Source organism: Cajanus cajan, chromosome 5 (assembly GCF_000230855.2).
Source record: "Cajanus cajan strain Asha chromosome 5, NIPB_CcT2T_4, whole genome shotgun sequence".
In the NCBI taxonomy this organism is placed as follows: Eukaryota; Viridiplantae; Streptophyta; class Magnoliopsida; order Fabales; family Fabaceae; genus Cajanus; species Cajanus cajan.
Window position 1 is genome coordinate 59,303,696 of NC_138521.1, and position 72,089 is coordinate 59,375,784.

General features: G+C 30.8%; 6 protein-coding genes across 6 annotated transcripts; 3 read left to right on the forward strand and 3 right to left on the reverse strand.

Moving 5' to 3' along the window:
- Positions 1 to 798: 798 nt before the first annotated feature.
- Positions 799 to 4,573, reverse strand: LOC109809920 (protein NRT1/ PTR FAMILY 2.9). Its single transcript, XM_083075491.1, has 4 exons — positions 4,249 to 4,573; positions 3,948 to 4,165; positions 2,514 to 3,073; positions 799 to 1,906 (listed from the first exon to the last, which is right to left on the reverse strand). The coding sequence occupies exons 1-4, from the start codon at positions 4,370 to 4,372 to the stop codon at positions 991 to 993; spliced, it is 1,818 nt and encodes a 605-aa protein (XP_082931617.1). The 5' UTR covers positions 4,373 to 4,573; the 3' UTR covers positions 799 to 990.
- Positions 4,574 to 8,506: 3,933 nt separating this feature from the next.
- LOC109807114 (protein NRT1/ PTR FAMILY 2.8-like) lies at positions 8,507 to 11,167 on the reverse strand. The gene is made up of 3 exons (XM_020369639.3): positions 10,864 to 11,167; positions 10,571 to 10,788; positions 8,507 to 10,121 (listed from the first exon to the last, which is right to left on the reverse strand). The coding sequence occupies exons 1-3, from the start codon at positions 11,033 to 11,035 to the stop codon at positions 8,613 to 8,615; spliced, it is 1,899 nt and encodes a 632-aa protein (XP_020225228.3). The 5' UTR covers positions 11,036 to 11,167; the 3' UTR covers positions 8,507 to 8,612.
- A 3,498-nt stretch (positions 11,168 to 14,665) lies between these two features.
- Positions 14,666 to 17,514, forward strand: LOC109807113 (uncharacterized). The gene is made up of 3 exons (XM_083074601.1): positions 14,666 to 15,942; positions 16,002 to 16,982; positions 17,067 to 17,514. Exons 1-3 carry the CDS (start codon positions 14,666 to 14,668, stop codon positions 17,512 to 17,514), a joined length of 2,706 nt encoding a protein of 901 aa, XP_082930727.1.
- Positions 17,515 to 36,196: 18,682 nt separating this feature from the next.
- Positions 36,197 to 40,794, forward strand: LOC109807523 (Leucine-rich repeat protein kinase family protein). Its single transcript, XM_020370064.3, has 13 exons — positions 36,197 to 36,422; positions 36,563 to 36,698; positions 36,794 to 36,865; positions 36,960 to 37,031; positions 37,142 to 37,213; positions 37,331 to 37,402; positions 37,484 to 37,555; positions 38,160 to 38,266; positions 38,385 to 38,561; positions 38,670 to 39,002; positions 39,595 to 39,849; positions 40,094 to 40,227; positions 40,309 to 40,794. Exons 1-13 carry the CDS (start codon positions 36,338 to 36,340, stop codon positions 40,528 to 40,530), a joined length of 1,809 nt encoding a protein of 602 aa, XP_020225653.1. The 5' UTR covers positions 36,197 to 36,337; the 3' UTR covers positions 40,531 to 40,794.
- Positions 40,795 to 42,043: 1,249 nt separating this feature from the next.
- On the forward strand, positions 42,044 to 44,209 carry LOC109807525 (Integral membrane HPP family protein). The gene is made up of 5 exons (XM_020370065.3): positions 42,044 to 42,500; positions 42,671 to 42,804; positions 43,315 to 43,462; positions 43,554 to 43,660; positions 43,763 to 44,209. The coding sequence occupies exons 1-5, from the start codon at positions 42,200 to 42,202 to the stop codon at positions 43,802 to 43,804; spliced, it is 732 nt and encodes a 243-aa protein (XP_020225654.1). The 5' UTR covers positions 42,044 to 42,199; the 3' UTR covers positions 43,805 to 44,209.
- A 10,041-nt stretch (positions 44,210 to 54,250) lies between these two features.
- LOC109807526 (homeobox-leucine zipper protein HAT5) lies at positions 54,251 to 55,710 on the reverse strand. The gene is made up of 2 exons (XM_020370066.3): positions 54,934 to 55,710; positions 54,251 to 54,854 (listed from the first exon to the last, which is right to left on the reverse strand). The coding sequence occupies exons 1-2, from the start codon at positions 55,432 to 55,434 to the stop codon at positions 54,462 to 54,464; spliced, it is 894 nt and encodes a 297-aa protein (XP_020225655.1). The 5' UTR covers positions 55,435 to 55,710; the 3' UTR covers positions 54,251 to 54,461.
- Positions 55,711 to 72,089: the final 16,379 nt, after the last annotated feature.

A 72,089-nucleotide genomic window follows, 5' to 3' on the forward strand; every position in this document is an offset into this window, starting at 1 on the left:
TTTGCACAATCAAGTTCATGCCTTTTGCATTCAAACCTAAACCTCAACTTCAACATGCAACAAATTCAAAACTAATCACTATAATAAAAATCATCCTCTCATCTTCCTCAACAACAACAAGATGAACATACAGGACAATTTACTTAAGATTCACAGAAAACATAAGTTTCCCTTACCTCTTCGGAGAACCAAAATCTACCAAGAGGGGAAGAGGAGAAGAAGCTCAACATGCTCCATACGGTCTCAAAGTCAAGCCGCAACAAACAACTCAAACTTCTCCACTACTCTGGCTAACTAAAGAAAGGAAGAAGAAAATAACGGGGAAGAAGATTTTCGATCAAAGAACAAAAGAGAAAAGAATGAAACTGGCTCTCACTCTCAAAAAGCTTTTTATGAGCCCCTACTGAATTTAAGTGTTGTAAAATAAGTCAAAGGAATGAGACCAAATCTAGTTTTAGTGACTTAGTGTGTGTTTATTTTGTTGTTAAAAATTTGTAAACCTACATTGAATGGAAAAGATAGAAAAACTTATTTTGTATTTTGGTACTTTAAAAATAGTGATTTTATGTTTTCATTATAAAAAAATAGATTTTCAAACATACTGTTAGTTTATGTTTAGGAATATGTTTGAGACAATACAAACAACAATTTTCACTTTCCAAAACAAAAAACATAAAAGCAAGGAAAAAGTTGCTTTAGATTGAACGTGTATTTACTGGAGTTGAACTCCAATCCAAATACACCGTTAATTGATGACTCACATAATTCTTCTAACATAAGTATTTTGAATGCATCTCATTGGCAGAACATTTGTTTCCTTTCAATATTGCTACAAAGTCTAAATTAAAGTACATTTCACTGAATTCACGTGTTTCTGTTTTTATTAATTAAAGGTAACCTATCAAATCCAATCCTTAAAATAGCAAAAGAAAAAAATAACCCACCTTATTTTTCTTGCTAAACAAACATTAGGAACAATGAGCCAATCCACTAGACACCATTAACAGTTTTTTCAGACTGTTTGGAAACTTGATCTAGTTCAATACTATTGCTACTGCTGCTAGTGCCATCCCCTTTGTATTTATACCACTTGGCACACAATATAAAGTAACCCAAGTTAACAACTTCTATAACAGTTATGACATAGTAAAAATAATCCAATCTCCCCTTGTTGAGATCCTGAGGTAACCAATTCCCAGTTGAAGACTTAGCTGTGAGCTTATGTATAATAGAAATGAGCAAACTACTCAAATAGCTTGATCCTGCTAAGCCACAGAAGAAAAGAGACCCTGCAAGGCTTTTCATGTTCTCAGGAAACTGTTTATAGAAAAACTCAACTTGTCCAACAACAGTGAATGCATCAGCTAGTCCCGCCAGTGTTAGCTGAGGAATCAACCACAGACCCGACATTGGAGAAATGGCACCTTTTCTTGGTTCCACTCCTATAGGGTTGTTCAAAGCCAAAGTCCTTCTACGCTCTTCCACCACACCAGACAACATCATGCAGAGTATAGAGAGGAACATGCCAATGCCCATTCTTTGAAGAACCGTGATGCCACCCTCTTTCTTTGTGACCCTTTGGAGTGAAGGCACGATTATTCGGTCGTAGATGGGAAGCCATATGGTGAGGCTCATCATCTGGAAGATGGTGTAGGATGCTGCTGGGATCTTGAAGCTTGTATTGAGGACGCTTCTGTCGGATTGAAGGGCTTGGAAGATCAGCATTGTGCTCTGTTGGACGAGGGCAACGTAGAAGAAAATGCCTGAAAACCAAATGGGAATCAGTCTCAGCAAGCATTTCATCTCTTCCACTTGTTGCATGCTGCACAGCCTCCAAGGATCGGATGCTGACCCGTCAGGGTTTATACCATCTTCTGGAGTTATGATAGCAGCTTTGTCAAGGAACCTGTGAACATCAATTATCAAGTTATGAACATTAAACGTTTTTATGTAACCAATCACTTTTATTATGGCCTATCATAGGTTGAATTGTGAAGTTTACTAGGAAGTTAAGAAGAGCTTGTTTTGATAATTCGAGGATTATAGTCTTTTAGTAACCTATTTTAAAGAATAAAGTAGTTTTAGTGGTTATTACGTGCATGTGTACACGCATAACAAATATATGATATATCAACTGTTCATTTTTTATTACTTAATGAATTATGACTCAGATTATTTTCTTGATACGCATATTATCAATTATATCAATCGCATGTATTAATTTCTAGTCCTCTTCTCGAGTATCCAAAAGTCTTTGTCCCTCTTTAAATCTCGTTGAAAGTGTGTAAGAAAGTCATATGCTACTTTCACAAGCATAAATAGGTTTTGAGCATGGTTTTAAAAACCGGTTTGCAGTGCATGATTTTGACTATCACATCAAAGTTTTTCAAATGGAGTATTGCTACCGAAAAACGCTTCGAATATTAAAAAATAATAATTTTTTAATTATTCGACTGTGATTGATATTTAGTAAGTTACTCCAAATAGCCTCCTAAATACATGATGATGGTTACCTGAACTGAGACGTGTGAGGAAGCTTGGAGTTAATAGACTGGGGAGAAATATAGGTAAAGAGAGAATCCCATGTAAATTGTTGTAGATTCAGACTTCTTTTCTTTATAGCCACAACTATAACTTGAACTATACTTGTGACTGGAGCTGGACCTGTTGCTTTAACTTTGACGTAATATTTGGTTCCAGAGTAAAAGAGTGCGCAAGAGATTAGCATCAAAGCAGCAGGAATTCCCAAACCCACAGCCCAACTCACGTTTGACTGTATGTAGACAATGAGTGACGAAGACACCATGACAGCAAATGTGTAGGTAAAGAAGTACCAATTGAAGAAGCTATTGATTCCCTTCTTTCCAGACTCAGTGTTGGGGTTGAACTGATCAACTCCAAATGCTAAGTTACAAGGTCTGATCCCTGCAGCTCCCACTATTAGAAGTCCAAATCCAGCTAGTAGAAAGGCCATTTGCCCTGCAGTTGGGCCTGTGCATGTCATCTTCTCTCTTCCACACTCAGGTGGATGCATTTTCTTAATCCATGCTGTTAGTTGTATAACAAGCAACCCCTGTTCAATAACCAAGAGATGCAACATTTAAATCACAGCTCTCATACTCATTGGATAAAGATAGAGATGTACATATTGACCGATCAAAATATAAATATGCTAGTCACACTCTTATTACTCTTACTAACAAATTTTGGTGGATTCAACTATAAGAGAAACTCATTAAACAAAATGTTAAAATTGTAAAATTTGTGATTTTTAATAAATTTAAACCAATAATAAGTAGGGTGTTATAGAAAATATTGTTAAAATTTCTTTTAAATAATATATAAATAAGAAAATTTCATAAACATAATGTCTAATATCACGTTTACTTGTGTGTTGCTTATGTCTCAATATGGGAAAGATATAAGAACACCCACCAATAAAAGAACACCCTTTTAACACTCATTTTTTATTTTTTCTTTCCTAATTGCAAACTAAAATTAATATTTTAACATTGAGTCAACTTTATTTTATTGTCTTATGGGTGTTATTGGGGTGTCTGACAATTAAAGGGTCCAAATTTTAGGACTTGGCTTAATAATGTAGTTCTCTCCTATTTTTTTCATTTTCTCATTTCTAACAGTTTCGACAAGAACTTTTAGTAAATTAAAATTTATTTTTGATAAAGAAAAGTTTACATTAGGAAAAGGCGTGAAATTTAAAGTACATGAAAGTTAAATATTTTTTTGTGCACCATAAATTTAAGACCTCAAACCCTCTAGCACCAGGCTGATACTTAAATATGGAAAAGTACTTTTCTTAAAGCCCTCTTAGAAGTTGGTGATAAAAGTAATTGCTAATTCTCTAAAGTAAGTTGACCTATAATTAATATATATTCACGCCATTAATGCTTAGAGGGAATATATAGTTTGGAGAGAGAGATTGAGACCAGAAAGGAAGCAATTGTGGAGAATCCAAGTGTCTTGTAGCGTCCAAAATATGTGTCACAAAGAAATGCCCCAAGCAAGGTAGATAGACTGGCACTGCCATTGAAGATGTTGATAATATTTGTAGCTGTAATACTGCTCAAGTTGAACACAGTTGTAAGATACACCAAGAGGTTGGCCAAGGTACCAATGGTTCCTAGCTTCTCAAAAGTTTCATTCCCTGCATGTATGTCATCATGTAAGATGTATGAGTCAAGTGAGTGTGAGAAGAACAAGATGGAATTATTTATGTATGTTGCTTACCAATGATAAAGGGCATGACTTTCCAGCCTCTGTATTTAACCTTTGGTTCCTCATCTGTCACACTTTCCTTCTCATTTTTCTCCATAGTCTCTACCCCGCTCTCTCTTTTCTCAATATGGTTCATGAATATTCGACTTGCAACTTTAGGTAGGAAAGAACTCAATAAGCTAGAGAGAGGGGACAAATAATTGTTAAGGTTTTCTAAACTTTTCCAACCTACTTGCTATATATCAAACAATTCTTTCTTTAAGAGTAGAGACTCCATCCCTGGGATACTTATAGTGGGAACCTGAGTAGTATTTTCTAGTTCCTGTTCCTTGCAGAACATTAGAGTCAAATAAAATATGTGGTTGAAACGTTCCATATATTTTTGGGATAGATAATTCACACGCTTCATATGGCCATTTTTTGGTGTTATATTTCTCGTGGATAATGATTGTTTCCAGTGTTATATTATATATTGCTTACTGGATAATGATTGAATCTCAATTTGTTTCCATGACATAAAATTCTATACATGACTCACTTTACTGCACGACGATAATTTAATTTCGCATAGTAATATATATACAATTCCATATACGGATAAAAAATATGTAGTCCCATTTCACCTTATATGTCTCTTCAGAATTTAGTCAAAATCACGTGTTCCCATTTTCTCTATAGCTGTCTCCATATATTTTAGTCAAAAAAAAAAAAGCCATATCAAATGTCATAATCTAAGAATGACAATACGTTATTTTACCCCTTTTTTTGTCTCCTTCCGTCTTAGATTAATTACAATTTTAACAGAAATGTTCCAAAATAACTTATCACTCTTTAAAATAATATATTTTTTTTAATTTATCTCTTCCCAAATCATTTTCCATCACCACAATTAAAAATGTATTTATTGAAAGAATAAAATTATTTTAGTAAAAGTATATTATAAAGTGATTAATTTATTGTTATTCTTGCTTAATTTGTGAATGAAATCTTAGATAGCAGTGGAACGGAGAGAATATACTTTTTAAATTATTAAGTGAAATTTTATTTAAATCAAGTTAAATAATTTGGATCTACCCACACTCACTCTCTCTTCATTTTGGCTAGTTAATTTGATATACAGTCTCTTTGTGACATTAGCATGAAATTTTGCGTGACAATAAAGAGTATTAAAGACATGTTAAAAAAAATGTGGTGTGTTTGCATTTTCCTCAAGGGTGGTCCTACGATATGTTGGATTGAAGAAATTTCAAAATAAGATTTTTGTGAGTGAATCTGTTAATGCATACAGCATGGCATGGCGTCAACGTCAGTTTTAATTGTGATGTGTTTGAGTTGCATGTGTAACTAAGAAACAAAAAAGTGGAGTCCTACTCATTGCCATAGTCTTAATTCTCACACATGTGCTTAGCTTATGGGCCAATTGTAACAATTTTCTATTATGTCTACTTTTTCATTATATATATATATTTGTATCAAGACTCAATAATATTGCGTGATTTTGAGCACTCTCTTACAGTGTTTCCTTTTTTGTACGTCTTTTTTACATGAATGGTGTTACATATAGCTTGTCTTTTGAATAGAGAATTTACGAGTCACATTGGAAGCACTTAGGCATCAAACTTTGGGTTAATTTAATTTCCCATCAAATCAGGTTTCAATTTTCTCTGATGCCGTTGACTCATAGCATGGGTCCCTATTCCACGTGAAAGATAATGGAAGATACGATAGGATACAAGCTTTCCCAACAATGCAATTTCGATTTATGGATTTGTTGGATTCGTTTACTTTGACAAAATATTTTCGATTTTTATTTATTAGTCTTACTTTTAATTATAAAACTAGTCACTTGTTTATGTATTGCACCAGTTATGCATGTTTTTAAACGATTTATGCATATGATGATTTAATTAAAAATTAATGTTAGTTATACATATATTTGTTAGTCGAAATTAGTCAATGTAATAACAACTCCATGTAACAAATGAAGAAATTAATATCGTAGATTGAGATTACCAAATATAATGTTATTACACTTTTTTCAATAAAATATAGTTCAACTAAAGTGAAAACAATATCTGTTTATATTTTTTTTCTATTTTCAAGATTTATACAGGAAATATGAGAAAAACTACGGTTTTCTGTACAAATATTTTAAAAATATATATATATATATATTGAAAATAACGTAGTAAATGAGCTCTTGCATATTGAATTATTCAAAATGACGTGATGAATGAGCAAATGGAGGATTGAGACGAAAAGCAAAATAAGTTGTGTTAAATACTCTAAAAACTCAAAGTCACAAATGTTGAGGTTTGTTTGGATGTATTTAAAGCTTTCACTTTCAATGTTAGTAGAAAAGAGCAAGTCGAATAAGGAAGTTCAAGAAAATATCATAATCATGTACATTGTGCAGTGTGAAGCAATTCCCTTTCAAATCCACCACACACTATACTACAATATTCAATCATTTTCAAGTTTAATTTCTAAAACTACCCTTAATTTTATAGTTTGCCCAACTTCATTTATTTATTTAAGTCTTGAACTTTATTGAATAGATAAAATTATTCTATAGCAGATGGAATTAGCCAATTATACAAGTTTGTTTTGTTGGAAAAACATAGAAATCCATTAAACTAAATTACATGTTGATATTTTTTTATGGTACACAATATTTAAAAATATATTCAAAAATTGAAAATGAAAGCAGTTTTATATAAGGCGTTCTTGAGTTGATGTGGTTCTATTTAAAAAAAAAACAAAAAAAACAAAAAAAAAAACCAATCCAATTAAAAATTGAATTGCCTTGTTAGGTTAAGCTAAAAGATAAATTATTATATTTTTATTTTTTATTTTACATGTGTTATTCATTACATGAAAATTTCAATTTAATATTACTTTATATTAAATGGGTCTTTATGTATCTCATTAATCCTTTTACGTAATTAAATAAATAATATATTTAATATTATAATTAATATATTATAAAAAAATATAGATAAAAAACATATATAACCAAAATCATTTTAAAATATAAAATATATATGACATTCAAAATAAATTGAAAATGAAAAAAATAGAAGAAAGGAATAACATATTAAAGTCTAAAGTACATAAATTTAAAATTTTATGAAGAAAAAAAAAAGTTGATCCAGTATTATCATGAATGAAATAATATGAGCTTGTTTCAGCATTAAAAAAAAGTTGATCAGCTTGTGATGAGATTGGTTCAGTTAAGAGATAAATTTGAAAAGCAAACTAATTATAATTAGTTTAATTTATATTTGAAGTAAAATGAATTAATTAACCAAAATAATAAAGATTTTAATTAGCTTGATTTGGATTAACAAGTTTATCAAATTAACTTAATCTAATGAATACTCCAAATAATAGTGCATGATTCAACTCTTCAATCAATTCAATTAATTTTTGTTTATATTACATGTATTTTTTTTATAGGAAGCAATCATTTTCGAGTCAAATAAGAATTATATTTTGAAAAATTATAACAAAAATAATATATAAAAAAAAAACCTTCACATATTACATATTTTAAACCAAATTGAATAACCAATAAGATTAGTTTAATTAGTGGTTGAAGTAGTATATAAAGAATAAGATGTTATACATTAATTAGATTTGAATCTTAGTATTAATTATACTAAAAAAATTTCCTTTAAAATTCTTTTACCTCGAAAACTTATTAGCTAATCCTTGAATTTTCTCAAATAATGTTTTCTCTTTCTCGTTATAACATCATCGATATTAAGATATGAACTAAGAAAAAAACTCTTTTTTTTTTTTTTTTTTTACGAAACTGTGTGTTTGTTTATATGATTGAATTTCTTTCTACTTACACTTAAAACTGCATCAATGAAGAAGTTATGTTAATAATAATCTATTTTTTTTCCCATATGACGCAATTTTATAGATTTATGCACATCTTTAACATGTCACCAAATATGCTAAGTAATGAAAAACAAACAAAATAGAGAACAGCAAAACAAGGAAAATGAAAGCCAAACATAAAATTTGGCGTCATGTTTTGTCCATTACTCTAGTGTTTTCAATTGAAAATGAAAAGACTTGTTTATAAGCTTCATGATAAATAAATATACTTTATATAAATCAAAAGTAAACTAAAATTGAAAAAAAGAAAGTGTATTTATAGATATGACTAAAGTATGATAATTAAGGGATGCAAAATTTAATCTCTATAGTATGTATTTACTATCTAGTGAGCACATAAAGAGTTGGAGACAAAAGGATCTAAAGTAAAAGACACAAGACCATATCAAAATTGAATTGCATAAAGTTTTTTTAAGAAGAAAAAAACCTAACAACAAATATATTCATGGCACTTAAGAATTGAATTTTCAAATTTGAACTCCAACAAGAGGAGAGAAGGTTGCCCTTTGTCTTGTTCTAATTGTATCCAAGACATTCTCCTCGTCATTTGGTTCAGATGATTCTCCCACAACAATTGAATGTCCTGGTTGCACCTCTGTTGTTTCATTGTCTTTGTCACTAACTAAATATCGGCTAGCAAAGAAATTGAAGTAGACGAAATTCAAAGCTCCTAATGCAGCAATGACATAATAGTAATAATCAAGCCTACCCTCATTCAAATCATGACCACCTATCCATGAAGTTTTTCCTCTATGTGATGTTGCTTTGTGGACAATATTGACAATTAAGGATCCTAAGTAGTTTGCAACGGAGAGGCTCAAAAAGAAGATTGCCCCAGCAACAGTTCTCATGCTCTCTGGCATTTGCAAGGTAAAGAATTCCATTACAGCAACAGCAGAAAATGCCTCGGTAAGGCCTGCTATAGCAAACTGAGGCAACAAGAAGGCAAAACTTAATGGTGAAATGAACAGGCCATGTTTCAAAGCCGATTCACGACGTTTCATTTCAACAATTGCTGCTACCAACATGCATAAGATGGACAACAAAATCCCAATTCTAATTCTTTGCTCCATGCTCAATCTTGGAGGCTTTTTAGTGATCTTCCTCACTAAGGGAATGTAGACACACTCATAAATATATATCCAAAATGAGAGTGCTAGCATTGATGTAAGGTTCATCCAACCTGGTGGAACATTAAAGTGTGGCCCAATAGACCTTTTGGTTTGAACAACTTGAAGCACCCCAAAAGTGTTTTGCTGGTCCATCACAATGAAGCAACAAATTCCTGCCACCCACACTGGTAGAATTCCCAATAAACATTTAAAGTGTTCCACTTGTTGCAAACTACAAAGTCTCCAAACATCCCTAGCCATGCCTTGGTCATTCAACTCATTAGGATCAACTATTATAGCAGCATGATCAAGGAACTTGAACCTATCTGTTTGAACAAGCCTACTATTCTCCAATTCTAAAGTGGAAGTAGGATTGTAAAGGTTTCTCAGAGAAGCTTGTATTTTACGTTTCCTATAGGCTGCTGCAATGACCTTGGCCATGTCTGAAAAGATGCTCCCTTGAGGCTTCTTGTAAATGTAAGTGTGGCGACCAAGAAGGAAAATGGTTATTGAGAAAGCAAGGCAAGCAGTTGGAATGGCAAAGCCTAAAGTCCAGCTTATATTGGTTTGAATGTAAACAACACCAATGAGTGCTATAACAAGTGCAATGGTGAAAGTGAAGTACCACCAATTGAAGAAGCTCTGAAGTTGTCCCTTTCCCTTATCTGTGTTGGTGTCAAATTGATCAGCACCAAAAGCAATGTTGCATGGCCTGATTCCCCCAGCTCCTATGGTTAATAGTCCAAGACCTAAAAACAGGACTGCTAGCTGCCAAGCTTGTGGCAATTGACAATGAGATCTTTCCTTGCAGGTTTCGGGTCTTAGTTGATGTATACCTGCTGTTAGTGTTATGGTTAAAATGCCCTGTCAAATACAATCCAAATTTGTGATGTAGACACGATCTCCCCCAGTTTAAAAAGAAAGTTATTGAATCAATAAGTGACTTAAAAGTTTGCAGCAATGCAATGCTCTATCATGTGTAATCATGCATGATCTTTCATTATACTAACGGACATTGGGCAGGATTGGTTACAACTTCCAAATTTTACTGAATCCAATAAGCACTAGAAGTTAACATTATGTTAATTTGTGAATTGATGAATAAATGCCTCAACATTTTTCTCAATTTTTGTTTCAATTTCAATGCCTATTGAAGAGTACATTTAGGCATTACAAGGTTATGTTGCAGAAAGGTGTAAATAAATATAGGAAGAGAAAAATAAAATTAATTTGACAATTAAAAACATGACTCAATGAAAATAATTTGCACGTGAATGGAAAGGAAGACAGAACATGCATGTTAATTTCCTTACCAGAAGTGATGCGATACAACCATAGAGAAGGGTCCGAAACCTGCCTAAATAAGTATCAGAAATGAAAGCACCGATTATTGAGAAGATGTTGGAGGATCCACTCCAAATTTGCACCACATTAACCACATATATGCCACTCAGGTTGTAATTTGTGAGCAAATACAGTGTCAGATTTGATATCAAACTCATGGATGCCAATTTCTCGAACGACTCGTTACCTTTGCAAATGAATGACATTCATCAGAACAATGAATGTTAATGTTACATAAATTGTAAGATGCGGAAGAAATTACCAATGATATATTTGATGGATCTCCATCCTCCTGCTCCTCTTGACGAAGGAGAAGAAGAAGAGGGTGGTGTGGGTGTTCGCTCATGTTCTAACTCTAGTGCACGAGGAGAATTAGTGTTCTCATTCTCCATTTTTTTAAGTTTAGGGTTTATAACTCTCTTCAATTCTTTCATATATGTTGTCTAACATATAAATTGAATATATAGTTTTATGCATTCCGATCCGTTTTGATAAGACCACGCAAGCAAAAAAATATCTTATTTTATAATGTTTGTTGGTTGATTCTTTCAAAGTGACTTGAAACAACCTGAGATTAATGTACGTGTAATTTGTTATTTAGTTTGCATCAAATGGAGGTGTGATTCTACGTGTTTGCATGCAAAGAGATAATAGCTAGATTTTTGGAGATGGATTCACGTGTCTCTCATATCTTTTAGTGTTTTATTTACTTATTTTTGGCACGTAATTCAGTGAGTGATATTTATTACTCCTTCCGTTTTTTTTTCATAGTCGTTTTGTCAGAGTTTGTTGTTTTTTTTTCATTGTCATATTACTAAAATCAATGAATTATTAATTTTTTTCTTCCATTTTTACCTTTAATAATTAATACATGTTTCCTGAACAATGTGTATATTTATTTTTAATGTCTACCTAATTTTTTTCTAACTACTCATATAAAGTTAATGTGCATTTATAAGAGTAATATGTTCCCAACAAAATATTATAAAAAAACAAAAAAAGGGACAACTATTTAATGAAGTAGTTCAACAGTTTAAAAAATGAAAAAAAAAAGGTAAAATAGGAAAGTAAGTAATAAATATTTTTAAAAACTAAAATATCAATGATTTCCTTAATTTCCGTGCAAAACCTTAAACGACTATGAAAAAAAACGGAATGAGTATTTACTTAGTCGCTAAACCCCGTAGTTTCAGTAATTCGGTTAGATTTTTAATAATCGGTTTCCTATTTTTTTGTGAAATATCTTCTTGGTCTTGTTCTCATTTTGCATAAGCCAGCCCAATAGTCAGACTCAGAAGCATGATATACATATACGACGGATGCATACTTACGAGTTACGAGAGCGGGGGCAACTTTTACTTTTATTTATTTATTTATATATATATATTATTTATTTTTAAAATTATATATATATATTTTATTTTTTTTTAATTTATTATAAAAAATTTATTAAGTAATATATTTTATAGAAACATGATACTTCTCATTAAAAATTATTTTTATATATATTATAAATACAATATATATTGATATATTGTTAAAAGGTGTAAATATAAATTATAATAACACTTTTTATATGTGACTATATATAATATTTTTTGTAACAATTATTATTTTATATCTAATGTTAAAATATATTAATATTTCATTTATATTTTATTTTATTGTGTAATTTCTTTCACTTTATGATAAAATTGTCTTAAATTTTTTTTTTATTATAATATATTTTATTTTTTTACTAAAAGATTTATTACTTTTTTATTTATTAAAGATGTCATAATTTAGTTTACAAATATTTTTTTTTAAATTTTTATTTTAGTTTTTAACCCTTTTGATAGTAATTAGAGGAATGATAGTAATTGTCACACAAAGTTTTTATTTATTTTTACTTAAACATATTTAATAAAAAAAAAATTACTCTGGTAAAAAAATAGACATTATTTTCATAAAATATTATTTTTTGATTGAATATAGAAATTTAGAAGAGATACAAGAGAAACAAATGGTAACTATATTATATTTACCTTAATAACTTATGCTATTTTGTTTCTCTAAAATTAAATAAGTCACTAAAAGTTACAACATTACACTTAAATATAATATCATACAGTAAAGAAAAAGAAAAATTTGTCACTTTATTTATGAGAATATTTAAATTTTAAAAAAATAAATATATTAAATTTTTTTCACAAAAATATATTTTTTTAAAAAATTATTATATTTTTAACAATAAAATATTTTATTATTCTTACTTAACAAATTTTCTGGATCCATCATATACTTAAGTAATATATTATTAATCATTATAGCATCACACGTATTATTATTCATTACTATATTTGCAAGGCCAATTAGACGTACAACAGTCTTAGACCCCTTTTAAATTTTTAACTTCCATATAATTTTAAAAAAATTAATGCGTTGATACATTTTATTGTATTATTTATTTTTAATTTATTAATAAGTATGTATAGTTTAAAAATACGATACATATAAACAAATATGGTATGGATCATATGAGAAGTTTTATTACTCATTTGAAATAATATAAGCAAAATTATTTTACATTTGCTTTAAATTAAAAAAAAAAGTACATAAATTGGATATTGACATTAATTTTTATAAATAGAGTATGATTCTTTAAAAAATAGTAAAAAGATCACACGTTCAATTAAAAATTAATTCTTTTAGTTTCAATCATTTCCTACACATATCAGAGGAAATTTTTTTGAATAAATCTTTTAGTTTCAATTATTTTCTTTACATATCAAAGGAAATTATTTTCCTTTATTCAAATCTTATTTGAATATATATATATATATATATATATATATATATATATATATATATATATATATATATATATCACTTTAAAATTTTCTTTATCAGAATCTCGATATTTGTGGATTTTAAAGGTAGAAGAATTATAAATAAAAAAATATTTTATCAGGCTTAAAAATTACTGAGCATTAATTTGATATTAGTGATTTCCCTCCCTAAATTCTAGGTACTAGAAAAATATTAAAAAAAATAATATTTATATTTGTTATTCTCAATTTTTCTTTCAAAATTAAAATTTTTAGATTCAAATTGACATAAACTATATTGCAAGTAGTGTTTAAATAAATGATGATTGAGATGTTAAGAAAACTTGATTATTAAAGTTCAATTAACAATGTTCGTGTTTAAAATTATATATATATATATATATATATATATATATATATATATATATATATATATATATATATATATATAAAATGAGCATATCAAGTGAGAGGGAATTTATTATGAGAGATGAGAAGGTTAAAATATAACCTTAGATTAATTTCCTCTCACTTGATTAAACCTCAAATTTTCTCTCACTTGATTAATCTAAGGGTTGTATTTTAACCCTCTCATCTCTCATAATAAATTTTCTCTCACTTGATATGCTCTCTATATATATATATATAACGTAAGATAAAAGGTATGTCTAAGGCCTTAGAATTTCTAAACATGGCCCTTATGTATTATTCATGAGATGTAATACTATTCAAACTACTTAATAGTGTGTTTGGATGAGTAAACTAGTGATTGGAAAAGGCATGGAGAGCTCTGCTAGGGTTTCTGAAGGAGAGAAGGATAATATGGAGCGTAGATGCACTAAGAAGGTCAAAACGAAGGAGGCTGCTGATGATCTAATCGTGGACGAACAACTGGATGACACCATGGAAGACCATGACGCTGAGAGTCATGGAAACAGTGACCATAAGAAATCTTATGCTGAGAGCGTCTTGTCCACTGGAGGAGGGAAAATTTTTTCCGACTACCATAGCTTACTGAAGGAGATGGAGGAGTTTGATGACAGATTCTCTGCTAACACAGACTCGCAGGACATCAACGAATAAGACCTTGACCCGTGCCCAACTATTAATGTCTCACAAGATGAATTTGAGGAATGGTGCTCAGTCTGGAAGAATGCTTTAGTAATCAATGTTCTGGGGAAGCGAATCTCGTTCAAAGCTATCGAGCATAAAATCAATCGTGATTGGGTCAGATCTGGATCAGCTAGGATTATTGACATGCCCAATGATTACTACCTGGTGCAATTCTCAGCAGAAGAAGATTATCGTCATGCTCTTTATGAGGGCCCTTGGATGATTGCGGATCACTACATACTAGTTCAACGTTGGAGACCTTTTTTCACAATAACGACTTCCCAAACAAGGAATGTTGTTGCATGGATCAGGATTCCAGGCCTACCTATCGAACTCTACAACGATCGTTTCTTATGGCGTGTGGGTAGCAAACTTGGCACTATGCTTAAGATTGATAAATTGACATCTATACACTCGAGGGGAAAATTCGCCAGAATATGCGTAGAAGTTAACCTGAGAAAGAAACTAGTGTCTAAGATAAATGTGATGGGACACATAATCAAACTAGAATATGAAGGACTACATTCGATTTGTTTTAGATGTGGAAAATATGGCCACAGACAAGACATTTGCGGAGAAGGTATGGATCACCATCCTGTTAATGGTGAGGAAGGCGCAAAGGTAGGTGAAAATGTGATGGAGGATGATGCAAGGAACCAAGACGTAACTATGGGTACTGCTACCCGTACAGGCTCTATGAATCAAAGTGCAACTCCACCTTCAGAGGTTGATCAGTCCAAAGCTTCGAATGATTCAGAGGATATGTATGGGCCATGGATGTTGGTCAAAAAAGGCAAGAAAACGAATCGTAACAATTATGTCCAGAAGACCAAACAAGGCAATCACACAGCTTCAAAAGTGACAACAGGGAAGGAAACTATAATTTCTGGAAAAAATACGCAAGAGGATATGCCAAGTCAAAACGGGCTTATTCCTAATACTGGAGGAAGTATTGTGGTTCTTGAGGGGCCCACCCCCATGCAACCCGTGCATGCAAATCACTCCGCGAACCAATCCCCACATCAGGTGCAACATCAAGTAAGAATTAGAAACCCTTTGGCAGGGAAAAATACTCAAACAACACGTGGAAAATCCACTACAAGTGGTCCTGAATTGCCAAAAAAGAAGGGTATTCTTAGGAATACGCCAACTAAGATGACAAGCTCCATATATGATACAACAAGACCTGCAGTGCTAGCCACGTCGATCATGGATCAGCAGAATAACTCGAAATTGGTGCTTGGGAATATTCACTCTATGAACAATAGGAGAGATTCCAATTGGCTTCTGGACGCTGCAATGACCAAAGTCGTGCAACCAGATGAAGAAACGCAGGCAATGGCAGCAGCCTTACGAAGGCACTTTAATACCATTGATCATCAGTCCTCTGATGTGCCTGCAGAACACGTTGCAAAACCAGGGTCTTCAGAGGCCACCCTACATTAATGTTTCCAATGAATGTATTATCTTGGAATTGTAGGGGTGCTGGAAGCGGAGGATTTTCAGCCTTAATAAATGATATGATTAAAGAACATGATATTGGAGTTCTATGTCTCTTGGAAACTCATATTAGCGGTAACCGAGCTCTTCACGTGACACATAAGGTCTCTTTAGACAAATCCTTTTTGGTGCATGCAAATGGTCATGCTGGTGGAATATGGTGCATGTGGAATTCCCAGGTATGGCAAATTGAAGTCCTGGAACATAACTTTCAATATATTCATCTCAAGATTCTTAATGGGTCTCCACCCTGGTTTTGTACGTTTGTGTATGCCAGTCCCCATCCCCAAGGTCGTATGGCTCTCTGGGGTGATCTCTGTCGCTTGGCTATTTCTATTGACGGTCCTTGGCATCTAATGGGAGACTTTAACGCGGTTTTGAGACAGCACGAGAGATCTGGAGGATCTAGTAATGCTTGTATCAGAGGAGATAATGCTTTTAAAGATTTCGTCAACCGATGCCAATTGATGGATATAGGGTACAATGGATCTCCATTCACATGGCGCAGGGGTTCTGTTTTTGAACGATTAGACAAATCACTTGCCTCTTATGAATGGCGCATCATGTTCCCAGATGCGTTCCTTACCCATCTAAACCCTCTGAAGTCTGATCATGCACCTATTCTGCTCAAACTCTTGGCTACAGGGCACACAAGAAGGGGTAGCAAACCATTTCGTTTTAAAGCTGCTTGGCTGACTCATGAATCATTCCCAGCATTTCTTCAACAAGAATGGAACACTCATCAAGACTGGAACAATAGAATAGACCACACTGTAAAGTCATTGCTGGAATGGAATAGAAATACATTTGGCAACATGTTTTTTAATAAAAGGCGCTTGCTTCGACGGCTTAATGGAATTGCACGTGATCTGCTACAAGGACCTAACACCTTTCTGGAGCGACTACAAGTGAAGCTATGGTCTGAACTAGACCAAATCCTAAGACAAGAAGAGATACTCTGGTATCAAAAATCTCGTTGCAAATGGTTAAAATTTGGAGATAGAAACACGAGTTACTTCCATGGAACAACGATTGTATGTTGAAGGAAAAGCAAGATAAATAAGCTGATGGACGATAATAATAACTGGATTACGCAAGCGGAAGATCTAGAAAATATGGTTACTGGCTTCTTTAAAGCCTTATTTTCTAAAGCTCGAGATTCAGCTGCCTTCATTCTCTCAAAGGCTTTTCCTCAACTTGAAACTGAGGAATTGTTAGAGATCGGAAGACCAATATGTGATACAGAAATTCTACAGGCAGTTAAACAGATGAGAGGTTTTAAAGCCCCTGGGCCTGACGGCCTTCAAGCGATCTTTTTTCAATCTCAATGGGATACGGTTGGCCCTGCTGTTTGCAAACTTATTCACGACATTGAAGACAATCCTTCTTTAGTTGTTGAAGTCAATTCAACGCTAATTGCGCTAATTCCAAAAACCGAGAATGTCACACACCTGAAGCATATGAGACCTATAGGATTATGCAACGTATCCTAAAATTCTATCTCATCGTCTTAAATCGGTCATGGAGAAGCTGGTACAGCCAAACCAGTGCAGCTTCATCCCACACAGAAATAGCAAGGACAACATCATTATCTTTCAAGAAGTCATTCATTTTATGCGCCTCAAATCAGGGAGAAAAGGATGGATGGCTATAAAAATTGATCTTGAAAAAGCATATGACAGATTGGAGTGGAATTTTGTGAGAGATACCCTCAATGATATTGAGTTGCCACAAAAATTTATTGATTTGGTATGGGCCTGCATTTCCACATCCAAACTTCGTTTGCTATGGAATGGAGAAACTCTAGAGGAGTTTAAACCCTCTCGTGGGCTCCGACAGGGGGACCCGCTATCTCCTTATCTCTTTGTTCTGTGTATGGAGCGCCTGTTTCAACTTATCAATGCCAAAGTGAGCAACAACTTATGGAAGCCAATTCAACTATCTAAGGATGGGCCTGCTCTCTCACACCTAGCCTTTGCTGATGACTTAATACTCTTTGTCGAAGCTTCATTGGAACAGGTAGAGGTAATACATGATTGTTTAACATCCTTTTGTGCTAGCTCAGGTCAAAAAGTTAGCTTAGACAAGACTAGAGTTTTCTTTTCAAAGAATGTGAGTTTCTCTGCTAGGGAAAGTATTAGTGCAGCATTGGGATTTCAACAAACGGGGAACTTGGGGAAGTATTTAGGAATTCCGGCTCATCACTCACGAGTTAATAGGTCCTCCTACCAGGACATTATAGAAAAATTGAACCAGAGACTAAGTGGCTGGAAGGCAAGAAATCTCTCATTCGCGGGAAGACTTACGCTCACCAAGTCTGTCCTTGAAGCACTTCCTTCCTACACAATGCAAACAGTCCAGCTTCCCAATCTTTTATGTGATGAGATTGATCGAATTTGTCGCAACTTTCTTTGGGGAGATAATCAGATTCAAAAGAAATGCCATGCTGTTGGCTGGGGGACCCTGTGCTATCCAAAAGAATATGGTGGGCTTGGCTTAAGACGCATGCGTGATGTCAACACTTCATTTATGATGAAGAACTGCTGGAGTTTGATTACAGAACCTCAAAAACTATGGGTAAGGGTTGTAAAAGCTAAATACAAGTGTTCTAATGAAATAATTCCAAAAGTTGTGAAGAAATCAAACATGTCAAATCTTTGGCATGGCATAAACGGTGATTGGAATTTGGCTGTTTCTAATATCGGCTGGCAACTGGGAAATGGACGCATGATTAAATTCTGGTATGATAAATGGATTCCGAATTCTCCTCCTCTAATCCAATGTGCGTTAACATTTATACCTCCTGTTGAGCTCTTTAAATCTGTAAGTGACTATACCAATATGCTTGGAATATGGGACCTATCACATATTCAAGATTGGATACCAGCTGAATTATTAGCAACAATCCTATGTAGTCCCCCTCCCTCCGAGGATGCTGGCATTGATAAGATTATTTGGAATCCAACAACGGACGGCTTGTTCACAATTAAATCAGCACATGAAATTGCTGCTCAACAAATGTTACCAGCTAAATCTCCTCTCTTCAAGCAAATATGGAAATGGCATGGGCCGGAGAGAGTAGCTCATGAGAGCCTACTCACAAACTCCTGTAGGGTCAAGCGTGGAATGACTTCTGATTCCACATGTGGTGAGTGCAGGCAAGCCATGGAAACTACCTTACATGTGCTAAGAGATTGTCCGTATGCCCAGGAGGTGTGGAATAAAACCTATAGAGGGACAACCTTGATGCAAGCGTCTAAAGGAAATTTGGAGACTTGGCTTTTGAAAAATCTTGTCAGAAGCCAACACTTGAGACCAGACTGGAGCTTAAGATTCGGATTAACTCTAGACTCGCTATGGCATCGTCGCAACAGAGCAGTTTTTCAAAATTTGAGCATCTCCTCCGATCAGTTGGTAGCAGAGATACAAGCTCGCATAGCCCCTTCATTCTCGAGGGACTTCAACCAAAATCTAGGCTCAGGACTCTTGGACCGGAACACTCAATGGACCTATCCCCCGACTGGAGCTCTGAAGCTGAATTGTGATGGAGCGGTGGCACGAAATGGAGAGGCCTCGTGTGGTGGAGTTGTGAGAAACTCTAATGGTAAATTCGTTGTTGCGTTCTCTGGACGCCTTGGACGCTGCTCTATTCTTGAAGCTGAATTAAGAGCTATATTGCAAGGAACCCGTATAATATTAGAAAGAAATGTGGGCCAAGTTATCTTGGTTGAATCTGATTCATCAGAAGCAATAAGGATAATCAATGAAGGATGTTCAAGGGTCCACCCTTGTTGTCATCTTGTTCGGGAGATAAAAGATTTGTCAACTCAACTATCCAGAGTTTCTTGGTCTTACATCAATAGAGAAGCTAACCTAGTTGCTGATACACTTTCTAGAAGTAGAGAGACTACATTGGAGGATGTTTTCATTTATGAATCCCCTCCATCTTGTATTTTTCGCTTGTTACTTGCAGATTCTTCTGCTACTCTCCAAGTTAATGCTTAGTGTTCTGGGGTCTTAACCCCCCTTGTTGACCAAAAAAAAATAAAAAATAAAAGTGTGTTTAGATGAGAAATTTTACAAATTCAAGGAATTTTAAATTTTTTGTATTTGAATTACTTTGACTTCAATTTCTATCATTCTTAAAATATTTTGTTTGGATAAGTCAATTCAAATTTCTTAAAATTTAAATTGTTAAGTTGGATATAATAATTTGATTCTATCATGGTAAAATTGATTTTAAAAATATATTTATATGTTGAGATTTTTGAATTAAATTTTATAAAAATAAATATTAGCTAATTTTTAAATATTTAATAAATTTAAATTTTAATATTAGATAATATTTAATAATTTTAAAAATATTGTTGAATATTTAATAATTAAAAACATGAAGAGGTAAGAGATAAGATAAAATATATAAATGAAATAAGAAGAATAAAATATGAGGAATTTCAAATTCTTACTTTTTTTGGAGAATTTCAAATTCTACTATTTCAAGGAATTTCACAAATATTTGAATTTCAAATTATTTATAAATTCTTCATTCAAACAAGGTATTTGACCTCAAAGAATTTGAAATTCTTCAAATAAATGAATTACTCCATTTAAATTCTTCATCCAAACACACTATAAGATTATTATGAATGTCAAAATTCTCCTTCAAAATATTTAGGCTAAAACCCTAATTTGGTCTCTTATAATATTAAAAAGTTTTAATTTGGTTCCATTTTAATTTTTGGTTTCAATTTAGTCCCAATTTTAAAAAAGTGTTGCAATGTTAGCCTTTCGTCTAAATTTTTTAAACAGCGTTTAAGAGTGTCCACGTGAAAAATAAATAAATTTGTAATAATCCAATTATTTTCGAACGTGGATTTCCAATGTGGAGAAAAGCATTCCTTTCCAAATTCGCGAGAAAGGGCATTCACGAGTGCTTGAGGGTTAATTGATTGAAGAAGAAGGCGCGCCATTTACTTGAGTCCTGGGAAGAAGAAAACACGCTTTTAGACAAATATTTAATATGATATATATAACTTGAGATGGATAATTAATAATTTTTACTAAAATTAAAAAAACATCAATCATTTATTTATTTTAAATCACACTTATTTATTATTTTTTTATACATATATATTAGTTTTATTTTCATATATATTAAAATACCATATAATTTAGAAGAAGAAGAAATCAAATAAAGACTTCTTTTTCTTATTTTTATCATTGCTTTTTTTAACTTGTATTTTTATTATATTTTGAAGAAAAAAAACATTGTAACATAAAAAGAAAAAGATTAGTGAATAATTGATATTTAAGATAAATAATTTAACTCTAAATTGATAATATAAAAACTTTGTAAAAATGAGTGTATTGGATTAGGATTTTAAAAGATTTTTTTTAATTGAAAAAAAGTCTTATGGATTTTAAAAGACTTTGTAGGATTCTACAAGACTTTAAATCATAATTTTAATGGATTCTGCAAGAATTTTAAGTCAGGATTTTGCAGGACTTTGTAGATTTTGCAGAATTTCGTGAATTTTTGACATACGATAAAAGTTCAATTTTTTTTTCATACATTCAAATTTTAAAAAAAGTCAAAGAAATTTCTTTTAAAATTTTTAATCACTTTCAATTATTCACTCACGAAAAAATATTTTTAGTATTAAATTCTATGAAACCACAATGTGTCTTATGTTAATTTTCTTTTAAAAATATAAAAAATCCTAATTTAACAATATAAAAATTAAAAAAATAAAACTCATAGTAAAAAATGAAATAAAATAATGATTGAGTCATAAAAGGGGGAAGGATAACAGTAACAAACTCAAAGGAGGAAGAGAGATCGTTATTTTTGTGGTGAAAGAGTTCTTCCCCCAACTAAGATCCATTCTCATTTCAATATACTCACAGAAACCCTAACTCAAATTCATTATATATATATATATATATATATCTTGTTATAATAAATCTAAATTGATTACAGGGTCTTGAAGATCTACAGTTGATTACAGAGATCATGATATCAATTCCAGCTTTCACCTTTTCCTTTTTCTTGAAGCCTGTTATTAAAAAATTACACTTGAAAGATAAAATTTCAAGCCTTTTCTTTGTTATATATATGAGGAACAAACTCAACTAAATAGAGCAAAATAAAAACAAGTTAATTAAAGAGAATGGAGAGAAAAATATAGCAAGTTAATGACATTGTCATTTACGTACTAGAGTTTCACGAAATAGGAGAATAAAATGGGAACAATAGTACAATATTATATATGAGTAGTAATGCAGTACTATTAGAGAAAAAAATGAAGAAGACAAGAGTATAGAAAAAAAAAAAGATGAAAAACTCACTTGTGTTATAAAAAGAAGAAAAAGTAGAGAGAAGAAATAAGACAGTGTGAGATAGAGAAAAGATTCTGACTGGTCTATTATCTTTGGGAGAGGAGTAACCTATTTATAAGTACATGTGGTAACTGAACAATTACACAATAAAGAGAATAATACATAACACACATATAAATGGTAATGATTGATAATGAATATTGGCATCCACTAATTAAGCTACTAATTATTATTCATAACACTCCCCCTTGGATGTCCAATATTTAGAATGTGTCTCGTTAAAACCTTACTAGGAAAAATCCTATGGGATAAAAACCTAGTGAAGGAAAAAGAGTACATCATTCATAAATATTTATTTCTCCCCCTCATGCATACAATCTTTAAGACGACGGAGTCCAATCTTGTGTATCAACTGTTCAAAAACTTTTCTTGGAAGTGACTTCATAAAGAGATCTGCTAGGTTGTCACTTGAGCGGACTTGTTGAACATTTATATCACCATTCCTTTGAAGATCATGAGTAAAAAAGAATTTTGGTAGAATATGTTTTGTTCTATCTCCCTTTATGTATCCATCTTTCAATTGTGTAATGCATGCATCATTGTCTTCATATATAACTGTCGATATTATTTTTCCAGAAGATAAACCACAAGTTTTTCGTATGTGTTGAATCACAGATCTTAGCCAAACACATTCACGATTTACCTCATGTAATGCTAAAATTTCAGCATAATTAGATGAAGTGGCTGATATAGTTTATTTTACAAATCGCCATGAAATGGCTGTACCACCACGTGTAAAAAAATATCCTGTTTGTGATTTACCATTATGAGGATCTGAAAAATAACCTGCATCTGCATAATCATTTAGTTCTGATTTGGGAACATTTGAATATAATAACCCCATATTCATTGTACCTCCAAGATAACGAAGGGTTTGTTTAACTCCATTTCAATGTCTTCGTGTAGGTGAAGAACTATATCTTGCTAACAAATTAACAACAAATGTTATATCAAGTCGTGTATAATTAACAAGGTACATTAGTGCTCCTATAGCACTAAGATATGATACTTCAGGACCAAGTATTTCTTCATCCTTTTCTTGGGGTCTAAATGGATCTTTATTAACATCTAAAGATCTTACAACCATGCGAGTGCACAATGGATGTGATTTGTCCATATAAAACCTTTTAAGCACCTTTGTTATATAAGCTTCTTGATGCACAAGAATTCCATTTTCTAAGTATTCAACTTGCAATCCTAGACAAAACTTTGTCATTCCTAGATCCTTCATTTCAAATTCTTTCTTTAAGCAATCTATTGCTTTTGAAAGCTCTTCAAGAGTTCCAATAATGTTTATGTCATCTACATAAACTACAATTATGACAAATCCATTTTGAGATCTTTTAATAAATATACACGGACAAATTGGATCATTTTTATATCCTTCTTGTAACAAGTATTCACTTAGTCGATTATACCACATACGACCTTATTGCTTTAGCCCATATAGGGACTTATTTAATTTAATCGAATAATCTTCTCTAGAAATTGCATCGTCAGGCAAATTAAATCCTTCTGGGAGTTTCATATAAATGTCAGCATCAAGAGAGCCATATAAATATGTTGTAACTACATCCATTAGATGTAAACACGTCATCAATATTGCATCTTTCCATTTTGGCCAATCATTTCTTTGTCGACAATCATTGATGGATTTTGGTTCTTGACCCTCAATATCATTTATTTCATTTAGCGCTATATTATATGCAAACACGTCATCAATATTGACATTGTTTCAATTCCATCGTATTCCATTCATGACATAATTTATTGAGATCTCTTCATTTTCAATAATTTCAGGTACTTGAGTTTCTTCTGGAACTAGAATATTAGTTATGTCAGAGGAATCTTTTTGAGTTTTTACATCCTCAATTTGGTCATTTTGCTTTTTAGCTCCCTTTTTTATTCGAGGATTCTTATCCTTGGAATCAATTGGTCTACCACGCTTCAGGCGTATTTGTGACTCGTTTGCAGTATTAAATTATCTAACAGGGACTTCGACTCTTATTGGAGCATTAGCCGCTGGTACATATGACTTAGTCACCCTTTTTGGATCTGTGAATACATTTGGTAATTGGTTGGCTAGATTTTGCAAATGAAATATCTTTTGAACTTCTAGTTCACATTGTTTTGTACGAGGATCAAAATGAGATAGTGATAATTGATTCCAGCTAATATCTTTTTCTAGCTATTTGTGTTCTCCCCCTAATGTTGGGAAAATCAACTCATTAAAAGAATGAGATGTGAATTCACTAGCATTATCCAAACAATTTTTTTTTTAATTGGATAGTCAGGAAAATGAGCTCTTAATCTAATTAATTGAGCTAATAATCTTGCAAACGTCTGGTTGCGAATTGATAATAAACAAACATGTGACCATCTTGTTGATGCATTAATTAAAATCATAAAATATCTAAATGGTCCACATGGAGGGTGTATTGGTCCACAAATATCACCTTGTATCCGTTCTAAAAATAAGATAGATTCATCCCCAATTTTTGCTGGTGATGATTTGATTATCAACTTTCTCTGGGAACAAGCAGTACATGAGAAAATATTTAATTGAAGAATCTCCTGGTTCTTCAATAAATGTCCACATGAATTTTCAATTATTTTTCACATCATAATAGTCTTAGGGTGACCCAACCGGTTATATGCCAAACCTGAAACTTATTTTAATTTGTAAACTTCTGGTTTACAATAGTATATGTTTCAACTGTATTAATATACATGTAATACAGTCCATAGGAAAAAACAAATAATTTTTCCAATACTTCTTTTTTATTCAAGTGGAGTTTCGTGATATAAAGATATTCTACATTTGCTTCATTGTTTGTTTCAATATGAAACTCATTTAAACAAATATCCTTGAAACTCAATAAGTTTTTATAAGACAGAAAAATATAATGCATTTTTAATATGCAGCTTCGTTTCTTTCAGTAATAATATATTAGCTCTTATGGAGTCTTCAATTATATTTGTAGTATCATATAACATTAATTTTTTGCATTATTGAATATGAGAAGACAAAAATTAATACATTAGAACATTCACTTCAGTGAATGAAATAATGCTAATTAAAATGGTCTCTTGCATAAAAAATCTCAATATTTTATTTGTCTTCAAGAGACAATACACCAACGAAGGATATTTCTTAACCCTTTTTTTTATATATAAAAAAAATTGCTACTTTTGGAGCAAAATAGATGTATGAAAAATATAATATTTTTCAAATCGAGAAATCATTATAAAAATGACATTCTTGTTATGTATCTTTCGACATCAATTATATCAATAGGATTTGAAACCAAACCATTTAAGATTCAATAACGTAACACATGAGTTCAATTATATGACAAGTTGCTTATTTCAATCAATTTAATCATGAAGAATATCAAATTACAAATGTAGGAAAACTCATAATCTTTTCAAGAAATCACATAAAACCTAAACAGGCTTGAGGACACGCTTTGTTAGTCATAATTTTCATAAGTACCTCAAATATCATTCAACATTATAATTATAACATTTACAAAATTATTTCACTTCCGGTGATGACCTCATTTAATTTATATCAAAGGATCAAATACAATATAATATATTTATATCAAAATTTTCACTTCTGGTGAAATTTATTTTATTTTTCACTTTTCATATTATTTTCTCACTTCCGATGAGGAAAATATTCTTTTATTTTCATTGTCGTACAATTATCTTACTTACAGTAAGAAAATATCCTTTTATTTTCATTGTTGCATAATTATCTCACTTCCAGTGAGAAAATATTATGTTATTTTTATTTTCGTACAATTATCTCACCTCCGGTGAGAAAATATCCTTTTATTTTTTTTTTTGCACAATTATCTCACTTTCGGTGAAAAAAATGCTTAAAATTTCTTAATTTCTTACATAATATGAAAAACATGATTTCAAAATATATTACGTCAATGAAACATTGATATTTCTCACTTCTGGTGAGGAAAAAAAAAATAAAGTAAAAGAGGTTGAACATTCTTCTTTGATAGTGTCTTCCAGACAGATTTTAAAAATGTATAAAAAATTTCTTTATTTAATAGTGTCTTCAGGACTACTATAATGTCTTCAAGAGTACTTTGATTCATAACAACATAAACAATACAGATATTTGATAAAATTCTTATTATAAAAAAATGAATAGCTAACCTTGAAATATTTGTCTTGAAAAATATGACTTTCTTCAATAAAATTCTTCACAACTTTCTCTTGTAGTTGCAACACCAATAGATAAAAGACTATCGTGATGATAACGTGTTATAAAAAGAAGAAAAAGTAGAGAGAAGAAATAAGACAGTGTGAGATAGAGAAAAGATTCTGACTGGTCTATTATCTTTGGGAGAGGAGTAACCTATTTATAAGTACATGTGATAACTGAACAATTACACAATAAAGAGAATAATACATAACAGACATATAAATGGTAATGATTGATAATGAATATTGACATCCACTAATTAAGCTACTAATTATTATTCATAACAACTTGAAAATTCTTGAAATATTTGAAAAGTCACTTCAAAAAATCTTCCAAAATCTGATGGATTGGGATGAGATTGTTTTATGAATTTAGTATTTATAGATACTACTAAAAAGTCATTCAAAATCCGTCTAATACAACAATCATTTAAAACCCTTATATTTTTGAATATCAATAGATTATTTTTAAGTTGTAAAAAGTCTCAAATGAATACCAATATATTTACATTGACTCTTTAAAAAATATTAAAAATCTAGATTGAATACCACTGAATTATTTTTAAGTGACATAAAATCCTGATTAAATATCAACAGACTTTTTTACTTAAAAAAAGTCTTTTAAAATCTTATGAAATCCTAAACCAATACACCCTCCTAAATTATCAAATGTCAAAATCAATTAGAATGAAATTAAAGTTAAGAGTGTTTATTTATAAAAGAAATAAAGTTTAAGGATTAATTGAAATAAAATTAAAGTTCATGATCTCTATTTTCAAATCAGATAAAGTTCAAGTATTGATTAGGATAAAATAAAAGTTTATAGTATCTATTTGTTAAAAAAAGTAAAATTTAGGATGATTGATTACTATTTTCTCTTTATCATTTATAATAGTGTGGTAAAAAAGTCAATTGTGATCCGATGAGTTTTTGTCCCATTAGTGTATGAATTCATTTGTGTTAGCTTGTTTAATGAAGAATTACTATATATTAAAAAAATGAATTTTAAAAATTTGTAATGTTTGTATTTATGTTTTTGAAAAAATATATTTTAATATTTTAAAAGTTTTTATTTTAGTATTCTTTATAAAAAAAATATAGTTACATTTTAAAATTAAAGTATTCTTTATAATTGTAACTAAACAAAATATAACTTTTATTTTCCTAAATTTTAATTCTACAAAAATAAATCACTTTTTTTTATACATTGTCAATTTTTTAGATTTAAAAAATTAAGTTTAATGTTTGGTTCAATCTAATTTAAAAAATATATTGATTCATTTTCATTAAATTCCTAGACAATGAGAATTATTGTGATATCATCTTAAGAAAATGGATTAGAACCTAACTCAACGTTACAAAACTAACTTACAAAGTGATAATTGACAAATATGCATTAATATTTTATTCAATTTAGGTAATTATTGGTATATATTATGCTTTTAAATCTTTTTTTTTGTCACAAAAGCACTTAGTCAAGAGATAATTTCAATTTTAGTTTAATTGTTTATGTATTAGGTATTTGTTATGTTTTTCTTTGTTGAAATGTCACAAAGAAGATAATTTGGAATGCTACAAAGTTTCAACTATAATCATTACTCTAAGTTATGAAAATTCATTCAAAGTTACAAAAAATTTGTTATGAGCGAGTCAAGGTAGAAACAACATTGGAATTTGACATTTAGTCATTTAGAGCTAGCATCCTAGGCGCTTTGAGCGAGAAGAATTTGATCAAAGCTACCACAAATTCGCTTTAAGCAAGTGAAGGCAAAAAACACCCTTAAATGCACTTACATGGTCGCTCAAAGCGAACAACATGGGAACTTTGAGCGACTGAATCCAACCTGTAAGCCCATAAGAAATAATTAAACAATTATGATTTCTTAATGTCTTTGAAAGAGTTCATTTGTAATACATTATTCTTAATACAATTTTAGAGAGATTGGATAGTATTTTTGTGAGATCAACATTGTAATCATATATTACTTGAAGATTCATATAGAGTTGTAATCCTTGGTTACGAGTGTCTAAGTTTTCCATTATTGGGGATTGAGGTAACTACTTAAACTATATAATTTCTCCCTATTTATCATTCAATAAAATATTTATTTAGTTAATCATTTTTATCTTATACTTAATGTTTGTTGTGACTTGATCAATCTCATCATGATTTTGTAATTTTTTTTATCAATGTTGGGAAACCTTTTTTCAAATTTATACTTAGATAAAATACCTGTGACATTTATTATCAAGGAATTAAAATAAATTTTATCAATCAACTTTTGGTCATTGACCTTAATACAAGATTGTTTAACAAAAATTACTAAAAAATTGAGATTTTTCTTAAAGAGTCTATAATTTCGCACCTAAAGAATTATAATTGAAATATAATTATTGGTTGTCGAATTAACTATATACTTGAAATGTTAAATGAAAAATACTAAGATTTTACATAAAATAATTAGTGAGTCAATCTTTGATTTATTTTATTATTAATTAATCTTCATTATAATTTACTGTTTCATTATTATTCTATTACGTTTAAACAATTTATTTCCAAATAATATTAATTTTTTATATATTAAATAACTATAAATTCAAGTATATGTGAATTTGATACTTGCACTTTTGTCTCTCTTATTTACATCAATTACTATGCTTGTTAAATGCATATTTTAAGATGAAAATTAATCTCACTTATATATATTATTATTTATTTGTTTATAATCAATATGAGATATTAAAGAAAAATTATATGTCTTTTTAAATGTTTAAAAACTATATATAACATGAATATGCATGAATGAATTATTGTATTTTCAGTTTTGAGTATTCCAAAGTTTGAGTTTTAAGATAACCCTCCTCTAATAATATATATTTCTAAAGTGATTCCAATATGACTAAACAACCCTAATTTATTTATAAAAAAAAAGGTCATCAAACGTACTAACAATTTGTCTTAAGAAAAGAACTCGTTTGAATAAATATTTTCGAAAGCTAAAGCAATATAAGTAATTAGAAATTAAATTACATAAACCAAAAAAGATAGGTGATTTTTATAATAATAATAATTTGTTATGAATAATAATTAGTGACTTAATTAGTGGATGCCAATATTCATTATCAATCATTACCATTTATATTTCTGTTATGTATTATTCTCTTTATTGTGTAATTGTTTAGATACCACATGTACTTATAAATGGGTTACTCCTCTCTCAAAGATAATACATCAGTCAGATTCTTTTCTCCATCTCTTATTGTCTTGTTTGTTCTCTCTACTTTTTCTTCTTTTTATAACACGTTATCAGCATGATAGTCTTTCCACTATTGGTGTTGCAATTACAAGACAAAGCTATGAAGAATTTTCATGAAGAAAATCATATTTTTCAAAACAAATATTTCAAGGTTAGTTATTCATCTTCCACAATAAGAATTTTATCAAATAATTGTATTGTTTACATTGTTATGTATTGAAGTAGTCTTGAAGACACTATAGTAGTCCTGAAGACACTATTAAATAAAAAAATATTATACATCCTTGAAATGTGTCTAGAAGATGCTATCGAAAGAGAATATTCAATCTCTTTTAATTTATCATTATTATTATTATTATTATTTTAAATTGAATGATTCTCTGTGAATGATATGTGTTGTAAAATTTTATAATTCTCCATGAATGTTATATATATATATTCATATAACGATTTTGCAATGATCCAGAAGACATTGTCAAATTAAGAAATTTTAAGCATTTTTTTTTCTTATCGGAAGTGAGATAATTATGCAAAAATGAAAAATTAAAGGATATTTTCTCACCGGAAGTGAGATAATTGTACGACAATGAAAATAACAGAATATTTTCTCACCGGAAGTGAGATAATTATGCAACAATGAAAATAAAAGGATATTTTCTCAATGTAAGTGAGATAATTGTACGACAATGAAAATAAAAGAATATTTTCCTCATCGGAAGTGAGAAAATAATATGAAAAGTGAAAAATAAAATAAATTTCACCAGAAGTGAAAATTTTGATATAAATATATTATATTTGATCCTTTGATATAAATGAGGTCATCACCGGAAGTGAAATAATTTTGTAAATGTCATAATTATAATATTGAATGATATTTGAGGCACTTATAAATATTATGACTAATGAAGCGTGTCTTTAAGTCTATTTAGGTTTTGTGTGATTTCTTGAAAGGATTATGAGTTTTCCTACATTTGTAATTTGATATTGTTCATGATTAAATTGATTGAAATAATCAACTTTTCATGTAATTCAACTCATGTGTTACATTATTGAATCTTAAAGAGTTTGGTTTCAAATCCTATTGATATTATTTGTTTTGATAATGTTATGCGTCTATTATTTTAATTGATGGAGATATCATTAAATTATAATTTGATTGTGATTTGTACAAAAATATAGAATTTAATGAAATTATGATCAATGTTTATTTTCTCATTTTTTTCGATACAACATTTATAAGGAGAATAATTTTCCTAATTTTTAGCATTATTTTTTCTCCTTAAAGTCAACCTAACAATGACATAAATATATTTTTATTAAATGATTTTTTTTAATAAGTATAATGAGAGAGATTCACTTTTTTTTAAGAAAGACATAAACAAGTTATGATTTTCTTTTTCCAAATGAATATATGATTGTATTGTATCATTTATTTCCTAAAATAAAGTGTTAGTGAGATTTTTTAAAATTTAACTTTGTATGAAACATTTATTTGTCGATAATATACATGAGATGATATAAAAAAATTAGTGTAGATTTTGACATTTAATTGATGTCTAATGATACATAACAAGAATGTCAATTTTATAATGATTTCTCGATTTGAAAAATATACTATATTTTTCATACATCTATTTTGCTCCAGAAGTAGCAATATTTAAAAAAAAAAAAAGATTAAGAAATATCCTTAGTTGGTTTATTGTATCTTGAAGACTAAAATAAAATATTGAATTTTTTTTTTATGCAAGAGACCATTTTAACTAACATTTTTTCATTCCCTGAAGTGAATGTTCTAATGTATTAATTTTTATCTTCTCATATTCAATAATGCGAGAAATTAATGTTATATATATATGATACTACAAATATAATTGAAGGTTCCGGAAGAGCTAATATATTATTACTGAAAGAAACGATGTTGCATATTAAAAATGCATTATATGTTTCAAGGATATTCGTTTAAGTGAGTATTGGAAAAATGAAGTATTAGAAAAATTACCTGCTTTCTCTTATGGACTGTATTGCACGTATGTTAATACAGTTGAAACAAATATTATTGTAAACCAGAAGTTTACAAATCAAAATAAATTTGAGGTTTGGCATGATCGATTGGGTCATCCTGGGACTATCATGATGCGAAAAATAATTGAAAATTCATGCGAACATTTATTGAAGAGCCGGGAGATTCTTCAATCAAATATTTTTTCATGTACCGCTTGTTCCCAAGAAAAGTTAATATTAGACCATCACTAGCAAAAATTGGACATGAATTTATCTTATTTTTAGAACGAATACAAGGTGATATTTATGGACCAATACACCCCCCATGTGGACCATTTAGATATTTTATGGTTTTAATTGATGCATCAACAAGATGGTCACATGTTTGTTTATAATCAACTCGCAACCAGGCGTTTGCGAGATTATTAGCTCAACTAATTAGATTAAGAGCTCATTTTCCTGATTATCCAATTAAGAAAATTCGTTTGGATAATGCTGGTGAATTCACATCTCATGCTTTTAATGAGTATTGTATATCTATTGGAATTGATATTGAACATCCGGTAGCACATGTTCGTACACAAAATGGACTTGCAGAATCATTTATCAAACGTTTAAAACTAATTGCAAGACCATTACTCATGAGATCAAAACTTCCAATGTCAACTTGGGGGCATGCAATCTTACATGCCGCAATATTAATTCGCATCAGGCCAACAAGTTATCACAAATTCTCTCCTTTACAGTTGGTTTTTGGTGAGCAACCTAATATTTCTCATTTGAGAATCTTTGGGTGTGCTGTATATGTTCCAATTGCCCCTCCTCAAAGAACCAAAATGGGTCCTCAAAGAAGGTTGGGAATATATGTTGGGTATGAATCCCCATCTATAATAAAATATCTTAAACCATTAACAGGCGATTTATTTACGGCTAGCTTTGCCGATTGCCATTTTAATGAGTTGATTTTCCCAACATTAGGGGGAGAACAAAAATACTTGGAAAAAGATATTAGTTGGAATGAATTATCACTATCTCATTTTGATCATCGTACAAAACAATGTGAACTAGAAGTTCAAAAGATAATTCATTTGCAAAATCTAGCCAACCAATTACCAAATGTATTCACAGATCCAAAAAGGGTGACTAAGTCATATGTACCAGCAGCTAATGCTCCAATAAGAGTTGAAGTCCCTGTTGGACAATTTAATACTACAAACGAGTCACAAATACGCCTGAAGCGTGGTAGACCAATTGGTTTCAAGGATAAGAATCCTCGAATAAAAAAGGGAGCTAAAGAGAAAAATGACCAAATTGAGGATGTAAAAACTCAAAAATATTTCTCTGACATAACTAATATTCCAGTTTCAGAAGAAACTCAGGTACCTGAAATTATTGAAAATGAAGAGATCTCAATAAATTATGTAATGAATGGAATACGATGGAATCGAAATAATGTCAATATTGATGACGTGTTTGCATATAATATAGCGCTAAATGTAATAAATGATACTGAGGATCAAGTATTAAAGTCCATGAATGATTGTCGACAAAGAAATGATTGGCCAAAATAGAAAGATGCAATTGAGGCAGAATTAGACTCGCTTGCTAAGCGAAAAGTTTTTGGACCAGTACTACGTACACCAAAAAGTGTAAGACCAATTGGATACAAATGAGTTTTGTGTAAAAACAAAATGACAATGGTAAAATTGTGAGATACAAAGCAAGACTAGTTTCTCAAGGTTTTTCACAAAGACCCGATATTGATTTTGAAGAGACATTCACCTGTAGTGGATGCAAACACTTTTCGATATTTAATTAGTTTGGTTGTATGTGAAAAACTTAATTTACATCTAATGGATGTAGTTACAACATATTTATATGGCTCTCTTGATGCTGACATTTATATGAAACTCCCACAAGGATTTAATTTGCCTGACGATGCAATTTCTAGAGAAGATTATTTGATTAAATTAAATAAGTCCCTATATGAGCTAAAACAATCAGGTCGTATGTGGTATAATCGACTAAGTGAATACTTGTTACAAGAAGGATATAAAAATGATCCAATTTGTCAGTGTATATTTATTAAAAGATCTCAAAATGGATTTGTCATAATTGTAGTTTATGTAGATGACATAAACATTATTGGAACTCCAGAAGAGCTTTCAAAAGCAATAGATTGCTTAAAGAAAGAATTTGAAATGAAGGATCTAGGAAGGACAAAGTTTTGTCTAGGATTGCAAGTTGAATACTTAGAAAATGGAATTCTTGTGCATCAAGAAGCTTATATAACAAAGGTGCTTAAAAGGTTTTATATGGACAAATCACATCCATTGTGCACTCCCATGGTTGTAAGATCTTTAGATGTTAATAAAGATCCATTTAGACCCCAAGAAAATGATGAAGAAATACTTGGTCCTGAAGTACCATATCTTAGTGCTATAGGAGCACTAATGTACCTTGCTAGTTTTGTCTAGGATTGCAAGTTGAATACTTAGAAAATGGAATTCTTGTGCATCAAGAAGCTTATATAACAAAGGTGCTTAAAAGGTTTTATATGGACAAATCACATCCATTGTGCACTCCCATGGTTGTAAGATCTTTAGATGTTAATAAAGATCCATTTAGACCCCAAGAAAATGATGAAGAAATACTTGGTCCTGAAGTACCATATCTTAGTGCTATAGGAGCACTAATGTACCTTGCTAATTATACACGACCTGATATAGTATTGGCTGTTAATTTGTTAGCATGATATAGTTATTCACCTACACGAAGACATTGGAATGGAGTTAAACAAATACTTCGTTATCTTAGAGGTACAATGGATATGGGGTTATTATATTCAAATGTTTCCAAACCAAAACTAAATGGTTATGCAGACGCAGGTTATTTGTCGGATCCTCATAATGGTAAATCACAAACAGGATATTTGTTCACAAGTGGTGGTACAGCCATTTCATGGCGATCTGTAAAACAAACCATATCAGTCACATCATCTAATCATGCTGAAACTTTAGCATTACATGAGGCAAGTTGTGAATGTGTTTGGCTAAGATCTGTGATTCAACACATACGGGAAACTTGTGGTTTATCTTCTGGCAAAATGACATCGACAGTTATATATGAAGATAATGTTGCATGTATTGCACAATTGAAAGATGAATACATAAAGGGAGATAGAACAAAGCATATTCTACCAAAATTATTTTTTACTCATGATCTTCAAAAGAATGGTGATATAAATGTTCAACAAGTCCGCTCAAGTGACAACCTAACATATCTCTTTACAAAGTCACTTCCAAGAAAATTTTTTGAACAATTGATACACAACATTGGACTTCGTCGTCTTAAAGATTGTATGCATGAGGGGGAGAAATAAATATTTATGAATGATGTACTCTTTTTCCTTCACTAGGTTTTTATCCCATAGGGTTTTTCCTAGTAAGGTTTTAACGAGGCACATTCTAAATATTGGACATCCAAGGGGGAGTGTTATGAATAATAATTAGTGGCTTAATTAGTGGATGCCAATATTCATTATCAATCATTACCATTTATATTTCTGTTATGTATTATTCTCTTTATTGTGTAATTGTTCAGTTACCACATGTACTTATAAATGGGTTACTCCTCTCTCAAAGATAATACATCAGTCAGATTCTTTTCTCCATCTCTTATTGTCTTGTTTGTTCTCTCTACTTTTTCTTCCTTTTATAACATAATTATTATTATCATTAATATTAATTTTAGTTTTTGCATGAAATGTAAGCATGTACCAATTCAAAAGAAGCATGAAAATAGAAATCATGAAGTCCCGCCAATGAATGTAATAATGCAGTGCTGCTTGTTATTACCATTAAAAGAATTAAATTAGATTAAATGTCTGAAGTATCTCAGACAAGAACGATGACGTACACCACGCGCTAGTCTTACTAAATCTATAAAACTTTCTCTTGTGACCCTACACGTGTAATCACCTGCTGACGTGGCCATTCACAACTCTTCCCATTGGTTCTTACGTATCACATCTTTTTTACTTATTGGCGAGTGTCCCTATACACCTACTCACGCGAGTAGGTGAAGTTGAAAAGGTTGGTTTTTGAATTTCTTTCTGAACAACGGCTATTGCAACCTGCACCATTTTCAAAATACTTGTCCCTTTTCACCCTCTTCATAAAATATACTATTGGAGCACTCTCTCACCTTCTTCTTGGAATTATTATCAGTGTTATTTTGAGTTCAAACTTGAAAAAAGTTAAAAATTAAAATCATGCTAACACCGGGGTCTACATTCTCATCACACTCCCAACCCTACCAACGCTTTTTCTACTGAATCATCACTTTAAACTCACTTTCTCTCGGTTACTAACTAGTTTCATTTCCACCCTTTCAAGTTTGAACTTCAAAGTTCAAAACTTTGTGGAAAATGAAAATGGGAAATGTACCATGGATTTCCTTGGTGGTTTTGATGACAGTACTCATCCCTTCCTCTCTTGCACTCCCCCAGGATGGTTAGAACTATGAACCCTTTATTTATTTATTTATTTTTCTGCTTCAACATTGTGAATTTTGGGAATTTTATTCTCTCTCTCCAACTTTGCTCCTTATGTTTAAAGTTGTAAACTTTAAGCTATTTTGATTCATCTGTTAGGTCTAACGTTGTTGGAAATCAAAAGCACTTTGAATGATACTAAGAATGTTCTGAGCAACTGGCAAGAGTTTGATGAGTCTCCTTGTGCATGGACTGGTATTTCTTGTTATCCTGGTGAACAAAGAGTTCGCTCAATGTATGCAAACAACACATTCTCTTCATTCTATTGCCTACTTTTTTTCCACTTTCTCAGCTGAGTATTGCACTTTGTGTTTGTCTTATGCTCTTCAGAAATCTGCCATTCATGCAACTTGGAGGGATTATTTCTCCCAGCATTGGTAAACTCAGTAGACTACAGAGATTGTAAGGACAAAACATGTTTCCTCCTAGCATTGATTAACTTACATCTATGACTTTTTGTCACTTTTATTCCATTTAATGGCTTGCAATGAATTAGGGCACTTCATCAGAACAGCTTGCACGGAACCATTCCTAATGAACTCACCAATTGTTCTGAGCTAAGGGCGCTGTAAGTGAAATGGTTCACTCCTAATGAAATATTTAGCAGTTCCCTAAATGTTCACTGCTTTTATGTCATGCTTAATGACTGACACGTCTCATCTGATTCTGTATTGAAAGGTACTTGAGGGGTAATTATTTCCAAGGAGGCATACCATCAAATATTGGAAATCTTTCATACTTGAATATATTGTAATTCCCAATCTCTTTTTTATTTTATTTTTATTTTCTTCTCTATTCCTTTATTGTTTCTCAGCTGCATTTTAATTACTATTTAGGAATTTAATTTAATACAAAGTTTATATACAGGGATTTGTCAAGCAACTCATTAAAAGGTGCTATACCTTCCTCTATTGGCCGTCTCTCACATTTGCAAATTCTGTAAGTCAATTTAGCCTAAATTTCTGTGGCATGGTATTGATAACATCGACTTTCAGTTTATGCTGATCCTCCTTGTCTTAGGAACTTGTCTACCAATTTCTTTTCCGGAGAAATTCCTGATATTGGAGTATTAAGCACCTTTGACAAGAATGCGTATGTACTCTTTCCTTATAAACCCTTGTAGTTTAGCTGATGGAGTGATGATACATTATAACCGCTGGACCTAACAGGATTAGAATTCTAACAACTACGGTATTTGCTCTTATAATTATGATTCAGACTTCTTATGCATTATAGTAGGACACTAAGCTAATATCTTCACAAGCTAAAACTATATTTGTCGTGATTTTTGAATCATTAGAGTCAAATAATAGTGTGTGATTAATTGTAAATTATTTGAATGGTAAAAAATGTGGAGCAAAGATTTAAGTTGTTGTCTCATGTTTGATTACTGAACATGCCACTTTTTATATAATTCTTGCATGTTAGGAAATTGAAAAACAAAATTACATGTTGTGAATTGTGTTTTTGAAGTTTTTTGACTCTTAGAGTTAGTTCTTGTTATTACAGATAGCAACTGGTTGCTCTGATTGAACATTGATATTGAGAACTCACTTTTCTTCAACACCACATGAATCTTTGATTTTTCTTGTTTTTCCCATATCAATCTGTTATTTTGTTTATGAATGTGTTATGCACAGCAGGTTGATTTTATTATATTTGTACTTGTATTTACAAATTCATTGCATGTTGATAGGTTTATTGGCAATTTAGATCTTTGTGGGCGGCAAGTCCAAAAGCCATGTAGAACATCCTTTGGTTTCCCTGTGGTGCTGCCACATGCTGAAAGTGATGAAGCTGCTGGTAAGTCATATCCTTGGATTTGATTTCTAAATGCTATCTGATTTACTGGGCTTATATACATATTAAAGAATCTTGATTCACATTTGTATGGCAATCATTAACATTTCATTATATGCAGTCCCTGCCAAAAGGTCTACTTCACATTACATGAAGTGGGTGCTAATTGGTGCAATGGCAACTACGGGTCTTGCACTTGTCATGATTCTTTCATTTCTCTGGACCCGTATGTTATCAAAGAAGGAACGAGCCGCGAAGAGATACACAGAAGTCAAGAAACAAGTTGATCCAGAAGCAAGTAAGAAGAGTGGTTTTTCAAACTTAACAAGTTCCTATTTAGTACTAGAAGGAAAAAAGAAAAGAAAATCTCTTCTGTTTCTATAAATGCTAACATAATCTTTAACAGGCACAAAACTTATTACCTTTCATGGTGATCTGCCATACACATCATCTGAGATCATAGAGAAGCTGGAGTCTCTTGATGAAGAGGATATAGTAGGATCAGGAGGATTTGGTACTGTTTACCGAATGTTGATGAATGATTGTGGTACATTTGCTGTTAAACGTATTGATCGAAGTTTCGAGGGCTCTGATCAAGTGTTTGAAAGGGAACTAGAGATCTTGGGAAGCATCCAGCACATAAATTTAGTAAATCTGCGTGGTTACTGCAGGCTTCCTTCGTCCAGGCTCCTTATCTTTGATCATTTGGCCTTAGGCAGCTTAGATGATCTCTTGCATGGTATGATTCATTTTAATATGCACTGAACTATGAATAACTGCTTTCTTGGAAATTAGAGCATTCTACAACATGCAATTTTGATGCGAATCATAGGCTGTCCTTTTAGTGTACTCTCAAGCCAGTAAGTTTTATCATTTCAGTGCACAAGCCTGCTGCTGGATACAGTGAAACTGAGCTTGGCAAGTGGCAAGAATTAAATTAATCAGTGATTAGAAGCAATGAGCAAGAATACTAAGAGCAACAATTACATTTAATGTGTTTGGTTCAATTTAATCTGGAGAAATAATTGCTTATTTTTTCTAACTTCCTAAGAGAGCTTTTTAAAAATAAGTGATTATTTCTTAAAATATGTTTGTTTTTAAACATGCACTTTAGGTAACATAAGTGATTTAAAGTTTCTGTATCATTAATTAGAGTTCCAAAACGTGCAAGAAAATGTGACCTATGATTTAACCAAAACTTCATACAAATTTAAATTTGATGGGAAAATTCTAGAAGGGTAGGAACTAGGAGGTATAAGTATATTGTATATTTATAATAACTCGTCCTTTAGTTGTGCAATTTTCTAATTGTTCAGCAATCCTTTCTTCAGAAAATACTGAACAACGGCGACGACTGAATTGGACTGATCGCCTAAAGATAGCTCTTGGTTCTGCCCGGGGTTTGGCATACTTGCACCATGAATGCATTCCAAAAATTATTCATCGTAACATAAAGTCCAGCAACATCCTCCTTGATGAAAACATGGAGCCACATATTTCTGATTTTGGTCTTGGAAAGCTTTTGGTTGATGAAGAGGCACATGTTACCACAGTGGTTGCTGGTACATTTGGTTATTTGGCACCAGGTATGTATTTAGCACTTCTGGATACTTGCAGCGTAACCCTTTCTTTTGGTCCTTTGGGTGCAAAGAAGTCACATTCTTGGTAGTTCCAGATGACCCTATGATAAATGTGTTAAAAGAGTGGCAGAAACATTTGCTAAATAATAACTATGTCAAAAAGTACATGTTAAATTGTTAATAATTCAATAATATATCAAAAGGATTTCTAAAGGGAAACAACTGAATGAGTGATGGTTATGTGAACCAGAGTATCTACAAAGTGGGAGAGCAACTGAGAAGTCAGATGTATATAGCTTTGGAGTTCTGTTACTGGAACTTGTAACCGGAAAGAGGCCTACGGATCCTTCCTTTGTGAAAAGAGGTTTAAATGTTGTTGGTTGGGTAAGCTCAAGTCTTAACTCACTAGTAACACATGAAAGTTTTTCAAACATAATGTAGTAAACTTTGTGCAATTATTTGCAGATGAACACATTAGTGAGAGAAAACAGATTGGAAGATGTGGTAGACAAAAGATGCAATGATGCAGATGCAGGAACTCTTGAAGTGATTCTTGAGCTGGCAGCAAGATGCACCGATGGAAATGCAGATGATCGTCCATCAATGAACCAGGTGTTACAGTTGTTGGAACAAGAGGTCATGTCTCCTTGCCCAAGCGAGTTTTATGAGTCTCATTCAGACCACTAAATGACAAAAGTAATGATGCTATCCTGGATGTCATTGCTAGTTCCACTGCACCTTTTCTGTGTGTTCCTTTCACTTTGTAGATTGTTTTGTAGCAAAGGTGCTACAACCCCAACCCCTTGTGAATAGATTTCTCATTTATCTTACGAACCACTTCTTGTCCCCTTCAACAAGTAACGGGACAACTTGGATATTGCAGTGGGTTTTTGTATTTGGAATGGCCTCCATTCTAGCTATGAAATGTTACAACTCTTAGATTTTCTTCAACTGGGTTTTGATTTTGGTTAAAATATCTTTTTCCGATTTCACTTATTTTCTCTTTTAGTCATTAAGTTTAAAATAGACCTTTTTAATTTTTATATTTATCTTTTTTGATGTATTTTGGTTCCTATTGTTATTTTTTATTTATTTATATTGTTTGTGTGAGTAACATTAACTTATTTAATTTACTTAGAATTTAATTTGGAGTAATTTTAGAAGAAAAAAAATTCACATCAGAAACATGTTAAAGACATCTATCATATCAACACAAAAGAAATAGTGTTATAAAAAGAAATTAATGACAGATTAAAAATAAAAATAAAAACTAAAGTTATATATTTTAAAATATAAGAAGTAAAAATTAAAATATACTCAAACCAATGTGTCAGTTGTGAGTGGGAGTGGGGTCTACTATTAAAATGTTATCTTTTTAATCTTTTTAATATCATTTGCAATAGAGTTGCTTATAAGTAATTTCTTGTGCCACATTACTACTATATTAATTCTGTTTTATTTTATAGGTTGATTAAATTTTAGCAAAATTATTTGTAAAAATAATTTTACTAAAATTTAAGTAACTCATAAAGTGGACCAGAGCTGATTTGTATGATAACTTTCTCTTTGTATGATTATATAATATAGGTAGGGATATAAATTCATGTCACCGCCACCGAGGTTTTGCTGAAACGAACAAAATTTTCTTTAATAAACCTTGCCTCGGAAAGTTGCGCTAGTCTTTAAAATCTCATGCAAATTGTTTGAAAGTCGGCACCACTTACTTAGCTTACTACTTACTAGCATCTCATGGTATCAGTTTTTTAAAATGTAATAAACGCTTATTGAGATTGAATGATGGTGAAAAAAAATTATATTGTTTGCACTTTTAATTTATTCTGTTATATTTAATTTATTCTAATTTAGTATTGAACTTTTATTTTGGAATTAAAAATACCAACATTATGTTATGAAAAATTAACAAAAAAAAAAACTAATTATTTCCAAGAAGAAAAATGAAAGATCTCAAACTTGGGCTAATAATAGTCATGATTTGAGAAAACCCAAGTAAGAGAGGATCGGTCCACAAAGTGATAGTTGGAGTACCAGTGGTGGTGGATGAGATAAGATTTCGTCTTGTTTGGTTGTCTTCTACTTTGTAGGGTGGGTTTTAAAAATTTAATGCAAAAGTTATAGGTTGTTAGAGTATTGAAATTAAAGTATTATTAAGGACAGAAAAATAAAACGTGGCTTTCATGTTCCGTTGTTCTTGATGTGCGACCCTTGGCCCTCTTCAAAGGCTTATTCCTGTTTCGACCCTCAAACGGCCGTTACTTTCCAACTGTCCTAACGTGACCCATTTGATAGAGGGACTTTGAGAATTTAAGAGCTCAATCAAAGATTGAAGGGTTCAGAAATGAGTCAAATGTCATCTGGAATTGTTTGTGGTGGCAACATGGGCACCACCTATATGCTCCCATTATCATTGCCAACATCATCTTCATTTGCTTCCTTGTGTTTTAACAAACGCAAGGAGCTGGTGTTGGATTATTGGGCACATAGTAATAGTAATCATAAATATGTACTTAAAGGAAGGAGAAGAGGAAATTGGATTGTGGCATCAAGCAACGTTGCTTCACCATCCATATGGGATGATTGGAAACCTCTCAAAGCCCCTTCTACTCCTTCCCTCAGTGACATTCTTTGGCCCTCAGCTGGTTAGTTTCCTCCTCTCTTTATTTGTTTCATTAGAATTCATAATTTATATGGAACCACCCACTTTAGGATCTTCCTAATTATTGCACTTATATTAGGTATAAGTATGTATTTATATAAATTTGATGAGATTTAAATGTTTTTCCTTTTAATTAAAAAAAAAAAACAACAGGGGCATTTGCGGCAATGGCAATATTGGGAAAGGTGGATCAGTTAGTAGCACCAAAGGGACTCTCAATTGCATTTGCTCCTATGGGAGCTGTTTCTACTGTTCTCTTTGCCACACCCACTGCCCCTTCTGCCCGGGTATGAACTATGAAATAACCAATTCAAATTAGTAATTATCATCAATTGAGTGTCTAAATTTTGTTCAATATTAGGTAAAATGCTTCACTTTTCAACTGCCATAAACACTTACAAACTTTAATTTTGGACTAATTATAAGAGTATGTTTAGATACAAATTAGAAAATTGAGTTTTTCTAAAAAAAAATAATAACAAAAAAAAACTCTATTTTTTCAACAAAGAATCCCTCGATAGCTCTCAAAAACTTGTATCCAAAAAGACTTTAAATCCAAATTCCAAAACAATTGATTAGACTCTTCTTTACCACTAGAGAGTCGGTCTGGTGACAGATGGTTCAAGTAAATTGCATGACAAACTAATTCATAACTTGTTTTGGTAGAAAACTTTGAAAGGCCAAAAATAATGCTCTCTCATGACCATGCTATTGTTATGCATATGTTTATGTATTCTAATGTTCTCTCATTATCTTAATTCCTGGGAACTAAATCACCCTCGCATGTGATTATGCAGAAGTACAATATGTTCATGGCACAAGTAGGTTGTGCAGCAATTGGTGTTTTGGCATTGACAATTTTCGGACCTGGATGGCTGGCCAGGAGTGCAAGCATCGCGGCTTCAGTTGCTTACATGATTTGCACCAGCTCCCTTCATCCCCCAGGTACTTTTTCTTCAATGTTACTTATCTTTTGAATGGAGTCATTAAGCTACTATGTTGGCTAGTTAATGTTATATTCCAATGATATGTACAGCCGCTAGCTTGCCATTGCTTTTCATTGATGGTGCTAAGTTCCACCACTTGAATTTCTGGTATGCTTTGTTTCCGGGGGCAGCATCATGCATTCTGCTTAGTTTGGTGGTAAGTAATCTAGTGTACCTGTAGCATCCATGCCCCCAAAAACGAGTTTCTCATTTCATGAATTCATGTTTTCTAATTGGAAGATCCCAAATATTTTTTCAGCAAGAGGTGGTTGTATACTTGAAGCACAACTTCAAATTTTGACCACGGCACTGCACATTGATACATATCTTCTGCTATCTCTGCGAATTTAATTTGCTGAAGGGCCAAGAAGAGCATTCTTTGATCAGAATCATAATTGTAAGTAGAGAGCACCCCCAACCAAAAATAAATTTGTCCTGGATTTTACATCATGAAGCAAGGCCAAAAATGGAAATTAAATGGATTTTCATAGTTGCAGCATATATAGTATTGGTCTTGCAATGATTTGACAATAATGATTTGTAAACATTGTACATCAATTTGTGCCTCCTATTTAGGCACAGTTGACAGTCCAAAGCCATTTTTATACATGTAACTATGTAAGCGATCTAAGTCATCAAAGGCGGGAGCAAAAGTGGAGTAAAATAGTGACAAATAAGAAAATAACAGATATCACATTATCTAAAAGCATCACCTGTTGCATCAGTAACGTTAATGCCTGCTGAATTTTTTATCTCTGCTAAGGAAGCCAGAGTATTTATGTCTTGTTTCATTCTTGGAAAGCGAGTGATTGGGCCAACATGGGAACGCCAAACATAAGAGTAGCTCCAATAACGTTAATGCCATGTAATACTAATGCATCCTCATCTGCGTAATTAATGACGTCCTAATTATGGACTTAATGGAAACCCTCATGTGAGCTAGTCCAAACTCCAAAACCCAACAATCATTAGAAGTAAAAAAAAGAGAGGAGATTATTCACACGTACCCTTTAGGCCTTCAATATCAATGACATTACGGAATTATGAAGGCTTACCTATGTTTCTTTTGCGTTTTTTTTCCAGGGATATTATCTCTAATAAATTTATATAAGAAGAAAATAACATCGTCCATGTGTGCATACATAACATTTTATAATTGGATAGTGTCGTACAACTCTAGTTTTTTTTTTTTTTTTTTTAATTATACATAGATCATAAGCGTCTTTCAGACTTTCATTATAAGTAATCACTAAAATTCTTTCTTAGAGTATTTAATACCGTTGTATATTTAGGACTAGAACTGAAACTTGAGACCAATAATCAAGCAAAAACAACTTTGTATTAATTGATCTACTCTAGTTGTGTATAAATTATTTACACTAAAAATAGAATTTTGATTAATGTGAATATAAAGTATTGTTGTATCTTGAATTGGGTAATGCCAAATGGCAACCGAGAGTGGTGGAAATCGTTATCCGATACCCGTGCAAATTGAACAGAAGCAAAGCAGAAGAAGAGTTGAATGATAAAGCTAGAGGGTCCCACAAACAAGAACCCACTAAGGCAACTTGAGCCCCCGTGGCATGGTCTCCTAAAAGTTGAAACACACGACACATAAAACTGGCTTTATTTATTTGGGACACCTGCAATTGGCACATATTGACTAAACAACGTTGCTGAGGGAAAACGGGTGTTGTTTGATTCTGTTCTCTTGCGCAAAAATGGGTGGTTGGTGTTAAGGTTCGTGAACGATATCGGATTCTGTAATGTGCCAAGTGTTTGTGATGTTACGTTCTTAAAGTTGGATCTTAAACATCACTCATTCACTTCTGTGTTTGTAATTGCACAATGCTCCATTAGTATTTATTTAATGTCTCAAATAGTAATAGTAATATCGCAGGCGCAGCCCTCGTTATAGGTCAAAAAATTCAACGATTAGGGTCTCATTTCTCAAGTGAAATTTGTCTCTACAACGACTTCGTGAAACACTTGTTTGTATATCTATACGCATTATTTAGTGTGTCTAAAGGCTAAAGCACAAAGCTGATAATGCGATGTATTAGGATGATGCACGAACGACAGGGGGAGCCCGCGGATAATGGATCAACATGAATGTTGACGTTAATGGATAGAGTTTGTGTGAAATATTAAAATATTTGTCTTTGAAATTTTTTTATATATAAATATGCAACTCTTTCCTTTTTACCTTGTGTTTAATTAGTTGAGTGTTGATTTAACACAAGTTATTGCAAATTTTTTAGTACTGAGTCTAACTCTTATGGATAAAAAAATAAAAATCGAGTGTCAAATACATGTAACGTGGATCAATCTTTAAGATTAAATTACTTGCTTGTGCTTAGATCCAAGATTTTAACATGAATATATAATTAAGTAAACGTGTATCATGGAAATGGAACCTAATACATACTTTTTCCTTTTTCAAATTATATATGAAGACTCTAATTTTTTTTATATAAAAAATTGTAGTCTTATAATAATTAGTCAATATATATATATATATTACATTGGACATCTCAACTTAATGGAGTTGATTGAATGCAATAAAACAATCTTGTGTATGACAAGTTAAAGATTTAAATCTCTACTTTTTTTTTTTTTGATGAAGTAAATATAAATCTTTTGCAGGTATCCTTTGAGTCATGAGAGGTTTCCTGAAATTGGAACAGTTCATGGTGAAGGCCTCTGTCAACACGACTATGCATTAATTAGCTTATAATTCATTTAAGTAAGTTATTTTTTTATATTAAAATATAAATTTTTGATAAATGAAATCACCCTTTTCAGCTTCTAATGTTTTTTTTAAGTAGGAAGTAATTACCAATTATATCAATTATTAGTGTGTGTTTGATTTTCCTATAAAACTCACAAAATTACGTTGAACGAAAAAATAAAAAAAAATGTTATTTTTTTATTTAATATTTTAAAATATTTTTTTCAACAAAACTTAAGAATAAAATAAACATATCCTTAACCTCTTAAGAGAATTCTACTATATATATATATATATATTAGTAAGATTTTTCTTTCTAATCACATTGTTTTCTACCCACAAATGTTAAGTGCACCAACTATATAACTTATAATTATTTTCTTTTCTTCTAGGTAATAAAAAATCTCCTTTCTTCATAAAAAAATTATGCTTTAATATTAATTATACTATTTGTTTTAAATATTACATTCTATTTTTATTTTAAATAACATTTATCATCTTTAATAAAAATAATTAAACTTTTATTTCACGTCAACTAGTTAAATAATTAATTTTATCAAACACTCACAATTTAATAAAAACTTAAATATATTTTTTACTCGATGAATGAGTTTTGTTTTTGGTCCTATTAAAATTAATATTTTTTTTATCCTTTTAAAATTTAAAATCATTATTTTTTCTCAATTAATGATTATTTTGAGTTAGATATGTAATATTTACTTTAGAAATTTAGAAGAGGCCCACATGATAACACCAACAAGTTATTTGTTAAAGTAGTGCTATATTTGATTTTCTTATGCAAGGTCTCATGTTTAAGTTTTGTAGATAAAAAAAACCTGATTGAAAAAAGAAATCTTACTATAAGTAATCAATCAGATTTCTTGACAAAAATTAGTATTGATGAAGTTGATAGATTTTTCGCACAAATGACATTGTTATAAAATATATATATATATATATATATATATATATATATATATATATATATGTGTGTGTGTGTGTGTGTGTGTGTGTGAACATGTAAGAAGTTAACAAACGTTACATAATAGTAAGGATAAAAATGATAATTTTATATTTTAAAATATAAAAAATTTATAAAGATTAAAATTAAAATTTACTTATTTTATAAGATTTAAAAATATATTTATCATTTAATAAATTAAGAGCATTTGTCTAATATATTTAAGCATTAAAATTAATTTTTAAACTTTTAACAAAGTTTGGAATTATGTACTATGTTTAACATATAGTTACTAATCTTACAATATATAATTTTATGTTTAATTCAACCTTTTAAAATTGATTTATAAAATAAAAATTGTTTTTTACTTATATATTTTATCCAACTTATATGATATGATGAATATTATTATACATTTATATATTTTTTAAATAAGTTAGTCTTAACAATCATTATATAATAATAAAAATCTACAATAATAATTTGTTTTTAAAGGATAATGACAAAAACAAAATTATCAAGAGTAAAATTAAAACTCATTTATTTTGTAAGAATTAAAAGAATATTTAAATATTTAATAAATTAAGAGCTTTTTCTAATGTCTTTAAGCTTAAGATTATTTTTTTAACTATTAACTAAGTTTGAAATTATTTTTGTTAAAGATGATCATTATAGTCTCTATTCACGTGCAATATGTAGTTACTAATCTTATAATGTGAAGTTTTAGATTTAACTTAATTTTATAAAATTAATTTATAAGATGAAAGTTGTCTCGACTTATATATTTTATCCAACTTATAAGGTAAAAATTGCCTCTTATTTTAATAATTTATATCTCGACTTAATTTTAATCGATCTAAGATTAATTTTTTTTAATACAACTTTTATATCTAACATTATAAGACTTGATACATAAATAAATGATAATTAATAGTTTTTAATAGATTTAAGTTAAACTTTGGTATCTTCTTAATAGATTTTGACTCTAACTAATTAAATCTTAACATTAATTAATCTTTAACCAATTTATTTTAAGAAAAAATGATGATAGAGAATAACACTTCCTCTTTGTGTAGTGCATTTATATACATTTCTTTCAATGTGTTTACAATGAAAAATTGAATGACTGAGGCTATTATGGGTGTGACCTTGCCACAACATTTTAGTTCTTTAGTAATGTTTACTTACATTTATTAAAATATTATTATAAATTGAGTAAATAGATTATTTTACAACGTTTTGTTCTAAAAAAATTTACCATGGATAAAGTAACATTTTTATATCAATATTATCTTTTCTAATAGTTTTCAAAATTAAAGTTTCACATCGAGTAAAAAAATGTTACATAAAAAATATACTTCTTTAACTTCCAATTGCTCATTAAAATTAAAGTCTCATATCAAATAAGTGAATGATATATAAAGAATATATATAAACATAAAGTGATATTTGTGAAACCCCGCAGCCCACTCCCTCTCCTCCTTTCCTTTCTCACTTCATCCCCATTCACTCTCACTTTGTTTTGTTCACTCTCTTGCCTCCATTTTCATTTTCCTCTATTCCTTGCTCTCTGAAGGTGCTGAGTAGGTGTTTGGATTGCTAGCTGAGAACGCGGACTTTCCCTTCTCCATTCAAGCTTCATCTTCTCTTTTCTCCTTCCCGGAAGCTCGGAATTTCTTCACCGAGGTAAGGGAAGCTAGGATTTTGTGCTGGTTGTTTGTTGAGTGAGTTGGAAACTCACGGATTGTTTGATTTTCAAAGATTATGAGCTGTTTTGATGAAAATGTGTTTTTCGGGGTTTCGGGGTTTTGGTGAATATTTGGGGATTTTGGTGTGTTTGTGGTTGCATGCTGAAAATGAGTTGGTTTTCTTGTTGTTTGATGAAAATGTGGAGTTTTGAATGGTGTGCATGTGCTTGGGCTGTTGGATTTTTTGCAGGATTTGGGAAAATTTTTGAACTTGGAGGGTTGCAGCTTGGTAGCACACCGGGCGTAGTTCTTGGCGCCGGGCGCGTGACCATCAGAGGGCTCTATTGGGCAAGCTCGCCAGGCGCAAGGTTGTGTGCGCCGGGCGAGCTTGAGAATGTTAGCCTCTAGATGGCCCACGCCGGGCTTGGTTGGACTGCGCTGGGCGCGATATCAGGAAGTAACTTAGCTTTTTGGGTTCTTGTATGGCACCGGGCGTGACTATGTCTTGCCAGGCGTGAAGACTCCTTGGGAGTCTCTGCCAGGTGTGGCGCTGGGCGCAATTGGTATTCGTCAGGCATGAGACCTTGGGGAGGTCTTTGCCTTTCTTGCGCCGAGCGCAGGTTTGGCACACCGGGCGTGTGAGGCTCTTTGGAGTCTCTACCTCCTAGCACGCCGGGCGCAATTGGAATTGTGCCGGACGCGTTTGAGCCTTGGAACTCTCTGGTTGGGCCACGCCGGGCGCGGATGTGTGTTTCTTTAATATGCTGATAGATGTTGATATATGTTGATGTCTGCTGAGTTAAGTTGCTGAATGTTGTTAAGCTGATTAATGATATTGCTGTGCTGTGAGATGTTTATGCTGAATTATGATGTTTAAGCTGTGCGATATAAAGTTGAGCTGTGTTGTATGTTGTATTGCTGTTAATGTTGTTATGTTGTGTTGTGCTGCATGCTGATATAAACTGTTGTAGGTTGTAAGGTTAAGCTGTTGTAGGCCGTAAGGCTGAGCTGTTGTAGGCCGTAAGGCTGAGTTGTTGTAGGAGATCTCCGAGCTGATATGCGTGACGACGCATTGTTTGTTTAACGTTGTTTTGGCTGAATGATGTGCGATGTATGCTATGATGTGTTGTATGCTGATTCATGCTAAATTTAATGAAATACTGATAGTTGTAGTTGTTGATAGTTTTGTATTTATATATACATATGCTGATTCTTTTCACTAGCTTACCCTTGTTGTTTCCATGTGGTTTAGACTGCAATGATCATACTGTGTATGGGAGCAGAGCAAAGATAGGTTGGTGTCTAGAGGCAGGTTTGCAACTAGCAAATGGAGTGGATACTGATATTTTGCTGTTGTGACTACTTAGTGTAGCATTGCTGGATGTATTTTATATATTTGGATTTTTGAGCCCCAGACTAGACATGTGTGTATATACTTTATATTTATATATGTATGCTCTATTCTATGTGGTACTGTGTGGTTGCTATGTGACGGCCAGACGAGTCGTTACAATATTTAAGATAAATAAACATTGATATTTGATATAAATTTGATAGTGATTAACTAAAGATGTTTTCAACCTTAAAAAACTTGTATGAGATTAAAAAACATAAAACATAAATGATAGTAACATCTATATTAAAATTAATGATTATTTTGTAAAATTAACTAAAATTTAATAACATTATTAAAATGTTACAAAAATATTACATTAAAAATATTTAAAAATATTTTCTAATCATCTAAAAATATTATAAAAAATTTTCAGTAACATAAATTATATATAACATTTAATAATATATAACAAAAATAAATTAATAATATTTATACACAATTAAGTAAAAAAAAACTTTTTGTTATTATTATTATTATATATATATATATATATATATATATATATATATATATATATATATATATATATATATATATATATGAGTAAGAGCACACTGTCATGAAGCACCGGCAAACATTGTTAGTGGGTCCAACGAAAGCAACTTAAACGTGTAATGACACGTTTAAGTTTAAGGTTAAACGTGGGAATAATTTTGAACATTTAATTTTTATTATCATTCACAAGTTACATTATAATATATATAATTAAATTACTAACAAATTAAAATTGTTATTTATTTATTTATTAGAAAGCAATTTATTTATAAAAAAAAAAAAGCTTTATAAATAACCTGCCAATTCAATACGGATTTGTTGTCTCTCATTCTGATTCGTATTTGCATTGTACCGCTATCTCTTTACTGTTACTCTTCAATCTTCCTTTGTATGAAAATATATGAATCATGAATGCTTGCTTTCCCTATGTGCAATGTCACTATCTTCCTCTGTTTCGTAACTAGTTTAAATTTTTTGAATGATTGGATTCAAACATTGATTTGTGACTGATCGTGTTGCATCCCTGAATCATATCCACACCTATTATCAATCATATTACTCTTCTTTTTCTTCATATCATAAAATAAATAATGCACCACATATCAATGCCAGAGGTGTCACTCCTGGCCTTCCGTCTTGTCATGTGTTTTGATTCCTTTCCTTTTTTCGGTGAACGTTATGATTCCATTTTTTCCTCTATAAATTTTCAACCAAGATGAATCTATCTGTTTCTATAAATACAAGCTATTTAAAAATATCTATCCATGAAATTTATAATTTTTGACTACGAGATCTATTATGTACGACTGTACCCAAAACTAAATCATAAAAAATGTATTAAATTGGCATAGTTTTATGTTTGCATTAAGAAACATTTTTATATTGAAGCCTACATACATTGTACTGTGCTCCTATTTAGCGTATTAATCATGCTTATCTTTTGGGTGGGAGTGATTATTATTATTATTATTATTTGTAAATAATTATAAGATGAGGAGAGATATTTTATTTTACGAGTTTAATACGATCACAGAATAAAAGACACGTCTGAAGAGAGGTCAACGTCGGGTGGGGTCCACCATGACGTGTAGATTCCACTGCGGAGTTTGCTTGGGACATTGGCTGTGGTTGCTCTTGAATCTCTTGATTTTGCCTTTTTTTGTTTGACTCCAGAAAAAAAAAGGTGGCACGTGGCCAGATCGTGGGCGTACACGTGATGGCGATCGGGTTAAGGCCCTGTGTGGTGGGGTTGACCTGGTTGGTAGGAATCGTAAGTTTGCGTTGGGAGGATGGCGTGTGGCATCTTGTGAATGGACCTTTCTGGGAACGCCGTAAAGCATGGACCTTTCCTCACGCAATTTCCATCCAAACAGGGATTAAACTAATTAACACCACCAGCGGTGAACAACAACATGTTGTTGACCCTTAATGCAAGCATTCTCAGCCACGAATATCAATTATAGTACTCGTAACGTGCTATTGTGAATTGTCTCACCTGGGTTAGTGTTCTAAATAATCATATTCATTACCATCATCACTAGACCCCTAATTTTGACACGGATTTCATATACCTTTTTTTTTTTTTTTTTCTTTTTTTTCTTCTTCAAATATGAATATTTTTAACCATGTAAACAAACTACAGTCATCTTTACCAAAAAAAAAAACTACAGTCACGCAATCAATAATAAATTTTTGTGATTACGTGGTTATAGTTCATGCAATCATAATATAAAGGATTTTTATATGATTATCTAATTATAGACTGTTATATATAATGAGTTTATTGATTTTCACAGTAATTGCTTTAAATATATATTTAATATCTTTTTAATGCTTAACGAATATAATAGTAAAAATTCAACAAATATTACTAACAATAAAAGGAAGAAAAACATCATAATTAATGTGAAACAGTTAAAAACACAAAAGATTAAGATTTTTTTTTCATTATCCGTCATGCATTTATATCTTATTTTAATTTTAAATATCAATTCTTTCTTACGCTAATTTTCCCCTTTTGTCGCTCCCCTGCCTATAACTTCGGTGGATATAATGAAGATCCTATTATTCCTTAAAATATTCGTTAGTTTTTACATGATTATGTGAGTTGTGTCATTTATTATTTTCATCGAGATTATAAATTCTTGATTTTATTTCAATTTTTTTTCTTGTTTTATACTCAAGAGATTCAGCGACACCTCTTCAAGTTTATTTATTTATTTTTAATTTGGGTCTATACATATTTTTCATCAAATATAATTGTATTTAAGAAAAATATCTACGATATAATAGTTAATTTTCTTAATAAAAGTAATTTCTATACATAAGAGATAAGCCTCCAAATTAAGATGAGTTAGCTTAGTCAATTGAATTACTTAATATTAAATTTAATTCTTATAAATAAAAAATAACTTCTTTGAAAAGATATTTTTTTACATTCCTTAAAATTCACTTCCATAACTTTACAACGCAGATAAGAAAGTTAATATTATAGTAGTTTTATTTTTTTTTGTAGTATAAGCCAATCTATTATAATAAACGATTAAAAAATAACTTTGCTTCTTGCGATTAAATTTTAGCATTTCACTTCTCTAATGGAATATTAGAATATTTATGATTAAAGAAAGATTAGACTAATCATGAAAAGAGCTGAGTGATGATCAGCTCGATCACATCTCTTGAAGAATAAATTATTCAATCCTCTTCATATATTCTGAGTCATGAAAAAACAAAACCTGTAATATAAATTTCGAAAACAATAATATTAAGAGAAATCCTAATACCTAAAAAGAATGAGCCGAAAAAATAGTCGACTCATTTAAAAATTTATACATATTAATGTAGTTGATTTTAACTATTTTAAAACTTTTTTCTTTAGTAGGAGGATTATTCGATTTATTTGGTTGGAAGGATATATCAATTCTCCAACATTAATTGTACCCCATTAAAAGCTTAAGTTGTTGCAATAATTTATTTGTGTTTCAACAGGTGTAACTTTTTTATTATTACTATTATTGAAAAATGGAAAGAAAAATATGTCCCATTGGCTCAAAGAAATGTTCTTAAATGCTAAGGTTCTCAGGAATCTTCTTGATATCATCACTCTTGGGAAAAAAAAATTCAGAAATAGAGATCATAAACGAGAAGAAAAGTCCGTCATCATCATCCAAGGGATAGCCACGAAGGCCAATTTTTTTTTTTTTTTTTTTTTTTTTTTCCAATTCATAGCTTGGGAAAGTGACACTCCTTTTATGACGAAGCTTACAATTAAGAAAGTATTGCAACCAATGTGCAAGTCAACTTCGTCATGCAGTGTTGCTTGCCAATCGAAACAACAGGGACCCAGAAGTCCATAACCCAAATGAAGAAGAATCGTAGTCATAGACTCATAGTCATATTAATCTCTGGCAGTGTAGCAAGTGATTATTGGGCTTCCTTTTTCTGGATCTATTCATGAAATTAAATGCAGAGTTACATTCTGAAGCAGAAGACATTATTTAATTACATTGGAAGCAAGAGTTTGATTACAAGTAACAAAATGCGGAAAAAACCATAATTTCTATCCTAATAAAGCTGTAGTCATTGCTCTGAGTTGTTGGTTATTAGGCACGAAGCAGTGACAAGTGTTGAGAAAAAGAGCAAATACTAAAAAAAAAAGAGAGATGAAGATGGAAGAAATGAGAAATCTTAGTAGGCCCAGGTCCAAAGGGCGTGATCTTCCTCCGGAAATCCAAAATTACAAGAAGTTTGAGCAGGGTCGGAGTAATGGACCTCTTCAAGCTTGGGAAAGAGGTAGGAAGGGTAGAGATTGTGGGTGAGGTTATCTTGTTCATCTTGTGAGAGTGAGACGTCGGATTGATCAGGGTCAAACGCATAAGAAGAATCAGCTGGGTGTGAATCCAAAATGTCACTCCTACCAGAACTAATATCTTCCTGTTTACAGCCCCCCACATGAGAAGACACTTTGGACCCTTCACACTTTGAACTCATATCAGATCCCTTTGTTTCACTTTCACCCTGCAGCTTCAACTCTTGCTCTTGCATCCCTCTTGCAAGCACCGTCTCAGTCAGACTCGCCACCTAAACAATTATATATATTAATATGGATATGAGTAGAGAAAGTTTAATTATGAAATAAGTGGATGAAATGAATAATTACCTGAGCTTTTAAGTTGTCTTTCTCCTTGAGGAGGAGGTCATAGTTGGCTTTGAGAGTCTGAAAGGTTGCATGCAGAGTGTCGTAGTCCTTCTCGAGCTGTTTGGTCTTCCAGCGAGCGCGACGGTTCTGGAACCAAATAGCAACCTGTCGTGGCTGCAAGCCGAGGTCTTTGGCGAGCTTGGTTTTCCTGTCGGGCTCCAGCTTGTTCTCCTCCTCGAAGCTCTTCTCCAGAAACTGAACCTGGTTGGCCGAGAGACGGCGCTTCTTCTCGGGGTGGTGGAAGTACTCGTCCCCATTCTCCTCCAGGTCATAGCCCTGGAACAACGACCCCTTGCTCCCTCCTTCTCCTTCGAAACTCACCATGGATCTCGAACCCAGGAAAGGGGTGGCAGAGGAAGAGAGGAAGAGAGAGTGGAGAGGTTGACAAGTGTTTTGGTTGTGGTTGTGGTTGTGGTTGTGAAGGAAAGTTGTCATGTTTGGAAAGGTGCTTCCACTCGGCATGCTATTGCTAGTTGGTTACTCCGACCAAAGATGGAATTTAAATGGCCATGAAAAGATCTAAGGCTTGTGGCGGAAGAAGCTGGTGATGATGATTTCGGTGATGTGGGAGGTGTGGGAACAGCGGCAGGGCATACCCATCACTCAGAATAACCACCACTTCTAGAGACACCAGAGAGAGAGGTTCGAGAAGGGTTATGGAGAGAGAGAGGGAGAGAATCTATGAACAGAGAGAGAGAGTAACGGTGGGTTTGCCTCTGTGTTTGGACTTTGGAGTTCGGAGAAAAGGAGCGTCTGGGTTGGGCTTATAATAGGAGCCATAGATGAGAAGGGACTGTTTACTTACTATACTGCCCTTTACTCCTTTCAAATAAATACTACACTTATCACTGTTAAATGGTTTACTTGGTTTTTCCCACCAACCTTTCTTTCTCATATTTTTCTCTCCTCTCACTCGGTAGATGACACCACACCACGTGACCTTTTCCCCAAACCTTTTCTATTTTTTTCCTTTTCACATTTTTCATTTTTTTTTTACTTTATTATGAATAAAAACTCTTCACTTGTTTTGTTGCTTTGCCTTCGGTTCGCATTATTGCATTGATTGGACTTTAGATGGGGATTTCTTAAGTTTTTTATTTTTTTTTTTTATTTTTTTTTTTTCCTATCTTGCATCGATTTTTATTTCGTTTTATTTTCTGATCAAATAAATTGTACGCATAAAATATAGAGATGGAATGGACGTTTCTCTCCCTTTGCGAGGGACAGAAGAGAAATAAAAAAAGAATGAAAGAGTATGGGAGAATTAAAATAATAGGAATGAATAGAGTGTAATTTGTAATTATTTGACATCATGAAAGTAACAGAAAAATTGATATTTGAATTATAATATTTTTATACATATTTCTAATTTCTTATATTTTTTCTTAAATATTCCCACTAAATGAGAAATTATTAGATAGTTTTAAATTATATATTTTTTAAATTAATTGCTACGTAACATGTAATTAAATATAATATTTTAAAGAATTTCATGGATTTAGTTGATAATATAAATATCATTTTACTAATTATATTAATCAATATTAATATTAATAGCTAGTTTTATTATAATATGTATAAAATGTTAAGTTCAAATTTTGTTCACGCATTATAATTTTTCTTATGAAAAAGAAATGTTAATCAACATTAAATAACTTAATTTAAATATACTGATAATCTAAATATTTAAATACATTAATTGTGACACATCGTAAAGTTGTTAGATTTTGTCATAGTTACTTATAATTTTATAGTTAAGGTGATTTTTAATCGTTGATAAAGTTATTTATCCTGTAAGTGCATGAATATTAAAGTTTAATTTCAAGATTAATCATAATATAAGAAAGAATCAAATTAAAAAGTTAACATGGAAGATAAGTTAAATTTACGTTAACAAAATAAGTTTAAGTGATAGCCAAGGTATGATCTATGGTTCCTCTTATCCCAGAGACAGTGGATATTGAATTGAATGGCAGTAGAAATAACAATGAAGCCATGGTTTTTGTGTATAATAATCAATCACTTTCATAGGCGTGAGGAAATGGACAAAAAATGTAAAAGAAATATTTTCTTTGTTGAATATTTTATTTTTGGTAGAAAAAGAAAGATTTGTTTTAATGAACATGAATATGAAGGTATGGAGAAGTAAACAAGTATGGAACATGGTGACATATTTTGTGGGCTCTCTTAGTTATAATATTTTTCGTCTTCTACTCTGACTTTTACTTCCTGCCATCGTCTCCACTTGTACACGCCTCATTTCGCCACCGTCACACCCTATGGATCCACATGTCACTTCAGTTTCACTGTCATGTTATTTATTTTTATAATTATCATATTAACATAAAGTATTATAATATAAATATAACTAATTTCTATCCAAATTTGAGAATACATAAAATATGTCTATATTTTTTTATTAATATAATTTATTTTATATTTAAAATCATGATTCAAATCTCGAATAATTTAGTTAAGACAGGTGATTACAATTTGTATCGATCGATAGTATGTCAATTTCAAAATAAATTTGAATAAACCAAGAGCAAAGATTATTTTAATTGTTCACACTTACACTTGTTTTTCATTTTGGTACGACTTACGAGAATATTAATCGCATATAGATGCTTTGGTACCTAGAATGTGGGATACAATTAGGTCTTTTAAAGTGCGTGTTTACTATCACGTTTACGTTTAACGTGAAGTTACACGTTGTAGCTTCACGTTAAACGTGATTTTTCAAACGTGATAGTAAACACAGGCTAAATATATAAAAAGAGTTTGATCTTTGAACATGTTATAAAGTAGTACCTATAGGTAGGGAAATTGATCCTTAACTAATACTTCATTTTCTCAAGAAATTAGTCTTATGGCTTTCGACTGGGGATGATGGGATACCTTAAACTCAATTCCAGACTAAAAAAATAAAATAAAATATTTATGGCGGGTGGGTGTATGTATATATATTCATTTTTGCGTAGAACCGTATAACTATAACCGAAGACTTGATTCTTATTTCATTTTTTAACATGTGATTTTCACTCTTTCTTGTTTCTTGGTTAACGATGTGAATCTCCGAACAAGATGATGGATTGGGCTATTGTTGGAAGAATTAAAAAGGAGTAATGTTAACTTAGGGTCTAAACTAAGATCCATATGTTGTTTGTTATTTGTTATAGTAACACTAGGGGTGGGCAAAATTAACTAAACTAAACTAAACTGTTAAAAATTATATTAAACTAAAAAGTAGTTCAATTAAACTGAACTGAACTGAAAATTAGATTACAAAAATTGAACTGAACTGTTTTTTATTCTATTAAACTGTACTGTACTGAACTGTACTGAACTATACTGAACTATAATATGAACTAAACTGAACTGCTATACACATTAATTTGTTTCTGAACTGCACTATTTTTGAACTGAACTATTTATGAACTGCTTCTAAACTGTGCCACCAGTTTATGAATTGTTGATGAACTATACCAAAATCTGCTACTGAGAATCTGGGGGCTCTGTATTAACAAATAACTGTTGATGAACTGCTACAAAAACTTCTGCCACTTGACAAATTGTTTAGGGACTAAAACTTACATTTTTTTGTACAGGACCTAAACCACAGTTTGTATACAAAAATCCAAACACATTCACTGCTTCAAGTCACGATGAAGCACACGCAGTGAATGCAAATACTCCACACGCAGTCAACCCAAATTCCTTAATAATGAATACAGGTCACCTCCATTCAGATACTCCATGACCAAAAATTATTGCATTAAAATTACCTTGGAATTGGAAGCATAGAACTATTAAAAGATGTAAATAGTACAAAGAAATAAGCAATACAAGGAAATAGTTTAGAGAATAATTCAATGCAGATTTATTTTCAAGTTAAGAAGCGAAAAATTGTTAGAGAAGATAATAAAAAAAAAGGTCCAGTTTAAACTACATATGTACAACATTCCCTGCAGCATGTTATGAGAACTACAACAATTAGTGAAATATATAAAGATCAAATACATTTTGATAGCATGTTCAGAAATAACTATTTTTGGTAAACTGATTCTTTTTTTTCAGAAAGATCTCTCAAGAAGCTGTCAAAGGGGAGAGAGGGGGGGCTTTGGCCCTATATAAAGCATTCCAAATAGTGGTAAACTTCAATAAAACTCCACACAGAACATTAAACCTTGGTGGTTCAACTTTTTCAAACAACTCTTCTACAATACAATGATTTTGATAGCATATTCAGAAGCTAAAATTCCACTGAATTTGATCAAGTGATCTGGAAATTCCTGTGCAATTATCTGGTGCAAGTTGCAGTCCTAAAGAGCTTGTCACATCAGATGTAAATACTGTATCAAGGACAGAATAACACTTATCAAGCACATAAAACTATAAGTTGTATATTCAAATATGTAGGACCTCTCAAGATGAATTAATACATGAATTAATTTGAAAAAATGAAGTCCATAAAAATCTGAATTAATCCTCAATGTAGCAGACACCTCGCGAGCCAGGAAAAGCAGATTTGCAAGGAATTAAAGTCGTACCATCTATAATTTAAGAGCGATAAAAAAGAGCCAACTCGTGCTTGTGAAGGAAGATTTTTACATTTACCTTGCGGTGCCTGTAAGCAGATTTTCGTGGCTGGTGTGACTCGTGTGAATGTGAGTTAGGGATTCTTAGCGTAAAGAGCCAACCCGTGCGGTGCCTTCTTTTATTTTTTAATTAGTAGTTATTTATAGTTAACTAAACTATAACTTAAATAAGTTCAATTTTTTAAAACTGAATTAAAAAATAGTTTAGTTCAGTTTTATTTTAAATAGTTTTAGTTTTTTAGTTTAAAATAATTCAGTTATTAATAGTTTTAGTTTAGTTAAGTTAATTTTGCCCAGCCCTAAGTAACACCTCTCTTCTTCCTCCTCTTCTTTTTATTTTATTTTTTTTAAAAATAATTACACCTCTTTCCTCTCTTTTTTTTTAATAAACAAAAAATCAATATATCTTTAATTTTTTTATTCTTTAATTTTTTAATTTTATATCTTTAATATTTAATTTAATATTTTCTCCTTTTTTTCTACAAATATCTTTTTCTCTCCCTTTCAGTTTTCATATATATTTTCTTATCTTCTCCCCACTCTTCATAGTTTAAATTATTTCAGCATTCGCATTACTCTTTCCATTCTCATTTCAGTTTTCATACTGTTATCCTCTTATTCCTCTTTTATGATGCACAAATACGATATTTGTATCAGATACGACACAATTATTTAAAAATATATAGGATATGATAAGTGTCAGATACATTTTTTATATATATAATGTGTAATTGTAATTTTGATTAAAATTTATAAACATAATAAATATATAATTATAATTTTGCTAATCCAAAATAAAAACAAACTTCTTGTATATTACTAAAAACAAAAAAAAATATAAATCATTTTATCATAAACTACCTCTTATTATTTACAAATAAAAATAATACCATCAATCACATTTCTTTCTTAAAATCATCCATAAAGAGGATAATTTTCATTTTTAGTTCATAAAGAGACAATGTTTCTAAATATGTTTTTTTTTACTCAAATATGATTATATATATTATTTAGCTATATCATATTTTCATAATTTTTAGGCTTTGATACTTCTTCGATACATAACACTAATAAGTATTGATAAAAAAAATCCTTGAGTGTCGAGATCAAATAAGATTTTTGTAATATTTTAAAGTTTTGGATATTTCACCAATACGTATTGATAAAATATCAAAAAATATTGATATTAAATACATGAAGTAAAATGAACTATACATGCTTTATAACTCACTCTACTAGTTTTCACACCCACTCAAGTCATTAAACTAGTGCACTATAACATTATAGGTGTGTGCAACTTCTTTGATAATGTTAAAGGTATTGAGTCAAATGCATATTTTTTTTTTTGAACACTTCTTTCTCTTTCACATTTCTAGAAAAACACATTACATTTTGTGTTTTGAAAAAGAGTTTTTTTGAAATTAGTGTTTCAAAAATTATTTTTGAAATTGTGATATGATGTTTCAAAAAATATGTTTTAAAAGTATATGAAAAACAAAATTTCAAAAATATATATTTTTAAATATTAATTTTACTATTCTAAAAAATACTCTTTAGAATAATGAAATTAATGTTTTAAAAACATATTTTTTGAAACTCTAAATTTAATGATGAGTTTATTTTTTTTTGGAAGTTTGAAAGGGTATGAAGTTTCAAAGTAAATATATATATAATTATATATCACCGAGCCTTATTTATTTTTTTCTTTTTGGTAGAAGTTGTTCGGTTTTGAAAAAACAGAATGTACGGAGGCTTAGTAGTAAGTCAAGACGATCCACTTGGCCCAACAAAATTCCTTGACACCCCATTTGGATTACTTGCGTTACTATTTCGGCCTTTATTGAAGGGAGAACGGCCCAATAAAAATCAAATAAACCAACGGATAGAAGAGTACAAAATAATCGGTTATTTTTTCAGCAAAGTTTACAAAATATCCACAAAGTTTTAATTTTTTTTTCATTATTGTTAAAAAAAAAGTTTACAATACCATTTGACATAGTTCAAAAGTTAATAAAAAAAGTTATTAAGAGCTAAAATTAAAAGTCAATAATTTTTTTTAATTAAATTAAGTGTATTTAATAAAAATTAATTAATTGACTAACTTATGTAAAAAATAATATAAAAAGAAATATTTAAATATGCATATAATAATTATAATTTTGGTAATTTTATATTTAAATTAATTACCATTGTATTATTCGGTTAAATAAAGTAAACCATAAAATTTAAAATAACCAATCAGTAGCATATAATTATTAAAAATAAAACATTAATTAGAAGATAGCAAAATATTATTTTAAAAATTTAATAGGAGCGAAATTTATAACAACAGGTAAAGGGAATACTATTTTTAAGACACATTTACCCTTTAATAATCACAATTTTTTTATTTATCAATATTCTTATTTGTCCTCTTTAAGTTCTATCCTTTGATAATTGTTTTGGTATTAAGAAACATTTTTATATTGAGCCTACATACATTGTACTGTGCTCCTATTTTATTGCACTATTAACAATTAAGCATAGAGGATCATGTATCCTCCAACTCCCTATCCGACCGAGCAGGTCGAATTTAAGAACACTCACGAATTTTTTAAGACTAATTAAGGTAGTAATTTTTATGATTCTCGCTCATATTTAATTACAATTATAAATTTAATTTATAAGCTCATTATGAGAAATAAAATGAAGGCTTATTTAATGGGATTGGGATTGGTAAAAAATATTCATATCCTTAATGTGACACCCATATATATAAAAGAAAAAAAGTTTTACTAATGACTGGTTACGCTCATCAAATGTTCTAGGTCAGTACGACAACTAAGTTCTCTTAGAGTTCATATCACTAGCGGTTCTCCGACTGTTATCCTTTGATCGGAACAAATATAATTATTAATCTGACATCTTAAGTATCATTTTTTAAGAGCTTAGAATGATTATTGCTCCTTCTTAGTAAAATACCAAATAATGGAAGATGATACATAATCTGTAATTGGCATGTGTGCCCCAAAAAGGGCTTAACTGTCATTTGGAAATGACATATGGTCAACAACCTAGATGATTCACTAGTTGACAAAATACATAGATGGTACACTAGTCAACAAAATACTGAGATGGTACACTTGTCTCACAGACCCAAAAATTGAAGTGTAAAAGAACTTAATTATTGTTTGAAAATGATATATGGTTGGCAAAATACCTAGACGACTAGTCGCCAAAATACCTAGATAATATACTAGTCAACAAAATATCGAGATGGGACAATAATCACACCTCTTCTTTAAATAAAACTACTTTTAATATGTAAACACAAAAATTTAAATTGAACTTACTCTCTTTTTATTATAAATAATATAATATATGTATTAAAATAAACTTATTCTCTTATTATTTTATATTTTATTTAAATAAAATATATAGAGACATTGCATGACCCACTAATTTAAATAAAAATCATAAAAATCATAACTTATAAGTTATGTCACTTTTACTAGCAAGTTTTTCAGTTAATACCCCTTTTTTTTTAAATCTCAAATATAATAATTCTTTATCAAATAAATATTTTGAAAAACTCAAATTATATTTAAATAAAATTAGAAATTTTTTTTTTAAACGTCAATGTACATTTTCAATTTCCAAAGCGTAAATGAAAAAGAAAGAATTTTCACTTTAAGTATAAAAATACTTTTAAATTCTCCCAATTAACATCCAAACACACTAATCAACTAATCAATTATCTTACCTATCACATATTATACAATACATTTTTGATTTGAATAATCATCTAATTTTTATACAATTCATATCTTATCATAAAAACAAGTATTACAAACAACATATGATTTTAAGGGGGTGTTTGACAGGAGAGAAGTTTTTTTTTCTCTTTTTTATACTTAAAAATCATGATTTTTGAAATTTATAAATTCCAAGAATCATAATTCTTGAGAATAATTAAAATGTTTAATTACTCATAAAGATTTTTGGGAATATTTACATAAGTTTCCTAAGAAATAAAGATTTTTACGTTTGGTTACAATATTACTTTCTTGGGTATATAAATAATTTTTACAAAAATATCTTTTATTAAAATAACTTATTAGATATATTTCTTTATTCAGTTTTAATTTTACAAATACGACATTCTACTTTTTTATAATTTATTTAATTATTTTTTAAAGATAATAAAAAATAATTACATATATAAATAACTTATATATATAATAATATTTACATTTAATAAACAATGGAAAATTAATTGGCTAGTGGCATGGACGTGCATGGAGTAGAATTATATTATTTTATTTCATTAAAATAACCATTTTAACAATTTGATAATTTATAGTTATAATTATTTAATAAAAGAATTTAACAAAATAAATAAAATCGAATGATACTAGTCTATTAGAAGAATAATATTATATTATTTTATTTCATTGAAAAGAATAAAAAAGTATTACTAAATACCATTAATTTGTATAAACAAAGTTGATTCTAATAATATTATTAAATTTGACAAAGTCAAAAAATAAAAGTTATGGTGCAATCAATCTTATAATTATAATCTAATGATATTAGAAAAAATCCTAATAAGATATGCATTCTAACATTGAAAGAAAAAAAAAAAAAAAACCTTCTCATATTAAATTTTTGGCCAATATATCATCCATTAATATCTTTTTATCTTCATATTCCACTTGAATGAAATAGTCAGTTATATGAATATCCTTGAATATTAAATGACCAACTTGAATCCTTTGTTGAAAACATAATATAAAGATAATTTATATTTAAATATAAAGAAATGACTCATAATTCATCGATGTTCAAACAATAATAACATAATAAAATTTTCACTTAAAATTGTCTACATCAAAAAATTGTCATGCCCAATTGATATCAATGTTATCTTTTTCATCTATTGAACATTTCTTGGGCAAGTTCATCTCTCCAAAGTGTCCAAGCATCTAATGTTTCTACATGAGTTATCATATCACCTTGCAATCTATTTTCTTTCACATCTATCAATTCATGTTCTAAAGGGTCCACTGATATGATTATGTAGCAAGCAACATGCAATAGTTATCCTACATTGAGTTTTGACAGGCTAAGAGGATTTGGCTCTTAAAATTGTTCATCTTCCTTTTACCAAACCAAAACATCTTTCTATAGTACTTCTAGTAGAATAATGTTTCATGTTAAAAAATTCTTTTGGCATTGTAGGTTGTGCTCCTTGCCTCCATTCACTTAGATAATATCTCTGCCCTTTATATGGTGCAAGGAACCCTTCCCCATTCATGTAGTTGGCATCACACAAGTAATAGTAACCTAAAAACAATGATCATCACTTATAAAACTTATTGTAAGGATATAAAAAAATGATCTTAAAGTTAATTTTAAATAAAACATTGTACCTTTTGGTCCTTTTAATCCACTTGTATGAGATATAGCATCTCTAAGAACTCTAGAATCTGCAACAAATCTCTCCCATCTAGCTAAGACATAAATAAATTATAGATCTTGAGAACAAACACCTAAGACATTTGTTGCTATCTCACTCTTACTTGTTCGATATCTAGCCTCATTAACTTGTAAGACATTTAACTTTATGTATGTTCCATCTAGAGCTTCTAAGCACTTCTATTATTTGTAAAAAAAAATGTTTAACATTAGAACTACTAATTAAAAAAGTGAATAACTTCAAAATTGTTTTGTTTATGATATTACCTTAAACCATTTCCATCGTTCATCAATGCAATTTTTAGGTATAGGTTCAAGTTGTTTGAGTAAAATTGTATAACATCGCAATATAGCATGTAAAACCTTGTTGAATTGTCAACTTATTATTTCATCATATCTCATAAATTGCCTTATAATTGTTCTATTTTTTTTTTTGCATCATGAGCTAAAATATGCAAAAATATTGCAACTTGCTATTTTATACCTATATGTTTAGTTGGTACAAGCTTTCCAATAATTTTCACTAATTCACACAACTTGTAAAATGACCTTATATCCATCCTAATATTTTCTATGCTAGCTTTAAGATAAACCATCACATGAAAATTGATGTCTCTCACCATAGTAATAGTGTAATGATCCTAAGTTACCCTTCTATTCTTCTTGAATGATTAATTAATAATATAAAACACATTATCATAAAAAAAGAGTAAATTGATTTAAATACTTAAAATATATTATTATTAAAATAATGAATCTCTTCTTCCTTGTAAGATGTAGACATGTCATAATCTAACATGAAAAAGAATAATATTTAATTTAAAAACAACAAATCAACAATTTACATATATTAAATATATGCAAAATATCCAGAAAACTAAAATGTAAAATCACTATAAACTCGCCTATTGTTTTCTTCTCCGATTTTGTTATTTTTACTCGGCTTACATCATCTTTATATTTTATCATTTTATGGTTGTCTTTTTCTAAATTAAAAATGTGTAAATATTATTTTTGAAACCACCAAAAATAACCGAAATTGGAGACATATATCTTCTTCAAAATATAAGTGGCTAAAGTAAACTATATTAAGTTAAAATGAGTCACTTAAATAAAGTGTGAAGGCAAATTACATTGAAGTACACATTATTTCATTCTTGAATAAGGGCTTCTTGAATAGTGAAATTTACCAAAGCTTTTAATTATTTATTATATTAGTTTTATTATAATATATTATTTCGTTTTATCTTTGACAATTTAAGTGAATCTTTTTCATGTAGATAGTATTTTTATTTATTTATGAAAAACAACTCTATTAACTCAAAAATAGTCATAACATAATGGAACTAACTCTTCTAGCATATTTGTCCCTACACGTAACTTAAAAGTCAAGGCTTTGTTCAAGAAAATCAAACATGTATTACATGAAGCAACCACCCATTTTTTAGCACACTATTAGAAAAATGACATTTTCCTGCAAATTTTTCTACAAAAAAATATTCGCAAAAATTTTGTGCGAATTTATTTGCAAAAAATAATTTACAGATATTTCTTATAAATTTTTTATGAAAAATAATCTATAGAAATTTTTGCAAATTTTGCTACAATTTTAATGATCATAGAAATTTTTTTCCATAGTAAAAATTTGCAGAAAATATTGTAAGAATTTTATTTTGTTTCTTGCAGATTTTCTTGCAAAAAATAAATTTGCAAGTAATGTTTACTAAATGGTAGAAAAATTTTGTAGGTAACTTTTCCTGCAGATTTTTCGCCAATTTTAATCCGCAGGAAAAATCAAAAAATATTTAAATTTATAAGTTTAATATTTTAAAAAAATTTCAAGTCCCACATCGATTGAAAATAAAACAATTAAAGAGTATATAATTTGGGACAACACTTACCTTACAAGTTGATTTGTATGGTTGAGTGTTAAACTTATAATCTACAATCTTAGAATTTAAAATATTATGTATCACATGTTGAAGGCGTGGAAACAAATATTTCGAATGAATTCATTGTGAGTTTTTAAATTTTTTTTGTAAAAAATATTCCTGCAGAATTTCTTGCAAAAAAATTCGCAATAAACTTTCATGCAAATTTTTTTTATAGGAAACTTTTCTGCAAATTTTTTTCGCAAGAGATTTCACAGAAAAATTTATTTTAAATTTTAAAATTCGCAAAAACATATTATCTACAAAGGTATTACTTGCAGATAAAATTTCACAAAAAAATTTGTAGGAATAACATTTCCTACGAATTTTTATAAAAAATTCGCAGAAAAAATCACATGTAATAAGAGAAATTCTAGTAGTAGCAACTCTTCTCTCTAATAATGGATCTCTAAGACATTTATTCAATGCGTCTCACAATTACTTCAAAACATGTTGTATTTTTGAATTAAAATTATTAACTTATTTCTATTTTAATTATAAGAGAATGAAAATAAAAATGTAACAAAATTATTTTAACATTTCGGTAAAAAATATATCTTGAAACAATGAAAACACAGTCAATTTCTATAAACTAAAATATATTTAGAATGGTGTATAATATATGACATTACATGTGAGTGCTCCACATAAGATATTTGCATAAATGTCCGGTAGAAATGGTGCTTCTGAGTCCTTGGACTTTCTAGCTAACGTTAGCCAACCAAGGTTGAATTGCGCTAGTTGATAGGAAGCATACCTATTGCTTTGTCGCCACCATTAACAAACCATGAGATTCTCCAAATCACCATTGGTGTTTGAATGCTATTTTAGTTACTACAATACAAGAAAATTAACATATAGTAACACAATATTTATTATTAAAAATAATTTTTACTTATACAATAAATATAATATATGTTGATATATTATTAAAAAAATATAAGTATAAATTATAATGACACATAAAATATGTTGTTAAATCTCATTCAAAATCACACTAAAATTGTGTATAACTGTATGTTAAATAGGTATATACCTACATATATCGTACTTATAGTAACATTTTTTTGTATGTTACTGTATGTAACATTTCTTGTAATACTAGTAATATATTTTGACAAATGTCACATATATTTAAGGTGATATAATCAAATATTTTAATTTTGACCTGAAATGCCACTTAGAAAATTAAATTAAATACTTCTGAGGAGAATTTATTTATAAAGTATATAATAAGTAATAATGTGAGGATTACTATTTACTATATATTTTCTTTACATATTTTGACAAAGAGTACGGTGGTTGTTGTTCTAGTGCCTTTAGCCCTCTACCACTACGAAAAATTTCTAGAAGCACGTTCCGTGATTCAATCCACGTTTCAATTTCATAGCCCTAGATTAGATGCAAAATACGGTTCAAAAAGGGCATTAGGCCATTGTTAGGCCGACAATAGTACTATAGATGATCCTTTATGGGTCTTAAGGCAAAGTCCATTACTGTTTATATATAAGTTATAATTTGACAGATGAATGTGATATGTGTAACATGATTGAAGTGGAGACAACCAAGCCCACACAAATTAAATTGAATTGGTTTTAGTCGGTGAACTTCACTAACTACCTATGTTGTAAATAGAAATTTCCTACTTGATATGAAATTACCCAAAAAGGAAGGGAAAAAAGAAACTCATAGTTGAAGAAAATGTTGAATAAGTAATTTTGCTCATCCGTTTATCTTACAGATGGTGATCAACTATGTTGTCCTATCTTTTATCACGAATTCATTTATTATATGTGTTGGAATGCAATCAAAGTTTCAGGGCTTGGGCCTAAAGCAGACAATCTCTCACTAATATGGAGACATGTGTATATGTGTAGTAACTTTCCCGGTGTTTAACAAGTGGTATCAGAGCCAATGGTCTGATTAGGTGACCGGCTCGACGAGTATGATGGCATGCAGGTGGATCCAAGTTTGAGACCCCTTGTGTCGAAAGTCTTCCTAACGGTGGTCCATTTAGAAGAGAGGCTTCCTAGTAACATGGAGGGTTAGGAGGCGTGTCCCACTGTTATGAGGGAGGTCATGATGGAATGGCAGTGCAAGCACTCTGAGCGTGAGTGAGCCACCATTGGATAATACTCGTAGTTTCCGCTGTAGGGGAGGGGGTAAACCGTGGTCCAAAATCGTGGTCCTTTGTTTGAGGAGGAGGATTGTTGAGATGCAATCAAAGTCCCACATCGTTCAAACAAGATGATGGACATGAGTTTATATACACACAGTTGTCTCTATTGGTTAAGAGGTCTTTTGAGCAGCAAAACCGTGAAAGCTTGGGCTCAAAGCGGACAATATTTCACCAATGTGGAGACATATGTATATGTGTAATAACCCTCGGTACTCAATAATATGCGGATGAGAAAATGTTTGTCTTACCTTGTAAGAAATTAATTCTCTAAATGAATTTTATTATTCTAAAAAAATTAATCATTAACTTTTAGTTGACATATACATGATTCGGCAATGACATATTCAAAAAAAATTATTATCATTTTTTTATCAATTGGTGCTTTAACTTGAAAGAATGAATAAGAGTATTATTGCTCACACAAAGTATTATGAAATAGAATGATTGGAGGAGAGATTCCATCAAATATGCTTAGTCATGTTTTTGGCAAAAATTACTTATTAACAAAGTTAATGAATATTTTACATTAATAACATAATTATAAAAAAAATTAACTGATCTAACAATGAACAAAAATGGTTGTATGTAGATATGCGAATTATACATCAGCTTTCTCTCTTCTCTTCTCTTCTCTTTCTATTTGTTTTTGTGTATTTTCGTAATAATGAGTCTCTTTTGTTTTGATTTGACATCTGCCCACTTGATTTTCGACGTGTTCAATACCCAACATGATAGTTGTGGATCCTTTAATTCTCAAGTTTAGAAAGTTCATACTTCATCAGCCTGTGTGAAAAATCCCAATATCTATCTTGTCAACCCAAACTTATCAAGTATATGGACACATTATTAAAGCCAGCTTTGATTTAAATAAAAAAATAAGCATTTTGATCCCAGCTATATGATGCATGGGAGAGAATTTAGTCTCCACTTTGTCACACGTACAGACTTGAATGATGCTGCCAACACTAAGAAAAATCTGAAAAAAATGGGTTTTCTCTTGGTGATTTAAAAAGAGTTGATGAAATCCGACAGGAGTTGTATAATTTCAAACAAAATTCTTTATGAAACTTGTACCTGTCTGAGGGCACACTCCTTTTCTTCTGGGTGAAAGGGGACCGAATAAGAGCTCCAACGATATCTCCAAGGGATGGGGGAGGTACCTGCAAAGGGTACTCCGACGCTCAAGTCAGTATATGCACGAATATCTAGGGTAAAAATGAACAGTGACATACCTCGTTATGTGTGACCTATTTATAGTGCCTGACATGGGCCTGAGCATTGTGGGCCTTTTCAGGTGTTTACTAAATTAGGTAATACGATGTTAATTACTTACTTACTGTCTTAACCATGCGCTTACCTGCTAATCATAATTAATAGCCGTCCTTCACCTATCGGTACGGTATTTCGCCGATCCGATAGGTAAAGGGATGGGGCGCTATTATTAATTGGGTTGATCAACAGTTGTCTGACTATCTTGCCCTACGGGGGGACTCTTCGGCTCGGTCTTATGCCGAGCCGTTAGTAACATTCGTCTCGGACGTTGGCTGGACCGAAGTTTCCGACATCATGGCGTAGGTGTCTGACAGAACGGCACGTGTTGGTCAACGTGACCGATAGGGACCTTCCGGTACATTAAGTAATTTACATACCATCGGTCACGTTGACCAACACGTGCCGTTCTGTCAGACACCTACGCCATGATGTCGGAAACATCGGTCCAGCCAACGTCCGAGACGAATGTTACTAACGGCTCGGCATAAGACCGAGCCGAAGAGTCCCCCCGTAGGGCAAGATAGTCAGACAACTGTTGATCAACCCAATTAATAATAGCGCCCCATCCCTTTACCTATCGGATCGGCGAAATACCGTACCGATAGGTGAAGGACGGCTATTAATTATGATTAGCAGGTAAGCGCATGGTTAAGACAGTAAGTAAGTAATTAACATCGTATTACCTAATTTAGTAAACACCTGAAAAGGCCCACAATGCTCAGGCCCACGTCAGACACTATAAATAGGTCACACATAACGAGGTATGTCACTGTTCATTTTTACCCTAGATATTCGTGCATATACTGACTTGAGCGTCGGAGTACCCTTTGCAGGTACCTCCCCCATCCCTTGGAGATATCGTTGGAGCTCTTATTCGGTCCCCTTTCACCCAGAAGAAAAGGAGTGTGCCCTCAGACAGGTACACTTAAGAAGATGTTTAATTATATATGTTACACAAAAATAATTATTTTTAATAAAATTATTAACATTAAATTATAAAAATATTAATTATTTTGATGTTTTACATGAATTATATTTAAATATGTTTATTGATTATAAATTAATTATGAAAAAGTAAACATTTACCCCACAAGTAGTAAGAGTAATTAACAAAGTTTAGTTGATATATAGATTCTTAAACACATTAATAGGAGTTCGATTATCATACCGTGAGGTTTTTGTTTTTAATCACATGTATGCATTATCGGATTGATATTACTATCGACGTCAAAGTTCATCTTCTAATTATGTAATAAAACTATATACTTAAATTACTAGTTATGTTGAAACAACTTTATACAATTAATTTGTGTGCTTATGAAGAAGATTTTAGTGAGTACAAATAAAACTTCCATTATATATGTATTTTTAAAAAAATATCAGCCTTTGACATAACACGGGTCAAAAACACTAATTTGTGATAAAATGGAGGAAAAAAGTGAAAAGTCATATGGTGCATATTGCTGGAATGTTCAGCACCATATTCCCCAAATTGTGGTCACCCAATGTGTGTAAAACTTGCAAGGACATGGCTCTTTCATAATGGACCGCAACTCCTCAAGTCATTTATGAAAAGACCGTTGAAATATCAAAACCAGGAAAAGGAACCCATCCCAGTAATATGTTACTGTATGTATATATTATGGGCCTCCATCAAGACCAAAACAGTAACTCATAAAC

Excerpts from the sequence above, each read along its gene's own strand:
- LOC109809920 (XM_083075491.1), bottom strand. The coding sequence starts at position 4,372 with ATGAACCATATTGAGAAAAGAGAGAGCGGGGTAGAGACTATGGAGAAA. Across the intron at positions 4,166-4,248 it reads AGTCATGCCCTTTATCATTG|GGAATGAAACTTTTGAGAAG; the intron begins GTAAGCAACATA and ends ACATACATGCAG. Across the intron at positions 1,907-2,513 it reads CCTCACACGTCTCAGTTCAG|GTTCCTTGACAAAGCTGCTA; the intron begins GTAACCATCATC and ends TGATGTTCACAG.
- LOC109807114 (XM_020369639.3), bottom strand. The coding sequence starts at position 11,035 with ATGAAAGAATTGAAGAGAGTTATAAACCCTAAACTTAAAAAAATGGAG. Across the intron at positions 10,789-10,863 it reads ATCCATCAAATATATCATTG|GTAACGAGTCGTTCGAGAAA; the intron begins GTAATTTCTTCC and ends TCATTTGCAAAG. Across the intron at positions 10,122-10,570 it reads GTTGTATCGCATCACTTCTG|GGCATTTTAACCATAACACT; the intron begins GTAAGGAAATTA and ends TGTATTTGACAG.
- LOC109807113 (XM_083074601.1), top strand. The coding sequence starts at position 14,666 with ATGCCCAATGATTACTACCTGGTGCAATTCTCAGCAGAAGAAGATTAT. Across the intron at positions 15,943-16,001 it reads GAACACGTTGCAAAACCAGG|GGGTGCTGGAAGCGGAGGAT; the intron begins GTCTTCAGAGGC and ends TTGGAATTGTAG. Across the intron at positions 16,983-17,066 it reads AGACAAGAAGAGATACTCTG|GAAAAGCAAGATAAATAAGC; the intron begins GTATCAAAAATC and ends TGTATGTTGAAG.
- LOC109807523 (XM_020370064.3), top strand. The coding sequence starts at position 36,338 with ATGAAAATGGGAAATGTACCATGGATTTCCTTGGTGGTTTTGATGACA. Across the intron at positions 36,866-36,959 it reads CTCAGTAGACTACAGAGATT|GGCACTTCATCAGAACAGCT; the intron begins GTAAGGACAAAA and ends GCAATGAATTAG. Across the intron at positions 40,228-40,308 it reads GTTTAAATGTTGTTGGTTGG|ATGAACACATTAGTGAGAGA; the intron begins GTAAGCTCAAGT and ends AATTATTTGCAG.
- LOC109807525 (XM_020370065.3), top strand. The coding sequence starts at position 42,200 with ATGAGTCAAATGTCATCTGGAATTGTTTGTGGTGGCAACATGGGCACC. Across the intron at positions 42,501-42,670 it reads CATTCTTTGGCCCTCAGCTG|GGGCATTTGCGGCAATGGCA; the intron begins GTTAGTTTCCTC and ends AAAAAACAACAG. Across the intron at positions 43,661-43,762 it reads GCATTCTGCTTAGTTTGGTG|CAAGAGGTGGTTGTATACTT; the intron begins GTAAGTAATCTA and ends ATATTTTTTCAG.
- LOC109807526 (XM_020370066.3), bottom strand. The coding sequence starts at position 55,434 with ATGCCGAGTGGAAGCACCTTTCCAAACATGACAACTTTCCTTCACAAC. Across the intron at positions 54,855-54,933 it reads AAGACAACTTAAAAGCTCAG|GTGGCGAGTCTGACTGAGAC; the intron begins GTAATTATTCAT and ends ATAATTGTTTAG.